The sequence below is a fragment of the Hyperolius riggenbachi genome, chromosome 1 (assembly GCF_040937935.1).
Source record: "Hyperolius riggenbachi isolate aHypRig1 chromosome 1, aHypRig1.pri, whole genome shotgun sequence".
NCBI lineage: Eukaryota > Metazoa > Chordata > Amphibia > Anura > Hyperoliidae > Hyperolius > Hyperolius riggenbachi.
In genome coordinates this window covers 391,692,888-391,764,976 of record NC_090646.1, presented here as the reverse complement: position 1 = coordinate 391,764,976, position 72,089 = coordinate 391,692,888, and the positions used below count along the sequence as shown (strand labels likewise).

The 72,089-nt window shown below is 43.9% G+C and overlaps 1 protein-coding gene across 1 annotated transcript; it reads right to left on the bottom strand.

Moving 5' to 3' along the window:
* Nucleotides 1-18,949: 18,949 nt before the first annotated feature.
* LOC137521027 (piggyBac transposable element-derived protein 4-like) lies at nucleotides 18,950-30,484 on the bottom strand. Its single transcript, XM_068239780.1, has 2 exons — nucleotides 29,051-30,484; nucleotides 18,950-19,096 (listed from the first exon to the last, which is right to left on the bottom strand). The coding sequence occupies exons 1-2, from the start codon at nucleotides 30,482-30,484 to the stop codon at nucleotides 18,950-18,952; spliced, it is 1,581 nt and encodes a 526-aa protein (XP_068095881.1).
* Nucleotides 30,485-72,089: the final 41,605 nt, after the last annotated feature.

Below are 72,089 nucleotides of genomic sequence, written 5' to 3'. Positions count from 1 at the left end.
AGAACCCCTATGGAGGGATAGGTTACGCAAGTTTGGATTGCCCATTGCGGTGCAGCTGGCTTTCTAAATGGGGAGAATGGTGATTCATAAAACTTAGGGAGCACTGTTACTTACCTTAGCCATATCCCTAATCAACAGTATTACACTATTGTGGTTTTTCTTGTCTATCTCATGCCCCCATGATCTAAGGACAGAGGAGGATCGTTTAAATACACATCCAGGAGATCCGTTATATTGTTGGCTGGGCAAAAAGAAGTGCACTCACAAAAGTTCAGCAACAATGCGCATATAAAATCCTAGAGCTCGTTCAGCGTCCCTCGCTCCTTAGACTCCGCCCTACTAGTTTCGTCTCATGACTCATCAGGGGCTTGAGCCAATCAGAGCGAGAGGGGTTTATGGGAGGTTATTGCGCTGTTAGGGAGATGGGAGGCGTTTTATGGGATTTCATTGCGCTGTCAGGGAGTTGGACGCGCGGTTTGGGTTATGATAGATGACGGTCCTGGGTGGGGTTATCAGCAGAGACCTCTGGCCAATAGCGTAGTGTGTATTAAGAACCCCTATGGAGGGATAGGTTACGCAAGTTTGGATTGCCCATTGCGGCGCAGCTGGCTGTCTAAATGGGGAGAATGGTGATTCTGGGTCAGCCATAAAGTCTGGTGAGAGGCTTTATTGAGTGTTTGGTGGAGGGGCACGTGGTGTCTCATAAAACTTAGGGAGCACTGTTACTTACCTTAGCCATATCCCTAATCAACAGTATTACACTATTGTGGTTTTTCTTGTCTATCTCATGCCCCCATGATCTAAGGACAGAGGAGGATCGATTAAATACACATCCAGGAGATCCGTTATATTGCTGGCTGGGCCAGGAGCGATATGAGCTGTTCCTGAAAAGGCAGCTTAGAATCTGGTGAGCGCCTATTTGATTATTGTGTCGCATGAGGATTATCTTGTACCCTGTGAAAATCTGAAGACAGCCGATATATGGACTTATTTTTGGGACTTGATTAAGGGACCTAAACTGTTTGGCTTTAACCTTGTTGTAGAACGCCCTGGTTTATTATACATTTACCTTCAATTTAAAGTGACACACACTTGAAAATTAGGAGCGATCCAGAATATATAAGCCAACTATAGGTTAATATTGAACTGATTGAGGAGCGCACATTATAGGCTCAATTATAAAGTGTCCTCTTCCTGCATGTAAATTAACAAAGGGTGGTCCACACACTACACTCTTAAGGAACTTACATTTATCGCTCCATCAAACTACACATCCGAATGTATTGCCATACCGTGACTTGACAAAAGGGAACCCTGCATAGCCCTGAATTGATCGTTGGCAATATGGTCAGATGTGTATGGTGATGGACCAATAAATGCAAGTTCCTTAAGAGTGTGGTGTGTGGACTTCCCTTTGTTACTTTGGATAACGTCTGCCGCTTGGTCCAGCACCCCCAAAACAGGTGAAGGCTGTGTGGAATTCTTTAGGCTTATCTTCCTTCATGTGACACGCCAGCACATACCAGCGAGTCTTGAGAGATGCCACAAGAGCCATAGACATGGCAATGCTAAGGTGGAAGCAAGATCACATCGCTGGAGTGTGGACATGTGACTCACCTCTCTGAAGACTCTGCTCCCCTCATGACTTGGGTCTCCATGAGGCTTCTCATCACCGGGCAGTCCCACAAGTCCCAAGTCAGCTGCCTCAGTGGCCTTGTGGGTAGTGTGACCCTAAGCATGAGATGGGGTGAGCTCCTCTGCTGTGCTTGCAAGTCTGCATTTTAGGGGGCCTGCAGGTATGAAGGTTGGGCATAGGTATGTGGGAGGTTAGTGTCAGGCATCGATCACTGACGATGATAGTAGACTGTCGACAGTATTACAGTCTATACAAGGCCGGCCTTTGCCACAAGCGGCTGCTCAGGGTACCACAATATTCAAGTTGAAAGGGGAACTGGGCATGCTGCTAAGCTCTGCCCCCAAACTGCCGCTAAGCTCCACTACAGACCGCCTCTGAGATCCACCTCCACAGTCATCTAAGCCTGTCACTTGTCCCGATATCGCACGCTGTTACCGCTTTGCTCCTGATTAAAGGACAACTGTAGTGAGAGGGATATGGGGGGCTGCCATATTTATTTACTTTTAACCAATACCAGTTGCCTGGCAGCCCTGCTGGTCTATTTGGCTGCACTAGTGTCGGTCACACCAGAAATAAGCATTCAGCTAATCTTGTCAGATCTGACAATAATGTCAGAAACAGTGAAACACCTGATCTGCTGCATGCTTCCTCAGGGTCTATGGCTGAAAGTATTAGAGGCAGAGGATCAGCAGGACACCCAGGCAACTGGTATTGCTTAAAAGGAAATACATATGGCAGCCTCCACATACCTCTCTCTACAGTTGTCCTTTAAGCACATGCTTACCAGTTTCGGCACAAAATTGTTTGCATTGTCAATTGGACATGCTCTTGGTGGCACTGATTTTCATTAGATTCAATAATATTTATTAAATCGAGTGGTCGCCAAGTCAAGTAATGCATGCCCACCTTAAGTAGCTGTGTCAGTCTTTTTTTTTTACTTTTCATGTTGAATATCCAAATCAAAAGCTGTACTTCATCATGTGTACCTTTTAGCTGCATTGGAAGATTTCATTAGCAAAGGGGAGTCTGTGGTTCATAAGAAATGTGGCAATATAGCCAGTGCCGGTCTCTGCATCTTTCAGAAGAATACATAGTATTTTTCTTTGACAGCAAAAAAAAAACCCCTTTAGTTTAAAAATCCTTGCCTTGGTGTCAGGTTTCACACATAATTAGCAGAGAAGGTTTACTTATGCTGCTGAAAAAGAGATACATTTCCTTCTGCTAGCTCTGTACCTCAGTGCATTATTATTATTATTGTTATTATTGTGGGAATTTCACCAAAATGAACTGCCTGAACACTTTTCAGTGTGCAGCTTCCTTAAAGTGTCTGCACAGTTTCCCAAAGTATTTCCTCTTCCAGAATACTTCCACCCATATAAGCTAAATAGAGCAGATTTTAGAAAACTTAAAGGATACCCAAGTGTTCTAAAATGACAGTGTGTAAATAATGTCTAAGTAGCTGTGTAAACATTTTCTTACTTTTCATGTTAAATATCAGAGGCAAAAACTGTAATTTATTGAGGGTAGGATTTAGCTATATTGGGACAAATCAATTGCAGAAGGGGTGTCTGCTTCAATGCACAGCCAGAGTTGCATATCAGACTAAAGAAAGAAAATATCAAACTCTGAAAGCAAAAACAGTATGAAAAGCTGTGACAATTAGTTACATTTCCTCTGCTCTCTTCAGACACCTCAGTCAGAAACACAGGACACAGGATCTGCAGCTGTTGGGAGCTCTCTCTGTCACACACAGAGTTAGATATAGAGTTAACTGATCAAGTGTAAGGGGAATTTCCCCTCTCCTCATGGCTCAGTCAGCCGTCAGTTTTGGCCTCAGTAAAGTTTGAAAGTATTTTGCTAACAGTAAACAAAAAAGTTGCTACTAAAATGTATACACCAGTACTTAGCAGCACTTCCCAAACAATTCCTGTGTCAATTGAAAAACATTTTTTGCCCCAAATCACTATTCTGTGCAGAACTTAGCAAATCTTCAGTTTCTGTTAGCTAGTTATTGGACTTCTTCAGTGCTTCAAGATCCTTCTTTTCTCCTCATTCATTCAGCCCAAGTCAAAAGCTAATGATGTAAACACAGTCACAGGAGATACACAAACAGGAAATAAAGCTAGAGGGCATTGCTTGGACTTTGTAACTTGTAATTTGTGCACTGCAGTTGTAGGATATAGTATAAATAATTTCTAATATACTATATGATTTCAGTCTGGTCATGTTGATAGCAGCACTATTCTATTTCCATCTGAAGTTGCACATAACTTCACCAACTAGGCCCGAGCCTATGCCTAAATTGTCACTGTAATAGTTTTTTTTAGTATGTTTGACTATGTTCAGACACTTATTTTTACACTTTATTATTTTTAGACAACTAGCAATGCTGAAAAAATGTTTCTGCATGATAGATATACCAGGTAAACATCTGTTTACTTATTCACTATGTACTAATTGGCAATAAAACTGTTCCACACCAGTTTTGAGCCTGAGGCACCTTCATAAACCCTACCTCCTAAAATAGGCTTCTTAAGATTTGTGACGCTGCATAGACATTAGAGGATATAACTGACAGTGGACATTCGAACATACTTCTGATCCACATCTGCTGGGAACTGGTTACTAAACTAAGAGGAACTTTACAGAAAAATAGTAGTGTAGTAGCTTATCCTCCTTCCACGGAGGTTCACATATAGGCGACTGCCAAGACCCAGAGTCGGATTAAGCCCAAACGGGACCCAAGGCAAGGTAACCATCTTGCCCCCCCCCCCCCCCCCCCCCCTTACATACCTATTTTGTTTCTCACGCAAATACAGGCATAGACATTAAAGTTCTGTCACTCAAAACAGTGTTTCATGATTGCTTCAGGTGGCATTATGCCAGCAAACTCAGCACTTCTTCTCATCTACAACTGACCCCGCTTGGGTGGAAAGCATTTGGTTTAGTCAGCCGTAGTGGATTTATTTGGCTGATATTGTATTGTACATATACATGCTTGTTTGGCTTTGTGCTAAGTAACATGTATTATAAAGAGGATTAGAAGGCAGCTTGTTGTAGAATACAATAGCAATAGGCCAAATAAATCCACTGTTGCTGACTGCAACGACTGATTTCCACCCAAGAGGAGTCATTTGTAGATGAGAAGAGATAAATTTATAGACAGTACACTAACCTCTCTGCATGGATTTATAGGAAGAGAGACAGAAAGGGAATTACATCAGATGGTAAGGTCAGCCGTTAGGGGATTATGTTAGGCAGGGTGGTAAGGTTAGGTGTGAACCAGGAATTTTTATTACGCAAAATTGTTGGGGTTAAATTAAGGAACAGAGGGAGATAAACACCAAATAGCCAGCCAAATATAACAGTACAAAGCTGGAAATAGTAGTGTAATGCCTCTTCTCACACCAAATTCACCTAGGCACAGTTTCAAACATAGTGGAACAGGGCTATTCATTGTAATCATGAGAAATGAAGTAGTAACGTATAAATGTTCTGTGTCTGTTAGTAACCTATAGCTGGAGGTATAGCAGGTGGGACTGTCAGGTCTCAGTACTGAACAACACACAAATTACCTGAGATGCTAGCATGAAGGGCCGGTCTCCACTACAAAGTGATGCGAATGTGGTCGCACGTAGCCGCATCACATCACTTCTGCCGCCAGCTGCATCACTTCCGCATCTCCAGATGCGGAAGTCAATGGAGGAGATGGGACGCGGCTGCGGGCGGGTGCGGCTGTGCGAGAATCTGCAGCATGCTGCAGATTCCCGGATCGTTACGCACCGCTCCGCACAACATGCACGCAGTGGAAACCATTCAATTGCAGTGCATGTGTTTCAGCACACCGCACCGCTCCTAGTGGAAACGGGCCCGAACTGTCCTGTAGTGCTCTTCAGCAGCTCAGCCATGCCTCTGCACTGATTCATGTTTCCAGCACCTTGTGACATTGACCCTGGACTGTTGAAGCGTGGTGTACACTGGCCAGAAACAGGATCAGACATTATCCCCATCGTGCAGACAGCAGCTCTCCTGTATTCCCTCACACGCACACGCAGTACTAACCGGAGAATGTGTGTGCACAGTGCTGCCACTAAGGAAACATCCATCCTGCCGACATGCCAGGCACAGACTGATCCTCTCCGGCTGCAGATTGGCTCTTATAATATAATAATCTCGTAATCATACTGCAGCGGCCAGCATCTATGACACTGCTCATTCTATGCGTTTCAGGCCATCTCAGCTTTGCCTCTGACATGCATTGAGAGAAGCCAAGAGCAGTGTTATAGCTGCTGGCAGGAGGAGGATGATGCAGAGTGATCGCTGCATCTAACAACCGATGACTGGTCAACATAACCAGAGTCCTGTACTAGTACTTACTACTATGGTGCCTGGCCTGCGCTGTCACACTGAGCCCGCAGCTGGAGGCAATATTAAACTTCAAGAGGAGGGAGGGGAAGAGCCAATGACGTCAGCAGCATCTTCCAGCCAGAGTGAATTGAGCACGCCGACTAAAGTCACGTGGTGCAGGCTAAAGCGGAGAGAGTCTTGTTACCATGGTAACGGCGACGCTCAGACGTTTGGAAGCTGATCACCACTGCCGCTGCTGCAGGCTGTCTGGTAAAAGTATCGATCTGCTGGCCGATGATTACATGCAGGGGCCCCTTAGCTGCAGCAGCAGCAGGAATTACCGTACAACAAATTACATGCTGCCCTTTAGACCCTGAATGGGGCCCTAAGCAAATTGGATTGGAAATTTTGGGGCCCTAAGCAGGCGCTTGTTTTGCCTGGTTGAAGATCCGGCTCTGCCAAGACCATGGCCATGACATCACAATGCGGGAGGAGTTTTACCACAATATTAGCCACACAGATGTCCCTGATGATCGGAAGTACTATTGCTATTACACTTGCTAAACTTCCCTGTTCCTTTATGTGGAACGTAGGGGGAAGTTGTTTTACAATGCATGCTGCTGTACATTGAGGTGGCCGAAGCGGAGGGTTTGGCTTGCGAGTGACGAAGCAAGCTCAAACCCTCCTCCGGCGGCTCAGTACGCGTGCGCATCCGTACGTGAATGTACGGATGAACGCACTGGAAGATCTCTGCGCCAGCGTCCGCACAGCTAAAATAGTTATACTGCGGGCACCCAAACACCCGCCCACACCCTCAGATCGCCCTCAGACCCCCCTGATCACCTCCCCAGTGCATTATTTACATCTGTTCTCCCCTCTAATCACCCACTGATCACCCATCACTCACTCATCAATCACCCCCTGTCACCACCTGTCACTGCTACCTATCAGATCAGACCCTAATCTGCCCCTTGCGGGTACCCAATTACCCGCCCACACCCTCAGATTGCCCTCAGACCCCCCGTGATCACCTTTCCAGTGCATTGCTTGCATCTATTCCACCCTCTAATCACACCCTGAGACACCCATCAATCACCTCCTGTCACCACCCGTCACCCCCTAGCACACCTACCCATCAGATCAGGCCCTAATTTGCCCCGTGTGGGCTCCTGATCCCTCGGCCAAACCCTCAGATCCCCCTCAGACCCCCTTCCGATCACCTCCCCAGTGCATTGATTGCATCTATTCTCTCCTCTAATCACCCCCTGAGACACTTATCAATCACCTCCTGTCACCACCTGTCATCCTCTAGCACTCATATCCATCAGATCAGGCCCTAATCTGCCCCCTGCGGGCTTCTGATCACCCGGCCAAACCCTCACCCGCCCCACCACAGTGGCAGAAATTTTTTTTCTGATTACTGCTGGTCTCTACGACTTAATTGTGGCTGAGACCAACCATTATGCCACACAGTATGCAACCGCCAATCCAAGAAGCTACCTTGCTCAGCCTTTTAAGTGGAAACCACTCCAAGTTTCCGTACGTAACATTTTTTTGGGGCCTTCTCCTTAACATGGGTCTAGTCAAAAAGAATGTATTGCGGTCTTATTGGTCTACGCACCCAATACATCACATGCCCATGTTTTCTGCTGCCATGTCCAGGTCACGATTTGAGAACAACCTGCACTTCCTGCACTTCAGTTGTCGTCTAAGAGGCCACCCTGCTTATTCATTTTATTTATTGTATTTATAAAGCCCCAACATATTACGCAGCGCTGACCGGTTCCACAAAATTTGGCCACTCCTAGACCACCTGTCATCAAAATTTGCAGATGCTTATACCCCTGAACAGTCATTTTGAGGCATTTGGTTTCCAGACTACTCCTCACGGTTTTGGGCCCTTAAAATGCCGGGGCAGTATAGGAACTCCACAAGTGATCCCGTTTTAGAAAGAAGACACCCCAAGGTATTCTGTTAGCTGTATGGTGAGTTCATAGAAATTTTAATTTTTTGTCACAAGTAAGTAGAATATGACACTTTGTGGGGGAAAAAAACAATAAAAAACAATTTCTGCTAACTTAGGAGTATGGTGAGTTCATAGAAGATTTTATTTTTTGTCACAAGTTAGCAGAAATGGATTTTTATTGTTTTTTTTTTTCACAAAGTGTCATATTCCACTAACTTGTGACAAAAAATAAAATTTTCTATGAACTCACCATACTCCTAACGAAATACCTTGGGGTGTCTTCTTTCTTAAATGGGGTCACTTGTGGGGTTCCTATGCTGCCCTGGCATGTTAGGGGCCCGAAACCATGAGAAGTAGTCTAGAAACCAAATGCCTCAAAATGGCCTGTAAAATCCTAAAGGTACTCATAGGACTTTGGGCTACTTAGCGCACCTAGGCTGCAAAAAAGTGTTACACATGTGGTATCACTGTACTCATGAGAAGTAGTATAATATGTTTTGGGGTGTATTTTTACACATACCCATGCTGGGTGGGAGAAATATCTCTGTAAATGGACAATTGTGTGTAAAAAAAATCTCATTTACAGAGATATTTCTCCCACCCAGCATGGGTATGTGTAAAAATACACCCCAAAACACATTATACTATTTCTCCTAAGTACGGCGATACCACATGTCTGACACTTTTTTGCAGCCTAACTGCGCTAAGGGGCCCAAAGTCCTTTGAGCACCTTTAGGCTTTACAGGGGTGCTTTAAATTTAGCACCTCCCAAAATGCCAGGACAGTAAACACACCCCACAAATGACCCCATTTTGGAAAGTAGACACCCCAAAGTATTTAGAGAGGGGCATGGTGAGTCCGTGGCAGATTTCATTTTTTTTTGTCACAAGTTAGCAGAAATGGAAACTTTTTTTTATTTATTTTTTTGGTCACAAAGTGTCATTTTCCACTAACTTGTGACAAAAAATAAAATCTTCTATGAACTCACCATGCCTCTTAGTGAATACTTTGGGATGTCTTCTTTCCAAAATGGGGTCATTTGGGGGGTATTTATACTATCCTGGAATTTTAGCACCTCATGAAACATGACAGGTGCTCAGAGAAGTCACAGATGCTTCAAAATGGGAAACTTCACTTTTTGCACCATAGTTTGTAAACGCTATAACTTTTACCCAAACCAATAAATATACACTTATCGGATTTTTTTTTTTATCAAAGACATGTACCACAATAAATTTGGCCAAAAATGTATATCGAAATTTTACTTAATTTGAAAAATTTCAGCAAAGCTTGGCGTACAGAGGCGCCAGAGTAGAATAAAAACGTTTAAAAACCGTCTAAAGAGGGGGATGTTCAGGTGGACTTACCTCCCTCAAAAATATAAAACTTAGCCCATAAATACACAGCATGAGGTTCCAGACAGCGGTCGTGAAGCCCACATCGTGTCCAATACACAACTGGGACAACACAGTTTTCAACCCCGACACCTCTAAAAATAATATCACAAAGTATTAAAAAGTATATATATATTTTTTTCATTTTTTTAAAGAAATGCAGCTATTTTTGAGCGTAATAAATAGCTGGTGGCGCATGGTGGAAGCGCCATTGTATGTGCTCCCTGGCAGTGCAAACACACAGACAGCAGGAGGTAAATTCAGCAGCAGCAGCAGGAGGAGGATGATTGTGTGGCAGCAGGCAGTCAATGAGGCAGGCAGCGAGACATAATAGGCTGTGGTACCTAGCGGTGGCACCAGCCCATAAATACACAGCATGAGGTTCCAGACAGCGGTCGTGAAGCCCACATCGTGTCCAATACACAACTGGGACAACACAGTTTTCAACCCGGACACCTCTAAAAATAATATCACAAAGTATTAAAAAGTATATATATTTCTTCATTTTTTTAAAGAAATGCAGCTATTTTTGAGCGTAATAAATAGCTGGTGGCGCATGGTGGAAGCGCCATTGTATGTGCTCCCTGGCAGTGGAAACACACAGACAGCAGGAGGTAAATTCAGCAGCAGCAGCAGGAGGAGGATGATTGTGTGGCAGCAGGCAGTCCATGAGGCAGGCAGCGAGACATAATAGGCTGTGGTACCTAGCGGTGGCACCAGCCCATAAATACACAACAGGAGGTCCCAGACAGCGGTCGTGAAGCCCACATCGTGTCCAATACACAACTGGGACAACACAGTTTTCAACCCGGGCACCTCAGAAAAATTAAACCTTTTTTTTTTATTGTTTTTTTTTTTTTTTTAAGGCAAATTTAACAGATAGCTATTGTTGGACGTAATAGCTGGTGGCAGAGTGGCAGCATAAGGTAAATCTGTGTACACTGGCAGTGGGAAACACAGACCGACAGCAGCAGCAGCAGGAGGAATGGAGGAGTAGTGTGAGTGTGGCAGCAGGTAGGCAGCGTGACATAATAGCCCTGGTACCTAGCGGTGATACCAGGGCTGTAAATAAACACAACAGGAGGTCCCAGACAGCGGTCGTGCAGCCCACATAGTGTCCAATACACAACTGGGACAACACAGTTTTCAACCCGGGCACCTCAGAAAAATTAAACCTTTTTTTTTTTTTAATGTTTTTTTTTTTTTTACAGCAAATTACACAGATATAGCTATTGTTGGACGTAATAGCTGGTGGCAGAGTGGCAGCAGAAGGTAAATCTGTGTACCCTGGCAGTGGGAAACACAGACCGACAGCAGCAGCAGCAGGAGGAATGGAGGAGTAGTGTGAGTGTGGCAGCAGGTAGGCAGCGTGACATAATAGCCCTGGTACCTAGCGGTGATACCAGGGCTGTAAATAAACACAACAGAAGGTCCCAGACAACGGTCGTGCAGCCCACATCGTGTCCAATACACAACTGGGACAACACAGTTTTCAACCCGGGCACCTCAGAAAAATTAAACCTTTTTTTTTTTTTTTTTTTATTGTTTTTTTTTTTTGTTTTTTTTTAAGGCAAATTTAACAGATAGCTATTGTTGGACGTAATAGCTGGTAGCAGAGTGGCAGCAGAAGGTAAATCTGTGTACCCTGGCAGTGGGAAACACAGACAGACAGCAGAAGGGCAGTACACAGCAGCCCACTGTAGGTGTAAAATGTGTGGCTACAGGCGACGTAATAGTCAAACTTACCCAAGGCTGGCTTAGTAGTGAGCAGGAGCCAGGAGGTGGTAAAGGGTGGTAAGGCATATTACGTTAACGATGGTTCCGGCAGCCAGTTCATGTCCCCCTCTCGCCGACAACAGGGGCCAGGAACTCGCCTTCCACCCACGCCTGGTTCATCTTGAGAAACGTCAGTCTGTCCACAGACTTGTGAGACAGATGTGAGCGTTTCTCGGTGACCACGCCACCAGCTGCACTGAAGCAGCGCTCGGATAGCACGCTGGAAGGGGGACAGGACAGCACTTCCAGGGCGTACTGCGCCAGCTCGCTCCAGATCTCCAGGCGCTTGACCCAATACTCCATGGGATCAACAGGGGCATCGCTGTCATGCCCGCTGTAGGACCCCATGTAGTCAGCCACCATGCGGGTCAGGCGCTGGCTGCTGCATGCACCTCCTCTCTAGTCACTGCTGGAGCCTCTACAGTCCTGTAGAGCTCGTTGCTGAGAGACAGCAGGTCTGTGGGGCGCTTGCTGCTGGATGCAGGCACCTGCTGCTGCCTCTGTGCTGGCTGGACAGTGGGGGTGGAAGGCTGGGGGAAGGCTTCCTCCAAGCACTCAACAAGGACCTGCTGCAAGCTCCTTATTTGTTGCGCTGGGTCTCCTCCTGTAGGAGGCAGGAACTGGCTCAACTTCCCCTTGAGGCGCGGGTCCAACATCATGCTGATCCAGATGTCCTCCCCCTGCTTCATCTGGATCACCCTGGGGTCCCTGCGCAGGCACGTCAGCATGTGCGCTGCCATTGGGAAGAGGCGGGCCACGTGTGCTGGCACATCGACGGCAGTGCTGTCCTCATCCTCCTCCTCTGCCGCCTCATCCTCTCTCCACCCCCGCACCAACTCAGCTGCACTGTGCTGATCCCCCTCATCAGCAGCAAGGTCAGGGACCTCCACCAAGTCCTCCTCCTCCTCCCCCTCAGAGGTGGACTGTGCAGCTGCATGCCGCTCCTGCTGGGCCAAGGCTGCTGCTCCCTGTTCCAGCAAAGCATCGAGGGCCCTGTTCAGCAGACAAACCAGGGGCACCCACTCGCACACCATAGCATGGTCCCTGCTCACCATGTTGGTGGCCTGCAGAAAGGGAGCCAGCACTAAGCACACCTGCTGCATGTGCCCCCAGTCGTCATCGGGGACGATGGACAGGATGTTGCTGGTCTTGTCCCTTTTCTGAGCGGCGGACACAGTGGCCAGGGCAAGGTACTGGTTGACAGCGTGCTTCTATTCAACCAGACGCTCCAACATCGCCAGGGTGGAGTTCCAGTGAGTTGGAACGTCAAGGATCAGCCGATAGCGTGGCAGCTCCAGCTCCTTTTGCACGTCTTCCAGGCTTGCAGAGGCTGCAGGCGAGCGCCGGAAGTGACGCACAACATTCCTTGCCATTTCCAGCAGTTCGCCCATCCCCTGGTAGGTGCGCAAGAACTTCTGCACCACCAGGTTCAGCACGTGGGCAAGACAGGGGATGTAGGTCAGGTTTCCCCTGTCGATTGCGGCAACCAGATTGGCCCCATTGTCGGCCACCACCTCTCCGACTCTGAGGCCTCTGGGGGTCAGCCAAATCCTCTCCTGCTCCTGGAGTTTGGCCAACACATGGGTTGCCGTCAGTTTGGTCTTCCCAAGGCTGGCCAACTGCAGCAGCGCTTGGCAGTGGCGTGGCTTCACGCTGCTGCTGAGGCGGGGGGTTTGGCCAGGTGTGCCGGAGGATGGCAGAGAATCGGAGGAACCTGCTGCAGTTCCCCTGACCCTGCGGGGTGGCACCACCCACTGTGTTGCTGCTGATGCTGTGCCCGCTGCTGCTCTCCCATCCTCACCCCCTTCCACCAAGCTGACCCAGTGGACAGTGAAGGACAGGCAGCGGCCTGTCCTGAAGCGGCTGCTCCAGGAGTCCATGGTGACGTGGACCCTTTCACCAACCGCGTGCTCCAGCCCTCGCTCCACATTGGCCATCACAAAGCGGTGCAGTGCAGGCATGACCTGGCGGGCGAAGAAGTGTCTGCTGGGGAGCTGCCAGTTTGGGGCTGCTCAAGCAAGCAGCGCACGCATGTCGCTCCCCTCCTGCACGAGCGTGTACGGCAGGAGTTGGGAGCACATGGCCCGTGCCAGCAAGCCGTTCAGCTGCCGCACGCGACGGCTTCTGGGAGGCAGAGCCCTAACCACCCCCTGGAAGGACTCGCTCAAAAGGCTCTGGCGTCGCCTTTTGCTAGCATGGGAATCAGCGGAGACAGCAGAGGAGGCCGCTGAGGACTGGCTGCCAGAACAGGCCTCAGTGTCGGCGGCAGGAGTTGCAGAGGGGGGAGGAGCAGTGCGTTTCCGCACTCCTGCTGGAGGTGCTGGAGGAGCAGGAGGGCGGGTGGCTGCTGTTGCTGCTGCTGCTGCTGAAGGCTATGCAGTGATGGGTGTGGTGCCACTGCCAGCACCAGATGCCTTCAGCCTCTGGAACTCCTCATGCTGGTGGTAATGTTTAGCAGCAAGATGGTTGATAAGAGAGCAGGTGCTGAACTTTAAGGGGTCTGCACCTCTGCTCAACTTCCGCTGACAGTGGTTGCAAGTGGCGTACTTGCTGTAAACTGTGGGCATGGTGAAAAATTGCCAGATTGGTGACAAGAAAAACCCCCTACGGCCTGGAGCCGCTGCTGCCTGTCTCCCTGTGGTGGTTGGGGGGGGGGGGGGGGCGGGCTTGGGTGCGGCTGGTGGTGGTACTGGCAGATGCTGCTGCTGCTGCTGCTGCTGCTGCTGAGCCTGAGACACCAGCAGGCTGTGGGACCTGCCTACTGCTGCCAATGCTTGCAATGATGCGCCTCCTTGCAAGGCCCACAAGCGCATCCTCCTCCTCCTCCTCAGAGCTGCTGCTGATGACATCCCCACGAGCTGGTGGCACCCAGTCTTTGTCTGTCACCCTGTCATCATCATCATCATCCTCCCCCTCCTGAAACATGTCCTGCTGGGATGATGACCCCCCAAACTCCTCTCCTGATGCATGGATGGGCTGCTTGACTGTCGCCACAGTCTTGCTGTCCAATCCCTCCTCCCCCAAAGTGCCCATCAGCATCTCCTCCTCAAAATCGCCAACAACAGCAGACAATTGACTCATGATGCCTGGGGTCAAAAGACTGCTGAATGACAGGTCGCCAACTGACGGTGAACTGGACTCCTCCCCAGGCCCTGCTGGGCGGCTGCTGCAAACAGGGGTGGTGGTGAGGGTGGAGACCTCGGATGCAGAGCTGATGGCGGGCTGCTCATCCTCCGTCATCAGTTGCACCACAGTGGCTGCATCCTTTTCCTCAATGGGACGTTTCCGACCCGGCTGGAGGAAAATAGGAGCAGGTACTACACGCTGCTGCTGCTGCTGTGTCTCTGCAGCGTGAGTTGCAGATGCTCCTGCTGGGCGCCCAAGGCGTCCACGGCCAGTGGCTATAGGCGGAATGTTAGCCACTGATGCAGCTGCTGCTGCTGCGGAACTGTGCATGGTGGCGCGGCTTGCCACAATGCTGCTCACTCTCCTCCTGATTCCCTTGCTGCCCTTCCCCTTGCCCAAACCGCGCTGGCTGCCACTTCCAGACATCTTAGATGTTTTGGACGTAAACAAAAAAGTTTTTTAAAAGAGCGGGTGAAAAAGTGGGGTACTTTAATGGAGTGAGTTGGTGGGTGAGGTGACACGAATCACTAAGTGATTAGATCGCTAAGTGATTACTAGTACAGTACAAATACAAAATACAATAATCAGTAATCAGTAAGTGTGAACAGTGAACAATGAGTGTGTCCCCTAGTACACTAACTAGAAAATACAATAATCAGTAGTAATCAGATTCAGTAGAAGGAAATAGAGTGTGTGTACACTACAGACAGTGCACGCACACACACACGCAGGAGCTAGCCTATGAACAGTGACTGAGTGTCCCTAGTACAGTAAGTACAACTAGAAAATACAATAATCAGATTCAGTAGTAATCAGATGATTCAGTAGAAGGGATTAGGGAATACTGTGTACTGTGTACACTACAGACAGTGCACGCACACACACACACGCAGGAGCTATGAACAGTAACAGTGAGTGTCCCTAGTACAGTAGTATAACTACAAAATACAATAATCACTCAGTAGTAAAGGACAAGACAGGGTAGAATACACAGCAGAAATACTGGTATAGATGAGAAATAAACTAACAGAGGACAGGAGGACAGCTGCCCCCACAGGCAAGGCCCTGAGGCCTAAAGCTGTGTAAGCTTGCCTGCAGCAGCAGCTGTCTCTATGTAACACACAAGCTACTAACTAAAATACAATCTCTATCTAGCTAACAACAATATAGGTGTATATAGCAGGTGTATGTGAGCTAAAACACTAGGTGATTGACCACAATAGAGCACTTGCTAAGCCAAAGCACAAAGGAGCAGATCTCTCTCTGTACAAGTCAAGCAAGGATGGAAAAATCGAACATGGCGGCCGCTATTTATAGGGTAGGGGCTGGCCAGGGTCCCCCTCTGTGATTGGCTGCCGTCAGAGGGCCTGGGAGCCCTCTGATTGGCTCTAAGGACATCAATCTGGGCTATGACGCTATTCGAGCTCGGTATTCAAGCTCGAATAGCGCTGTTTGCTCGAATAGCGCGAATAGTGAGTGGGCTATTCGAGTTCACTCGAATAGCCCATTCGAATAGCTGCAGCTATTCGAGCTCGAATACCGAGCTCGAATAGCTGAAAAAAGAGCTCGAATATTCGAGCTACTCGAATATTCGAGCTCTGCTGAGCATCCCTGCCATTGAGTTATACTCCTGTTTGCCTGATGAAGCAGGACCACACCTGCGAAACGCGTTGCACTAAGTGGAGTTCAATAAAATATTTTTGTATTGATATATTGTGACTCAATTGAGTTTTATATTTTTGAGGGAGGTAAGTCCACCTGAACATCCCCCTCTTTTAGACATTTTTTAAACGTTTTTATTCTACTCTGGCGCCTCTGTACACCAAGCCTTGCTGAAATCTTGAGTCCACCCTCGGTGGAGGGGTGCTACCCCGTTTCCTATCTACAGAGAGCGACATCTTAAAAACCTGAGTGGGGTCAGGTTCTAATACTCCCCACCTGCACTTGAAGTGGTTGCCTATGGGTAACCCATGTTTGTGAGTATATCTAAATATTTTGCTTTTAACCACAACCAACTTAACAATACTACACCATATCGGTTTCTCTTTGTTCTTCCAAGCATTTATTTGAAAAATGTCAGCACAGAAAGTTAAAAAAATCATTTTTTTGACAAAATTCATGTCTTTTTTGATGAATATAATAAAAACTAAAAATCACAGCAGCAATCAAATAGCACCAAAAGAAAGCTGTATTAGTGACAAGAAAAGAAAGGTAAAATTCGTTTAGGTGGTAGGTTGTATGACCGAGCAATAAACCGTTAAAGCTGCAGTGGTCTGGATGGAAAAAAAAGTGTCTGGTCCTTAAAGAGAATCTGTATTGTTAAAATCGCACAAAAGTAAACATACCAGTGCGTTAGGGGACATCTCCTATTCCCTTCTGTCACAATTTCGCCGCTCCCCGCCGCATTAAAAGTGGTTAAAAACAGCTTTAAAAAGTTTGTTTATAAACAAACAAAATGGCCACCAAAACAGGAAGTAGGTTGATGTACAGTATGTCCACACATAGAAAATACATCCATAAACAAGCAGGCTGTATACAGCCTTCCTTTTGAATCTCAAGAGATCATTTGTGTGTTTCTTTCCCCCCTGAGGGGGGAGTTCATAGCAGAACCACAACACTGAAGAACTTGGCAGCCTTCCAGACACAGGCTGACAAGTCTGACAAGGGAAAGATACATTGATTTATTACAGAGACTGTGATAGTACAAAGTGCTGCAGTAAGCCAGAACACATTAGAATAGCTTTTGGAACTTGTAGGATGATACAAAACAGGATGCAATTTTTGTTACGGAGTCTCTTTAAGGGGTTTTAAGACTGCAGTCCTTAAGTGATTAAGCTATGTAGTGCTAAAAAAAAAAAAATAAGTAACTGCAATGTTTATGCATTGTACCTTTGCTCTTCTTTCCTGCCCTTCAGTCTACAATAAGCACAAAATGTAATTATATAAAATGGACTTACCGTTAAACACCATTAAGCCTTGCCATGCTTTGTGTCTCTTGAATTTTCAGATCTGCTTATGTAAGTGCACATGCAAAAGGAAGAAATGCAGAAGAGCATGTCTAAACATCCCTACTAGGCTTGAGACTAATCACAGCAGCAAAAATCAGAGTGGAGACATCGGATCTCCTAGCAGACAAACGACGGGGGTGTGATGACATCCCAGCTTCCATTTAGCTATTGCGGAAATTACTATATTTAAATATCTAGCCCTGTGCCAAGACTACTTTGCTCAGATCTGAAAGGACTAAGAATACAAGAAGAAAGCCAATCTGTAAATACATTGCTGAGCCTTTCTTTTTGTCAAGGCTGACTGATGCTTTTTTTTTTCCTGTAGCGTTAATACTTCCAAAGTACTGATTCACTCTAGGGAAACAGGAGATCTGTCCCTTTGCAGCAATAGTGTAGAATCTAGCAGACCTTGCTGAGTCTCTATATTTCAAATTTAGGCACGCTAGAGGCAAGGAAGTCACAGGGATTTCTCATGTGAGACTTCTGCCAACCATCTGCCACCAAGTTTTCTGTATGCTAAGTTTCTTGGCTGTGTATTTTGCCTTGTAGCAGCTTGTGGATCTCCTCTGTCTCGTCTGCTGTGAGTCAATGTTTTGAAACGTGCTGTGACAACCTTTTCTTTTATTTTTTTAGGTACCTATGTTAATTACACTTTGATGTTGCGATGTTGGAGAAATATACATGTAAATATACAAGTAAAATAACAGCATTGGGTGACAGGTGTAATAGTGAATATTTAAATTGCAGTCTTATTCTTTTAATTATAAAGGGGTTTATGTTGGATGTATTTTACATTAAATATTGATTTGCAATACAGAAACTATGACAATCTGTTTATGTGCCATATCAATGTTTGTTTGTCTGTTGATGCTTACATGGTGAGTCACCTTTTATATACATATTTCCTTTGTGAGGCACGTGCGACATGTCTACTGCATTGGTGACCCTTCAGCCACATGTATCTATATGCAGCATGTTTTACAGAAGTCCCCATGATTCCCTGCATCCCTTCCCTGTGTTCCAACTTCTCTCCTTCTCTCTGCAGGTATTGTCACCTTTGGGTTTTGCATTGCAGCCCATCGAGATTGAATGGTGCTATACAGTAACATGCTGCTGTATGGCAATATGATGCTATGCACTAGCCTATGTTTATTTACATGGTGTATTCCAGGCTCATCACATACCCTCATCAGTTTTAATGAAATGTGTGGGACTTTTGGTGAGCGGGACAGGCATTGTCTCTGCCCTGAGCTGCCACCCTCTGCCTCCCTCTGTTGGTGATATGCGATGGTCGTCACAGTTGCAGCCTACTGTGAGCTTGAAGCTTTAATCGTTGATGAGGGTGATGATGATGTGGTGATGGATGTCTCATGGGTGCCCACAAGAGAGAAACAGGAGGAGGAGAGTTCAGAGGGAGAGACAGAGCCCGGACAGGTTACAGGGGACGGAAGGCAAACAGCAGGGTGTGACGTTCCCTGGTGTCAGCCGAAAAACCTCACCCGGTTACTTCTCATAGCACTAGACCAGCTCATCAAGGCTCTATAATGTGGGAATATTTCTGTGTGTCTGCTGCTGACACCACCTGTACTCTTTGTCAAGAGAAACATAGTCATGCGAAGACCAGCACCCATATAGGAACAACTACACTGAAAAGGCACCTGCAATCCCATCACAAGGCCCTGTGGCATGGAGGTTGTTAAGGCGAAAAGCACTCAGAGTGTAAACCAGCCTTCTTGTGTTCCACCTTCTGCCCTCTCCCTTCCTCCTCTCCCTTGTTCCCAGTTGTCCTCCAATGTGCCTTCCAGCCTGCCTGCTTCATGGTCATTGCCTCAGAGTCAACATTCTATCATTCAGATATTTGACATTAAAAAAATGATGTAACCCCCCTTGTCCAATATCTGACTACTGGATTGTCAGAACTGATAGCATGTCAGCTTTCACCATACCAGAGAAAATGAAAAAAATACTCCCGGCACTAATTAGGTACTCCATAGTTCAGTCTTACCAACTCCGGTGGTTAGAGAAATCTAATGAGTCCCATTCTTCCACCGATCATGGATGTATGTCTCTCCAGGCCCCCAGTTATGCAATAAACCTGAATTCCTTCAGACTGCAGAGATGCGCCCTGATAAAGTTTGTGATCCTCTGCATTGCGATGATAACAAGCGATGTCTCCACATGCCCATGTCAGAAGGGATCCTTCAACTTACGCCAATGTCACAGGATGAGTGGGCCATCCTTCTCCTATGTCTAGGGGAAGAGAAGAGGGACAAATAGTGCAGACTGTACCTACATTTGAAAACGCTACGCTATAGCAGTACTCACTGGTTTCAAAATTGATTTATTGCACATCAATTAAACAATCCTGACCCGAGTTTCAGATGAATGCTTTCATCAGGGGTTATCCGGCAGGTAATTGCCTGATTTTCCTGGCCTCTGTCTCATACGGAGGCTGAAAGTCAAATATTTTTTGAGCAGAAAAACTGCTCTATTTTTCAGGCCTTTCGTAGTGTGGCTACTTTTTCAAAAGTTTAGGCAGGTGACTGCTCAATTTTTTAGGTCTCAGTTAGTGTGGCTGCTTTTGTAATTCTAAAGTTCCTCTGAAATACTAGGTACCTAAGAGGTGAAAGGTACTAGGGGTCATGGTGGTGCGTCATCCCATGGCATATGTGATCTTCTGCAGAAGAAAGCTATTATTTCTCACAATGCAGAAAAGACGGTTTCACCTCTGCATGCCAGCAGTAGTGATATAAAAAACTGCATGTCATTAATTAACTCAAATTTAAAACTTGGCCTGTTACACCTGGTGTGATGCTCACCTTGGCCACAAGGTATCCTTCACCCCACCTTCAGCACACAACATGTAATTTGTTCCTACTAACATTGGAGTGTGCCATATTATTTTTGACATTAGTTGCAGCAGACACTGTAGCATGGCCCAGGAGAAGGTGGCAGACAGCAGAGTAAACTTTGTTAGTTATGAAAAAAAGGAAGGGGGGTTTGCGAATCCCTTAAAAACATGCTGCAATTGACTGGTTAATTACTCAGGCAACTTTGGCTTCCACTATAGTTTGCACGCAAAGTATAATATACTGGACACTTGTGCCACGGTAAGGCAAACCTCCGGGCAAGTGGCCTAACCTAAATTAAAACCACATATGTATAACCTTGGGAGCAGCTAAGCAAAAATGTGTAATTTACATTTTAATGGACAGCGAGGAGAGGGCCAGCGCATACCACAAAGGCTGCATCTGAAATGACCAACAGCTCACATGTGCAGCACCTCTAATAAGCTATCTGCACACTTTGCATTCAATTCAGATGCAAATCATATGCATAACTACTATTACTTACCATGCAAACGGGACACTCAGGAATACGGCCTGGGAGCAGCTAACCTGGTAGTTAAATACTACCAAAATTATGAAAAGGGGGGGGGGGGGGGGTTGCACATCCCTAAAAACATGCTGCAATTGACTGGTTAATCGCTCAGGCATGCAGCACCTCTATTAGGCTGAAAATGCATGCCCTGCGTCCAAAACAAATGCTACATTTATTATACTATGGAGGAACTTTGGCTTCCACTACAGTTTGCATGGTAAGTAATAGTAGTTATGCATATGATTTGCATCTGAATTGAATGCAAAGTGTGCAGATAGCTTATTAGAGGTGCTGCACATGTGAGCTGTTGGTCATTTCAGATGCAACCTTTGTGGTATGCGCTGGCCCTCTCCTCACTAAACTTTGTTAGTTGCCTCCACTGTAGGAAAGGCCTGACATTTCAGGGATTTTATATTAAAGTTTTACATTTTTTTCAATTTTAATTGAATTTTTGTTTAATTTTGTAAATCTTACATACCGGTAATTAAAAATTGTCTTGGAAATCAGGTGTCCAGTTGTCTCTACTCCTCTTGTTGCATCCTGCTTAGACAGGCAGCATCCCATGGGATCATGGGAGATTACAGGAATTTCTTCCTTGTATTCAATTATTGCCATGTCATAATGTATTTTAAACTGTTTTAAATTTTATATGATGTATGACATTTAAAATGTTTTTATATTTCAAACAGGTGCCAGGCGCATTTTCTTTGAAAAAATAACTCCAGTGGAGGCAACTAACAAACCTTCTCCTGGGCTAACGTCAAAACCGTAATCTTCATTGAATGCCGAATATTATTAGGCCTCTCCTACAATGGAGAAAGCTACCAAAGTTTACTCTGCCGCCTTCTCCTGGGTCATGCTACAGTAACTTCTGCAGCTTCTTATCTTTGTAAAAATAATTTCATAAAAATCTCAACATTTGTTCATCATAGAATACTATTTCAGGCCTCTGCTACAATGGAGGCAACTAACAAAGTTTACTCTGTCATCTGCTGCCTTCTTCTGGGCCACGCTATAGTAAACTAGCCTGCTGCAACTAACGTCAAAAATGTTCTTGTAAAAATAACTTCATAAAATTTAAAGGGAACTTAAATCAAACTGAAAAAAAAGAGTTTCATTTTCTTCCAGTACCCTGCAGACTCCCTATGCCTGTGTCGGCCTGGAATGATCCTCCGGTCCCCCGCCATGGCTAAGTGTTGCGCATCCTTGCGGCACTGAGAGCATCCTGTGCAGGCGCAGTACTCGGAAATCTCAAACTGCGCATGCTCAGGACGCTCCCGTCGATGTGAGGACATGATTGGCCAGGGCCGTGCAGGTGCAGTGGCCATTGACTGGTCAGACAGTGAAAAACAAAACTTAGCCGTGGATGGGGACCGGAGGATCGTTCCAGGATGGTGCGAGCACAGAATGTCTACGGGGGACTTCTTTTTTGTTTAATTAGGTTTCCTTTAAACATTTGTTCATCATAGAATGCTGAACATTTCAGGTCTCTTCTACAGTGGAGGCAACTTAGAGAGTTTATTCTGCCACCTGCTGCCTTCTCCTGGGCCATGCTACAGTGCCTTCTACAACTAACGTGTTATTAGAAAGGAAAAATTTGATGACATAAAATGTTTAACCACTTCGCCATATCTGGACGCATATATCCGTCCAGATAGGCAGTGGTGCTGCAGCCGTGTGTTGCGCGCGATCGGGCGCGCGCCCGCGCGCGCCCCCGCTACCTTCCGCTGCCCCCCCCGATCAGTGAATGGGAATATAATTCCCATTCACCGATCCAAGTCCCCGGCAGAAATACCGACGCTTTCTCATCAGAGAGCGTGGTATTTCTGCCCCCAGGAAACAACTTCTCTTCATTTTAGTTCCTAGATGCGACATCGTTCGCATCTAGGAACTTTTTGAATGTGGCCATCTTGTGGCCAAATAGTAAACTGCACCCACATACCTGTATTGAATAAAAAATACATTATTTTACATCTAAAATTGGCTATTTACCTCCCAAACTAAAATTACCCAAATACATTTTTGTATTAAAAAAAATAATAAAAAAAATTACAATTAAAAAAAATAAAAACTACATAAATAGTTACCTAAGGGTCTGAACTTTTTAAATATACATGTCAAGAGAGTATCTTATTACATTTTTTAAAATTATAAGCTTGTAAATAGTGATCGACGCAAATTGAAAAAATGCACCTTTATTTCTAAATAAAATATCGGCGCCATAAATTGTGATAGGGACGTAATTTAAATGGTGTAATAAGCGGGACAAATGGGCACATAAAATGCATGGGTTTTAATTACTGTAGCATGTATTAATTTTAAACTATAATGGCTAAAAACTGAGAAATAATGTTTTTTTTCCATTTCTATCTTAATCTTCCTGTTAAAATGTATTTACAGTAAAGTGGCTCTTAGCAAAATGTACTACCTAAAGAAAGCCTAATTAGTGGCGGAAAAAACGAGATATAGATCAATTAATTTTGATAAGTAGCGATAAAGTTATTAGCGAATGAATGGGAGGTGAACATTGCTTGGATGCATAAGATTTTCGAAGCTGTAGGCTGAAGTGGTTAAAAATGTAATAGATAAATTAACAAAACCGCATATTTCAGGACTCTCTGAGGACTGTTGTACTTTTTTCCACCGTGCAGGAAGGATGGTGGGGCTCTAGACTGGAGTTTCTAACACCACACCACACAACATCAGTTGACATGACGTATTTGAGATAAAAAATTTTAAGAATGACATACAACTTTGAAAAATGAAACAAATTTAAAAAAATACATAAGTTTGCAATAGTACATATTTCAGGCCTCTCTGAGGACTGGTGTTCTTTGCTGTTGGACAGGACGGATGATATGGCTGTACAGTGAAGTGGCAGCATGGCATGTTCAATTGAAATGTAGTAGATACATTTGTAATAACACACATTTCTGGTCTAAGCAAAAGTTGCTGCAAATACAATTTTTAGTAACTGCGGTGGACATACTATACTTTTATTGAAAAAATCAAGAAAATATATGGGATTTTTGACATTTGCACATGAAAAAAAAAGCCTCTGCATTTCCTTTGTGTTTTATGTGGAATATTTTGCCTTAATCCACCTCTGCTATGCCACTGTCCAGGTTTTGGTACACTTTGTACACCTTTTTTTAACTATATAAGGACCGTGCTAATTGAAATCTACACTGTTGAGGGTAGGCTCCTGGCTGGCAGGGCGTAGATTTCAATTAGCCGCCGCTGCGCACATCCGCCCCCCGCCGATCGCGCCGCTCAAACCCGACGAGTCTTACCGCATCTCACAGGCTCTGCCTGTCTCTATGACGGCAGAGCCATGTGAGCTGGTCAGGAGCCGTTTCGTTGGCTCCTGGCCGTGTCTATCAATGTAAGCCGCTCCCATTGGCTTACATTGATAGACACGGTCAAGAGCCAATGAAAGCGGCTCCTGACTGGCTCACATGACTCTGCCGTCATAGAGACGGCAGAGTCTATGTCCTAGGGGTCTCGGCAAGCGGTGATTATGGCAGTTGCGGCGGGTATGTGCGGCGATTCGTCGGGATTCCGCGTTCCTGTACCAGCGGTCTATGGTCCTTAAGGGGCAAAAAGTGCTGGTACTTAAGTGGTTAAAGAAATTGTGGCTGCAGAGATGCCATGAATGGTTCAGACGTTCCCCTGTCGTTAAAGTCAATGGGGCTAACTGCGAATAACCGTTTCATGGTACCGTTTGCGAATATGAAATCACAATGTTTGGCTCTCCCTATTGACCTTGTTCTTGTTTGCTGGACCAAAGTCCATTTCATCCCATCAAGAATGTCTTGATGTAGTATGGACCAGTTTATACAACAGGATGCACTTTTTTGGTACATTATTTTAGTGCCTCAAAATAAAAAGTATTAATGCAGTCTCTATAGTTTTGAAAATCAAAACAAATTAAAGGTTGTTTAACATTTTCAGTATGTAGTCTTTGTTCACCGATGTATGTTTTTGTGCATGTCGTGCTTGCTATATTTATGTTTTTACCTGCTATCAATAACATTAAATCATGTATATTTTCCCCAAAATTAAGCAAGCTGTGGTTTTAAAAACACAACACAAGTCAAAAAAACCTGTGAACGCACAAACCTGACAGCTAATATGGTTTTTATTTTTTCATTTTGAAAACACATGCAAAGCCTTTTTAAATGGGACTCCGAGCAGTGCAGAAACTATGGAAAGATGCATATCATTTTAAAGCTCTCTTTCTCCTCTTTCCAATGATATATAAACCACCGCCCTACGCCTTTTAGTTTTTGCTATTTTCACGATTGAAATTTCCACGGCCGCGAAAATAGAGAAAACTAAAAGGCGTAGGGCGACGATTTAGGTGTCGTCAGAAAGAGGAGAAAGAGAGCTTTAAAATGATATCCATCTTTCCATAGTTACATTGTATTACACAGGGCGACTTTTTCCTAAAGTCAGCAGCTCCATTCTGCTGAATGGAGCTGCTGACACTGGGGAAAGTGTCGTCCTGTGTAATACAAGTAACTATGGAAAGATGGATATCATTTTAAAGCTCTCTTTCTGGCGACACCTAAATCGTCGCCCTACGCCTTTTAGTTTTCTCTATTTTCGCGATTGAAATCGCGGCCGCGGCAATTTAAATCGTGAAACTAGCAAAAACTAAAAGGCATAGGGCGGTGGTTTATATATCATTGGAAAGAGGAGAAAGAGAGCTTTAAAATGATATGCATCTTTCCATAGTTTCTGCACTGCTCGGAGTCCCTAGTGCACGTGCTCTCAAAAACATGTGCAAGCATACATAGTGTGAAAGTAAACCTCAGAAAAGCAAAATAATTTTTACTAACAATACAGTATAACAAAGACTGAGAATCTAATGTGATTACAAAAAAAGATAACTGTTCTCATGGAACATTGAGAGCAATTATTAAATACAGACTAGATCTGAGTATCACTTGCCTTTGTCATTATCTATTGCAGATGCATTTACAAGAGTTCTATGAACCAGCTAGTGTTATGTTATGAATTTCATAAATGAATGAACGATAAGGTAAAATATAAAAGGAAATTTATAGATGCAAATGTTGCTTTATCGGTGATAGTGTTTTGTCAGTTACACTAAAAATATATATATAAATATATTTATTTATTCTTAGCCTGAAAACTGAATAATACTCTCTATGGAATTTCTTACATGTTATACTCCTTTTTGGACACCTAGCTTTGACAGCATAGGGTGAAAATTGTGTTTTGCTAATGGCCCATGACATACGATATCCATTACAGTCTTAACTTTGAAAATTGTAAAAAGGAGCACAGATATGCAAAATGGTCGATGGGCAAGATAATATATCCATATATGTAGATATCAATATATCTATCACTAAACCACTATAGGGTAAAGCAAATTAACCACTTGCCGACCGCACACTCATACCGTGCGGCAGCAAAGTGGGAGCTGGAGGACCAGCGACGCAGATCTGCGTCGCCAGGTGCCTCCCTAATTAATCAGAATCGCGCGAGCGGCCGTTTCCTGTTAGATCACGGAGCGGGTCTCCGTGAATAGCCTGCGAGCCGCTGATCGCGGCTCGCAGACTAAATGTAAATGCAGGAGACATTTGTCTCCTTTGTTTACATTGTACGGCGCTGCTGCGCAGCAGCGCCGTAAGGCAGATCGGCGATCCCCGGCCAATCAGCGGCCGGGGATCGCCGCCATGTGACAGCGGACATCCTGTCACAGACTGCACAGGCCGGATAGCGTCCTGTGCAGCCCCGATCACCGGGGGGACAGGTAGTAGAGGGGGGCGGGGAATGTCGCCGCGGAGGGGGGCTTTGAGGTGCCCCCCCCCGCAACATGCCACCAGCAGGAGCGATCAGACCCCCCCCTGCACATCATCCCCATAGGGGGGAAAAAGGGGGGCGATCTGATCGCTCTGCATGCCAGCTGATGTGTGCTGGGGGCTGCAGAGCCCACCCAGCACAGATCACAAAAATCAGCGCTGGTCCTTAAGGGGGGGTAAAGGGTGAAAGGGTGGGTCCTCAAGTGGTTAAACTGATTATCTCAATACAATACCTAAGCGTGTGGGATTAATTAGGGGACAAGTAAACAATTTGTTCTTTAAGGTGTTAAAAGCAAGAAACATGGGCAAGCTTAACTGGTTCGCGTTCCATGGTTTTTACCCTTCAAAGTTCCTGACAATTTTGACACTTTAGCTGTGTCGCTATTGATACTGAAATAACTTTTTCATTACTTAAGATACCTAAGTGATATATATATCGTTTTTTTCAGGGCAATCTAGGCTATCTTTGGGTAATATTATTTTCAAAAAATGATTTCATTTTATAGAATTTTTTAAGGTAAAAACTAGAAGTAAAAGCAAAAAATACACCTTTTTTCAGGTTTCACACTTACTAATTTTTACATGACAAGTGCCACAGCTATAAAATATACCAGAATAACTTGCTAGGTTCTTCCCAGTTAAAATGATGCTATATTTGCCTTATTTCATTACTCGGTGGACATATAGTAGACTGTTAACCCCCATGTGCCCATTTGGTTTTTAGCACTTAATTTAGTTTTATTGCGTCATTCATCTTTTACAGAGTCCTACATGTGTCTAAACAGCAAATAAGTACCACACATGACACCATTTTAAAAAGAAGACATCCAGGGCTATTCCAGTGTGGGCATTTTGTGTCTTTCTGATTCTTCTGGTTTTGCTGACATTTTCCCAAATGTGATCAATATTTTGAAAATGGCATTGATTTCAAGTGTGGGTTTCAGTTTGCCACCAAATATTTTTTTTCTGACTAGGGCCCATGTTATAAAACACACACAATTTTTTTCTCCAGTTTCTGACGGTTAAAATGAGCACATTTGTGCCATATTTGATGAATAATTGGGCGTGCAGCAGGGCATTATGGCTGGAGTGCGCATACGGCTTTTAGTATGGCAGCTTTTTTCCACTTTACTTTCTAGCATCACTCTTCCTTTTCAGAGTTCTAAATGTGTCTGAAGAGCAAAAAAGTACCACAAATGACACCATTTTAAAAAGTAGACGTCCAGGACTATTCCATTGTGGGCATTTTGTGTCTTTCACATTCTTCTGGTTTTGCTGAAATGTTCCCAAGTGTGATCAATATTTTGAAAATGACATTGATTTCAAGTGTGGGTTTCAGTTTGCCACCAAATATTTTTTTTCTGACTAGGGCCCATGTTATAAAACACACACAATTTTTTTCTCCAGTTTCTGACGGTTAAAATGAGCACATTTGTGCCATATTTGATGAATAATTGGGCGTGCAGCAGGGCATTATGGCTGGAGTGCGCATACGGCTTTTAGTATGGCAGCTTTTTTCCACTTTACTTTCTAGCATCACTCTTCCTTTTCAGAGTTCTAAATGTGTCTGAAGAGCAAAAAAGTACCACAAATGACACCATTTTAAAAAGTAGACGTCCAGGACTATTCCATTGTGGGCATTTTGTGTCTTTCACATTCTTCTGGTTTTGCTGAAATGTTCCCAAATGTGATCAATATTTTGAAAATGACATTGATTTCAAGTGTGGGTTTCAGTTTGCCACCAAATATTTTTTTTCTGACTAGGGCCCATGTTATAAAACACACACAATTTTTTTCTCCAGTTTCCGACGGTTAAAGTGAGGGCATTGGTGCCTTGTTTGATGAATAATTGGGCCTGCAGAGGGGCATTCTGTTTGATGTGCACATTTGGATTTTAGTAGAGTGTCTTTCAGATTATTGTAGTTTTGGTGAAATTTTATCAAATTTGATCACTAATGATATTTTTTAAGTGTGGCTTTGTCATAGAAAAAAAAATTCTGATGGTCAAAATGAGGGCACATATGCCATTTTTACTTGCAATAGGGCATTATGCATGGCATGCATGCATGGATTATTGCAGGACAATTTTTACAAATCTACTAGGGTGCCATACAGTTTGGGCAAAAAGTAAAAATAGGTAAAAACAATATATTGTAATACGGTAAAAAGAATAAAAAACTTTAATAATTGTATACTGTGTGGTAAATTTCAAAACATCCTTTAAAACAGAGGCCTGGCTTGGAAGGACAGGATGGGCAGTAATTTCGAGTGTCCTTTCGGATTTTGTGTTTGCTACACACTCTGCATTTTTTTTGAGGGTAGGCTTTTCTTGGAGTAGGGGGGAGGGAAGCGGGAAAATGTTTGTCCCGTAGTCTGACGATATCCTCACAGTGAGTTTGATTACTGTTGTCACGCGGGCTGCCAGAATCATATATCAGGGATGATAAAACATGCTCCTCATACTTCAGGAAGGAGTCCGTGTTGCCTGATTTTTTGAATATAACAAAAGAATTATGCAATGCCATCTGAATCAGGTAAATCCCCATTTTTTTGTACCAGCTTTTGGTTTTCCTGCTTACCAGATAGTAAGACAGCATCTGGTCCGAAAAATCCACTGCCCCCATATACTTGCTATAATCGAGTATCGCCTGTGGTTTCTCTGTCTCTTGTCTTTGAGACCTCACTGACATCATAGCCTCAGTATGCATGGTGGTCAGCATCAGGACATCTCTCTTGTCTTTATATTTCATAACAAGGAGTTCACTGCTTCTCAGGCTGCACATCTCCCCTTTTTTTAATTTTTTATGCACAACCTCTTCTGGTAGGCCCTTCCTGTTTGCCCGCAAGGTACCACAGGCCACAGTTTGAGCGTCAAACAAAAATTTAAAAAGGGGCACGCTGGTGTAAAAATTATCTAAATATAGGTGGTACCCTTTATTTAGTAATGGACTAATAAGGCCCACGACAATCTTTCCATTGGTGCCCATATAAGCAGGGCACCCCTCAGGCTGTAGTAGTCGGTCCTTCCCCTCATATATACGGAATGAGTAGGTGTACCCTGTACTGCTTTCGCAAAGCTTGTACAGTTTCACTCCGTACCGAGCTCGTTTGGTGGGGATGTATTGTTTTATGCCCAGCCTCCCTTGATAGGGCATTAGGGATTCATCGACTGCGATCTCCCGCTCGGGCACATAAATTTCACTGAATTTCGTATTCAGATGGTCCAGAAGTGGCCTTAATTTAAAAAGGCGGTCTCGAGAAGGATCTTCACGACTGAGGTCTTCCGCATTGTTGTTAAAGTGAAGAAACCGCATCAGCATTTTGTACCTCAGCATTGGCATCTTCCCTGAATATTGAGGAGACTGATGGAGTGCATTTCTGCTCCAATACATGCTGAGCTGTGGTCGCCACGTTAAGCCCATATTTAAAACAAGGCCCAGAAAAATTCTGAGCTCAGCCAAATTTGTCGGTGTCCATTTTGTGACATACACTGACGTTGGATTGGCAGCGAAATATTGTGCAGCATAATTGTTAGTCTGTTCCACGATATATTGTAGAAATTCATCGGGGACAAACATCTGAAAAAAATTAATAGGGCTCATATTCCCTGTATCCACCATAATGCCACTGGCTGCAGTAAAGGGGGGGATTTGGGGCTCTTCCATGTTCGGAGGTAACCATTGTGGGTGAGCAATTTGAAAGGGTACTGCCTCTCTTTCACGTACCCTCGGCTGTATGCGTCCTCCTCTGCGTTCTGATGGCCCCTCAGTTTCAGAGTTGCTGTCACTGCTGATGGCACGTGCAGCGACATTAGATTGCACCCCACTTCCAAATCTGGCCCGCTTTGATGATGGCCCTGCACGCTCGGGCTCAGAGCTGGAATCGCTGTCTGACAGCGATCCAGAATCAACTGGTATCCAATCACTGCCAGAATCAGAATCCTCCTCGCCACTGCTACTAGAAAGCTGCATCATTGCGCACGCCTTCTCTGCCGTAAAAAGCTTCTTTGCCATGTCTAGGATCGGCAAATTACTTTAAATGATCTAACAGATCAACACACAGAAAAGGTCGATAGAAAGTTTTTTTTTTTTTTGTTTTGTTTTTTTTTTTTGGGGAGGGAGGGGGGGGGGGGGAGCAGATGACACAAAAGGTTAGGTAGGGGATCACTGGTAAAATCACTAGGTGAGAGGTGTGGAGATTGGCTAGGCCCCAAGAGGTCTAACTAAAGCCAGCTACGGCTATACCTAGGTATTGGTGACAGAAGGGGTTACAGGCTAGGTAGGGGTTAACAGTTTAACAATAAAAGAAATTAAAAACACTGTTATAACAGTATATTTCACACTGTGGCACTGTCAGCAGCTCCGTCAACCTCAGATCTCACACTGACAGAGATCTGAGGTAACAAGAAGCACTTCAAGTGCTACAATGTAAATATTTACTTTTACTCATAGAATAAATGCTGCTATTGGCTATAGCAGCATTCATTCATTGTAAAAAGAGATCTGATTGGCTCTGTGAGCTTATGATCACATGCACCAATCAGTGGGTAGTATGCACATCAGGGGGTGTGTGTGATCCTGCCTATTATTTATTATTCTTCTAAGTGGCATGTTCTAATAATGAATGATTGCTGCTGATTACAGCAATCATTCATTATAAAAGTAATCAGATTGGTGCATGTGAACTTAGGTTCACAGAACCAATCATCTGTGTATGTGTGCACCGTGTGCGCGCATGCACGTGCACGTGCACGCGCGCGATCGCCACCAGGAAGTGTTGGGACCATATACTATGTATATAATGAATGATTGCTGCAGCAGCGGCAATCATTCATTATAAAAGTGATCAGATTGGTGCATGTGAACTTAGGTTCACAGAACCAATCATCTGGGGATGTGTGCACCGCGTGCGCGCGTGCACGTACGCGTGCACGCGCGCGATCGCATCCAGGAAGTGTTGTGAGCTTTTACTATGTATATAATGAATGATTGCTGCAGCAGCGGCAATCATTCATTATTAAAAGTCATCAGATTGGTTCTGTGAACTTTAGTTCACATGCACCAATCTGCCCAGTGAGCCAGCTGTCGGGTGCGCGCGGGAGCGCGCGCGTGCGCGTGCTCGTGCACGCGCAGCGCTGTTTTCAGTGGAGGACGTAGTTCCTGCGTCCCTGAACTTTCCTGCTGCATTAATTGGGACGTAGGAACTACGTCCAGAAACTTAAATAGGTTAAAGGGACACTTAAGTCAAACAAAAAAAATGAGTTTTACTCACCTGGGGCTTCCAATATCCCCCTGCAGCTGTCCGGTGCCCACGCCGTCTCCCTCCGATCCTCCTGGCCCCGCCGGCAGCCACTTCCTGTTTCGGTGACAGGAGCTGACAGGCTGGGGACGTGAGTGATTCTTCGCGTTCCTGGCCACAATATCGCCATCTATGCTGCTATAGCATATATCATATACCATATAGCAGCATAGAGGGTGCTAATGTGTCTGGGAACGCGAAGAATCACTCGCGTCCCCAGCCTGTCAGCTCCTGTCACCGAAACAGGAAGTGGTTGCCGGCGGGGCCAGGAGGATCGGAGGGAGACGGCGAAGGCACCGGACAGCTGCAGGGGGCTATTGGAAGCCCTAGGTGAGTAAAACTCATTTTTTTTGTTTGACTTAAGTGTCCCTTTAAGGATCTGAACGGCTTTGAAAGGGGGTAAACTGTGCTGGCAGGTGACTGGGTCACAGCATCTTCAGAATGGTAGGTCTTTTAGATATGTTCCCAATATGCAGTGGTTAGTAACTAGCAAAAGCAAGGAAGGACAACCAGTGAAACAGCAACAGTATCATGGGTGCCCAGGGCTTACTTGATGTATTATAACTTACTCTTTCGAGGAAAACTAGTCACCCCACTGGTTGCTGTTTTTGATTTCTAAAGCCAGTGGGTTAAAATCTCTGAAAACGTAGCCTAGTTTTATGACAGTTGTGTAGGCTTAATCCATGTGGCCTCTACTTTCTTTTTTCAATTTACTTCATATAGAGTGCCAGAATTATTATACATTTGGGTTGTTTGTTGTGTAATTAGCACACCTATTCAGATTCACTCTCTCTGATTTGGCGATTTTGTTTGCTTGCTTGTTGGTACCATGGGCAGATAAAATATACCAAGTTTTAGCTATCTAACAGCTGTAAGCAGTTATCTAATATGTACACAGCTAAGTGTACACCTAATTCATTACAGCTACATGAGCTTTAACTTCTCCACCCCCCGCCTCCCCCTACAACCACAAGCTTGTCTGTAGAAGACTTTGCAGCATATTTTGTGAGCAAAATTGAAACACTACAGAACAGCTTTCAAAAGCAACCCTCTTTACCGGTCCAATCCCCTCTTCCTTTTTCCTCTCTGCCCGGCAGCTCCCCTGCTATCAACTATCCCTCTCCACATACCCACTCACCCACTCAAACCTCCTGCCCGCTAACAATCTTCTCAGCCTTAACTGAACAGCGTCTTTCTTCACTAATCTCTAAAGCTAATCTTACTACATGCGCCTCAGATCCTATTCCCTCTCATCTTATCCCCCAGCTCTCCTCCCCCCTCATTCCTGCTTTAACAACACTGTTTAACCTTTCCATCTCTACTGGCATTTTTCCTTCTTCATTTAAACAAGCTATCATAACACCACTAATCAAAAAACCCTCTTTAGACTCAACTGCCCTTTCTAATTACCGCCCAGTCTCTCTCCTTCCCTTTGCCTCCAAACTTCTGGAATGCCACATTTACTCAGAGTTGTCTAACTTTCTCTCTGCTAATTCCCTGTTGGACCCCTTCCAGTCTGGCTTCCGCCCTCAACACTCTACGGAAACCGTTCTCACTAAGGTTGCCAATGACCTCCTAGCTGCTAAAGCCAAAGGCAGATTTTCGGTACTAATACTCCTAGATCTGTCCTCTGCCTTCGACACTGTTGATCATACCCTACTTCTCCAGACCCTCTCAACACTGGGAATCAAGGGCCTAGCACACTCCTGGCTCAACTCTTACCTGTCTGGACGTTCTTTCATGGTCTCCTATGCCAATACCAACTCCTCTCCACGCCCACTGTTTGTGGGAGTACCACAAGGGTCAGTCCTTGGACCCCTCCTCTTTTCCATTTACACCCATGGCTTGGGACAGATAATAAGCTCTTTTGGGTTTCAATATCACCTCTATGCTGATGACACCCAAATTTATTGTTCTGCCCCAGACCTCTCCACACTACTATCAAAAATCCCCGAATGTCTATCTGCTGTATCTACATTTATGTCATCCCGCTTCCTTAAACTCAATATGAGCAAAACAGAGATTGTGATATTTCCACCTTCGCTCTCTGTTCCACCTCCCATTGTCACAATCAATGTAGATAACACCCCAATAGCATCAACCCCCAAAGCTCATTGCCTAGGGGTAACTCTGGACTCTGAGCTCTCCTTTAAACCGCATATTAACACTTTAACTACCTCCTGCTACTTCCATCTCAAAAACATTTCCAGAATCCGTCCCTTCCTTTCACAAGAAGCAACTAAAATGCTTGTGCATGCCCTAATCATCTCCCGTCTTGACTACTGCAACACCCTACTCTGTGGTCTACCAAAAAGCAGACTGGCACCTCTCCAATCCCTACTAAACTCTGCGGCCCGTCTCATCCACCTCTCTTCTAGATCCTCTGAGGCAGCCCCTCTCTGCCAATCCCTCCACTGGCTACCAGTAGCCCAAAGGATCCAGTTTAAACTTCTCACACTTGCATACAAAGCTCTACACAAGCTATCGCCTCCATACATTTCCTCTTTAATCTCCAGATACCTCCCCGCCCGGACCCTCCGTTCCTCACAGGAGACCCTTTTGTCCTCCAGCCTAGTCACCTCCTCTCACTCTCGCATCCAAGACTTCTCACGGGCTGTCCCTCTCCTTTGGAACTCCCTCCCTCAGCCGGTTCGTCATGCCACGAGTCTGGAAACCTTCAAACGTACTCTGAAAACACACTTGTTCAGACAAGCCTATAATTTGCTATAGGCAGCACTAAAGACACACTGGCTCACCCACTAATCCTTGTGTTTCCTTTCCTTTTGTTTCCTCCCCACTACCCTCTAGATTGTAAGCCCGCAAGGGCAGGGACCTCCTCCTAGTGTTTCTCATACTGCTGTTATTTTAACATATGCACATGTACCAACTACATATTAACTATGTATGTATCTGTATTTATTCTATTCAATGTCATGACTGTACAGTGTCTCGTATTTCTTATGTATATTTGTTCCCCATTATTTGTTTGTACTATGTACAGCGCTACGGAAGATGCTGGCGCTATATAAATAAAAAATAATAATAATAATAATAACTTACAGGTAAGGTGGTGCATTATGACAAAGCATTGCTTATTATGTGATGCAGCCAACTAAGCATATTTACTCAGCTATTGCAGCCCAGGAAGCTTTCCAAGCCAGTGAAAATAATCAGCCCCATAGAAAGCCAGGTTGAGAGAATTTGGGGTTCTTCTCCACTTTATTCACCAATTTCTGTGGCTATTAGCAGTGGGAGTTGTGTGGCTATTAGCAGTGGGAGTGGTGTGCCTGACAAGTAAGGGCTGCAGAGACTTGCCATTATTGCACCTTGCCTACTAAAGAGCCCCAGTGGGGTTTCCAGGTATGATGGGTGAGGGTTAATGGTACAATCTTACTTACTCCAAAAACAACATAGTGCACAGAACCACAACTGGTATTTGTGAAAAGGGTCCAAATGAGAAAATTGGCAAGTTCTGCATGTTCATTGCATACTCCCTGTCCACTATGCTATTACAGCACAGAGCTATGGCCCCGATTTACAAAATAGCGGTAAGATTGTTACGTTTACTGCGCACAGCAATCTTACCACAGTCTGGTGAATCAGGGCCTATATGTAAAATGTTTTTGTGACATAGCATGACATTGCATTGTTTCATTTGGTTTTGCCAGCTGATTGTTCATATAACAGAAAATTAAAATGATCATTACTGTACATCTGCTAACTGTGGCAATTATACTGACAATTGCAGTAACACCTGCATACAAATTTAGTAATTTTTAAAAAGCCACAAATAAAATGGGATGTAGTGATGCTACATTGAAAAAAAATAATAATATATATATATATATATATATATATATATATATATATATATATATATATATATATATATATATATATATATATCTTTAGGTACTTGCAGTAGGGAAAACTGGCATATTTGAGGTATGGTGAGGTAAAACAATACATTTTTTGTGCTTTGCCATATTAAGAATATGTGATAGAGAAATAACGCACATATAGCCTGATTTAGAATGGATGACCTGAAAACCCATTGCTGTCTGTCTGTTTTTCCCCGGAATGCTGATTTTCCTTTTAGACGTTTTCCTTTATTGCATCACATGATAACCGTGATTAAAGAAGGGTCCAAAAAGACCTGAAGTCCACTGTTATTTGTTGAATGTTTATCCTAGAATTGATTTAAATTTTGTTACAATCCTTGGAGGAATGATCCATTCTTGTATAGCACATATCTTATACTGAGCATAGTTTTTGCACTTTATTGAGTGTAGTGATGAGAATAGATGCACTTTCCATCATGTGTACACTTAAAAGGATACTTCAACCATCTGAAAAAAAGAGTTTCACTTACCTGGGGCTTCTACCAGCCCCCTGCAGCCATCCTGTACCCACGCTGCTCCTCTCCAATCCTCCATTCTCCCGCTGCAATTTAGTTTCATTTTCGTGGGCCACTGATCCTGCACAGCCCTGGCAACGTGTATCTTTGCTCGCGCTGCCATCTGCAATAGTATCCTGCACAGGAGAATGGAGGATCGTAGAGAACCGGCGCAGGCACAGGACGGCTGCAGGGGGCTGGTAGAAGCCCCAGTTAAGTGAAACTCTTTTTTTCAGATAGCTTAAGCATCCCTTTAAGGCATTCCCGTTACTTAGCAACCTTAGAAAAATCATGGTAGCCTCTTTTTATGGTTTACTGTTTTTTCTCTGTGGTCACCACCAATGGTCTCTGTATTATGTCCATAGTGGCAGCATTGGAAGCATACCCTTCTCTGCCTTTGCTCATGTATGGCAGTATAATTATACATTGAAAATCCTTTCATGTCAACTTGTGATTATAGAGTGAGTCATAAACTGTGCCCTACACTTTATTCCCCACTGGCCAGTGGTGGCAGTTTAACTTGGAACCAGGGTAATAACAATAGGCCTACAAAGCAGCTTAGTGAGGTAGAACAAAAGCAGACATATTTTCATTTAAGAAACAGTTGGACACAGGTTCACTTTGACTATTCACCCGAAAGAGGGACAGTTGGGAGCTATTTCTTTATTGCTTTTACTTTAGGTGTCCTTTAACTAGTTCACCCTCAAGGGGTTTTTAACCTGATGGACCAGAGCAATTTTCACCTGTCAACGCCCCTCCCTTTCATTTGCCAATAACTTTATTACTACTTATCACAACAAAATTATCTATAACTTGATTTTAGCCACAAATTAGGCTTTTTGTGGGCGATACTTGTTTTCAGTAATTACTTTATTTTCTATGCATTTTATAGGGGGAAAACAATAAAAAATGAAAAATGCACTATTTCTCCAATTCCATCCTCTATACTTTTAGAATAAGCAATGCTACTATAAATAAAATAGTAGCATTGCTACTAAATAAAATCCACAAATTGTATTTGCCCATTAGTCCTGGCTATCACAACATTTAAATTATGTCTTTAGTACAATGTATGAGGACAATACATTATTTGGAAATAAAAGTATATTTATTTATTTTTATTTTTTTTGTGTCAGTAATTACAAGTTCTTATTTACTAAAATTACTAAAATTACAGTAATATATACCCTTATAACATACATATTTAGAAAGTGGAGTCCCTAATAGAGATGGCCCGAACCTCCGATTTTTGGTTTGCGAACCGGGTTCGCGAACTTCCGCGGAAGGTTCGGTTCACGCAAACTTTCGCGAACCGCAATAGACTTCAATGGGGAGGCGAACTTTGAAAACTAGAAACACTTATGCTGGCCACAAAAATGATGGAAAAGATGTTTCAAGGGGTCTAACATCTGAGTTTTTGCAAAGCAGCGTTTTAAGGGCAGAAATCACATTGAATGCTAAATTGCAGGCCTAAAGTGCTTTAAAACATCTTGCATGTGTATACATCAATCAGGGAGTGTAATTAGAGTACTGCTTCACACTGACACACCAAACTCACTGTGTAATGCACCGCAAACAGCTGTTTGCGTAGTGACGGCCGTGCTGAACTAGTGCGCACCATGGCGAGATTGCTCTTCCTCACTCAGTGATGTCAGATAATGTCTGACTGCCTTATCAACTTTCAATTGTTCTTTCTCTACCATTGTTAAAGCTTACATCTATTTTTTTAAATACTTGTTCTGCTTGCTGTTCAGTACCTGCAACGAGAATCTTATGGAGGGCAAGTCTACCACGGGTAATGGCCGGGTTTGATTCTGGTCCGGAGTGGGAGTCTAAGAAACGGCTACCACCCCTGCATATCCAAGAAAGGCAGCAGGCATGGCATGCACGTCCCGAGGTAGTGACCAAAAATCACAATACAGGAGAACTTTCGAGGCCCTGCTGTATATGTGAAATTAATCAACTTTAAAACCTTTAACGAGAATCTGTTATGGAGGGCAAGTCTGATGGTGCCTTCACTGTGACTCATCAGGTTGGTCACCTCCTCAAACGGCTGCATGAGCCTGCATGCATTTCACATCAGTGTCCAGTTGTTGGGCCACAACATCCCCATCTCCCCAGATTGTGTCCTTCTACTGTAATTGTACAGGTACAGGGTGACAGCTTTCTCCTGTTCTAGCAAGCGAGAGAACATGAAAGTCGAATTCCAGCGAATCGGGCTATCACATATCAAGCGTCTCACTGGCAAGTTGTTTCTCCGCTGAATGTCCGCAAAGTGTGCCACTGAACTCAGCAGGTAGGTGTATGCAGTGATGAGGTGGGTTCACTGAACACAACAGGTAGGTCTATGCAGTGAAGAGGTGGGTTCACTGAACACAACAGGTAGGTATATGCAGTGATGAGGTGGGTTCACTCAACACAACAGGTAGGTATATGCAGTGATGAGGTGGGTTCACTCAACACAACAGGTAGGTATATGCAGTGATGAGGTGGGTTCACTCAACACAACAGGTAGGTATATGCAGTGATGAGCTGGGTGCACTCGACACAACAGGTAGGTATATGCAGTGATGAGGTGGGTTCACTCAACACAACAGGCAGGTATATGCAGTGATGAGGTGGGTTCACTCAACACAACAGGTAGGTCTATGCAGTGATGAGATGGGTTTACTGAACACAACAGGTAGGTATATGCAGTGATGAGGTGGGTTCACTCAACACAACAGGTAGGTATATGCAGTGATGAGGTGGGTTCACTCAACACAACAGCTAGGTATATGCAGTGATGAGGTGGGTTCACTCAACACAACAGGTAGGTATATGCAGTGATGAGGTGGGTTCACTCAACACAACAGGTAGGTATATGCAGTGATGAGCTGGGTGCACTCGACACAACAGGTAGGTATATGCAGTGATGAGCTGGGTGTACTCGACACAACAGGTAGGTATATGCAGTGATGAGGTGGGTTCACTCAACACAACAGGCAGGTATATGCAGTGATGAGGTGGGTTCACTCAACACAACAGGTAGGTCTATGCAGTGATGAGATGGGTTTACTGAACACAACAGGTAGGTATATGCAGTGATGAGGTGGGTTCACTCAACACAACAGGTAGGTATATGCAGTGATGAGGTGGGTTCACTCAACACAACAGCTAGGTATATGCAGTGATGAGGTGGGTGCACTGAACACAACAGGTAGGTATATGCAGTAATGGGTATTACAATGTGCACCTGCTGTCACACACACAGGTAGTCACTGAATGTGCTGGGCCTGGCAGTGGTACACACACAGTATGAATTACACAAGTGTCAGTGGGACACACATAAAAAAAATTGATCACAAAAAACAAGATTAGCTCTCAAAAGAGCTGTTGTGGGGTGCTATTTTAGCAATACGAATCAGCCAGGAGCAAACTAACAAGCCTATAACAGCGTAACTAATCTTTCCCTATGAGAGTCTGACAGCAGCTGTCCCTTCTCTCACTGTTACAGGCACACGAGTGAGTGTAATGGCCGGCGGAGCCTGCCTTATATAAGGGGGGAGTGGCTCCAGGAGAGAGTGTAGCCTGATTGGCTACAATGTGCCTGCTGACTGTGATGTAGAGGGTCAAAGTTGACCCTAATGGTGCACTATGGGGAGAACTGAAGTTCCGGAAAAGTTCGTCTTACATGGCGAATGCGAACCACCGGAAGTTCGCCTGGAACCGTTTGCCGGCAAACCGTTCGGGCCATCTCTAGTCCCTAATGTAACAATTTATGATTTTTTTTAAGGCTATAACTTTTTTATTTTTTTTATAATTGCTTTATTTTATTAACCATAGTGGAGGGGGAAGTAAGGGGTTAAAATTAATAGGAGATTTTTTTTTTTTTACATTTAATTTAACGCGTGTGTGTGTGCGCGTGTGTGTGCATGCATGCGTGCGTGCGTGTGTGCGTGTGTGTGTAATTTTGTGTTTTGGCCACTAGGCGTCCTTACACTATCCTGTGTACTGAACAGTAGTGTAAACCTGTGTGTTTACTTTCATTTTGTGAATGATGATCGACATCTCATTGATGCCAGATGATCATTTACTATCGGGACTCCGCTGACGGGACACTACTCTGCTGCAGGGATGAGGATGCAGGCGCTCATTGTGCATTACAAGCCACAGATGAATATCTACACCCCTGGAACGGAAAGTGAAGTCCTGTAGGGCATAGATATATTGTCTGTAATACAAATGTAGTAGTTAAAGTAGAAATCAGCAGTAAACAATCATCTGTAAATATGTAGTTTTTAATTGTGTATTTTGTTTTTAAATGTTAGTTGGAGATATTTTACATTGTCATTGGGATTTTATTTCATAACTATATTTTAACTGAAAATCTACCTTTAATGTTCACAAAGTTGTGCTCTGTTTCAAGGTCATTCTCTTTATATCTTCAACTAAGATATATTTATCTTACACTGGAGGCTTTTGTGCAAAATGCTGCACATAAATGACACAGTTTAGCAGCTCCTGTACGGTAAGAAAATAAAAAAGGCAAGCGATTAAATCTTGATATATGAGGTGTAATGAACAGCTCCTAAGCCACAGACACAGAACATGATGACACTGAACATATATTAGACTAAATAGGGAAGTCATATTTACATAAGCACTCCTCTAGGCATTTTAGCTAAATTTAGAGTATGAAAAAAACAAACACCACTGTCAGAATTATTTCTTCCCTGCCGACAGAGAAAGCTTCAGGGCACACGACTTCATTTCCATGGCTGAAATAGCAGAAAGTGGTGGTTTTATCTGCAGTGTTCTTGTTACTTGATAGCAATGTCCCTGTAAACCGGAACCTAAAGTGCATTGTTCTTCTCGGCTGTGCTTATCTTGTACTGGCTGCAATGTTACATTTCTGAAAGAGAAAAAAGGACATGTTTACCAAATGTATTTCATAAGAGCTGCCTTTATTACCCTGCAGCAGTAAATCACAGTCGGTTTCAGGCATGCTCTTGTGATCTGAGTGTGTATGTTTTTTGAGAATAGCAGATAATTACTCTTACAACAGCAAAATGCTGGTCTATCACTCGTAAATTGTTTAGCTGGCTTAAAGCTTTTACTAACATGAGTTGACAGTCATTTGATGTGCACATTTTTTTCTAGATTGGGTGGGAATTTTGTGTCTGTGGGTGCCAATGATAATGCACAGGCAGTTACTCTTTGTGAGCTTAATATAAAAAACAAAACAAAAAACAAATTCACTATTATCCCTCAACACGTCTCCAGCAATATCTGCTGCCAACTTCATTATTATCATTTATAAAGCACTAACATATTACACAGCACTGTACAATCGATAAGGGAGTGATTACAATATAAACAGGCTTGGGACTGCGAAAGTGAGGATCTTGTCCATCTCTGATGTGGCGTAGATTCTATGACAGTGGTTTTCCGTAGTCCCAAGCTGATTATTTCTTGCTGTGGCCACAGATTCAGCTGCCATGTGATACCCGAGCTTCCTCTTACAGGTAAGGAGCCAGTTTCATTGGTTCCATACCAGGTGATCAATGTGAGCCAATCACAGTGATCACAACCGGTAGAATGAAAAAAAGGCTTTGGTCCTTAAAGAGGGATTAAATACTAGCATAATCTTCAGTAAAAATATGTTTTCCTACTCTTTATTACCCATAGAGTTTGCTTTATTGCACACGTATTATTGTCTGTTTACAAATTACAAGTTTAGAAAGTACAGTTTATCTGTGCTGAAAGTTGCCATTGCATTTTATTGCATAGCTGCTATATTTATATATTAGAGCAGTGATGGCTAACCTTGGCACTCCAGCTGTGCCAAAACTACAAATCTCATCATGCCTCTACCTCCCCGAGTTATGCTTAGAGCTGTCAGAGTATTGCAATGCCTCATGGGACTTGTAGTTCCACCACAGCTGGAGTGCCAAGGTTAGCCATCACTGTATTAGAGTATATCCAGTGAGAATATGTCTTCTCATGTGTACACTTTTGGCTTGTATACAGCTGAGATGTTGCTCGCAGTGTTTATATTATCTTGTTTGTTTTCTTATCAGCTACTATCATAATCAGTTCCTTGAGTTTGGCATCGGTGGCAAGCTTCCTACTGAAGAAGAAAGTGCTGTGTTTAACTGAATGATGTTCTGCTACCAGTGTTGTTTCTGGTAGAACCTTTTTGCTGTAAAGAACCTTTTAGAGCAAAGAAGAAATGCTGAGTTTCAAACCACTTTAAGGGGCCAGAACGTGTGTTGCATTGTTGGACAATGGTACACAAAATAGCGATGTAACAATAAACAATGGTGCACAGATTGCAATGCATTTCACCTATTTAACCACCTCCGACTGCCTCACACTGATGGGCGGTGGGAGCGCGGCAGGCACAGGAATGCCTAACGCCGATTGGCATCATCGCAGTCCTCGCGAGATTAGCAGGGAACAAGTGCTTGTTCGAGCACATGTTCCCTGCCGGGGACACAGGAGGCTACCGTGATCAGCCTACCAGCCAAGATCGGAGCTGGCAGGCTGATTAAACAGAAAACAAAGGTAAAATATATGTGTACAGTACTGCAATCTAGCACAGCGGTCTTCAGAGGCCATACATGTCACTTAAAGCGGATCGGAGATGAAAAAGTAACTATAACAAGTAACTTGTCTATATATCTTATCTAAAGTTTACATAGTTTACACAGCAAATCTAGCTGCAAACAGCTTTAGAAAATGAAATGATTATTCTTTCTGTGATACAATGACAGCAGCCATGTTGTTTGCAAACATTACACAGAGGCAGGCTTATCTGTATCTTGAGCACTCAGCCTGTGAAAAAAACCTAATCCCCCATCCTCCCTCCTCCCCTCTGCCTCTAAAATCAATGGCTAGTAACACCTCCTCCTCCTCCTGCCCAGACTGAGCTCCCATGAGCCCTTGCTACTGCCAAGGCTCTTTGAAAACCTGTGGGCATGGTTTATTTAGTTTATAGGGAATTAGAGTATTAAAACAAAAACAAAAAAATATTTGGCTTGAGGAATGCCCTATAAACAATAGGAAAGGAACACAATTATGCAATGAGTAAAAGTTCACCTCGGATCCACTTTAACCTATTTTGGTTCCTGGACGTAGAAACTACGTCCAGGAACCATGCACGCTACCGCGTGCACGCGCGCTCCCAGCCCGCGGTTCATTAGCCAGGCAATCAGTGAATTGGGCTATGGTGCCCGATCATTGATTCCTCTCCCCCGCTGAAAAAGCGACAGCTTCTCTCGGAAGCTGCGCCTTTTCTGGCTGTTACCTCCCCCATGCGTTGCTCTAAGCGTGTGTTACGCTTAGAGTGACGTCATGTAAACAAACTCATGGCCGCCATCTTGTGGCCAAAAAGTAATACTACAACAAAAAGTAAAGAAAAAATAAAAATCAACACACATTTACATTATAAACCTATTGTTTACCTCCCACCCTTCTAAAACTACCCAAATAAAATGTTTAATATAAAAAAAAAACATTACAATAGAAAAAAACAAAAAACATGTAAATATTTACCTAAGGGTCTAAACTTTTTAAATATCAATGTAAAGATGAAATATTTCTATATTTTTTTTATTTTAAACTTGTAAATAGTGATAGATGCAAAACGGAAAAAATGCACCTTTATTTCCAAATAAAATATTGTTGCCATACATTGTGATAGGGACATAATTTTAACGGTGTAATAACCGGGGCATATGGGCAAATACAATACGTGAGTTTTAATTATGGAGGCATGTATTATTTTAAAACTATAATAGCTGAAAACTGAGAAATAATGCATTTTTTCCGTTTTTTTCTTATTCTTCCTGTTAAAATGCATTTACAGTAAAGTGGCTCTTAGCTAAATGTACCCCCCAAAGAAAGCCTAATTGGTGGCAGAAAAAACAAGATATAGATCAGTTCATTGTGATAAGTAGTGATAAAGTTATAGGCTAATGAATGGGAGGTGAACATTTCTCAAGTGAAAACGACAGAACGCAAATGGGTTAACTGTCCCTCTGATGGGCTCACAATCTAATGCCATGCATAGGCTAATGCCTATGCATGTATAATGTAGTGTATGTATTGCAGTCTAGGGACAATTTGGGGCGGGGGGGGGGGATAATAGAAATAAGAATGAAAAAAAAAGATAGTCTTTTCCAATAAAAAAGAAAAACACCCTAAAGATTGCAGCAGCAGAGACCACCAAAAATACCTCTATGAGGTGGAAGAAAAGGACATAACATTTATTTGGTTGCTGATGACTGTGCAACAAACCGTTAAAGCTGCGCAGTGCTGAATTGTAAAAAATGGCCTGTGGTCCTCAAGAGGTTAAATCACAAGGCTTTGTTTATATGAAGTGGACCTTTTATAGAGCTCTAAATAGATCAGTACTTTTTGGTGAGATGGGTTGGGCATAGTACATTTGGGCACTGCACTTTTTGGCATGCAGAAAATGATGTTGTTGGCAACTGTACAATCTTAATAGCAACATTTTCTCTGTCTTGTTTCCCTGTTTGCTGTACATAGTGTGTACTTACTTGTATAGGCTGTATGAAGAGATTGTGGACTACACAGAATAGATAGATACCGTCTTTTTCCGAAAATAAGACACTGTCTTATATTCTTTTTTCCCTCAAAACTTGTCCTAGGTCTTATTTTCGGGGAGGTCTTAAATATATTTGCCTCTTGTGCTCCCCGAAACCCCCACGTCCACTTTACCTTCTGCCGACCCCCTCCTCCAGAAAGTCGCACTGCCCACCAACATACCTCTACTGCAGATCAGGGATGTAAACTGCTGATTCCCCCACCGCCGCTTCTGCCCCGTTCTGCCCTGCCAGCCGGCATAACTTTCAAACCGCAGATCATCAGTAAAGTGTGGGGAAAAGAGCTTGTTACACTGTACCAGCGCTTCCGTGTATAGGAAGTAAACAGAGATGTCACTTCCTGTACGCGGAAGAGCTGTTACAGTGTAACTAGCTTTCGTAACAACACTTTACCGCTTATCTGCGGTTTGAAAATAATGCCAGCAGGCAGGGCAGAATGGGGCTAGAAGCGGCGGTGGGGGAATCAGCAGTTTACATCGCTGATCTGCAGTAGAGGTACCCGTACGTCGGTGGGCAGTGCGGCTTTCTAAAGGGGTCGGCAGGACGTACAGTGGGAGCGGGCTAAACTGGTGGGGGGACTTTCAGACGGACGGGACGTCCTCAGCCACTAGGGCTTATTTTAAGAGTAGGGCTTATATTTTGAGCAAGCTCAAAATATGTACTAGGCCTTACTTTAGGAGGATGTCCTACTTTCGGGGAAACACGGTAGAGCGATAGATAGATTTTTTTTTTATAAAGCACCAACACATTCCGTGGCATGTACTAGCATTTTAGTTGTGTGCTGAGTGACAAAAGGTGAGGTGCAAGATATGTTTTTGAGTTTGGGCCCAAGAAAACCAACATTTTTTCTCTTGTGAACCCTAATGTGCTGACCGATTCTTGGACTCTATGTTATATACAAGGTGTTGCTTTGCACCCAAGGTTAACGCACCCAGGTGTGCCGCTCCAAACCTACCCACTTTAATGTTTTTGAGTTGGAGATGGTTAGGGAATGAATGTGAAGAATAAATATGAGAGTGGAGTCAAATATTACCCCTAAGCACTGTGCTTTGGGAACTGAAGTTATAGGAGTGTTATTGACATTTTATTGTTATTTCAGGCAGAGATGTCCAAAAGTGAAGTGGAGCAGTACGTTGTAACTGGTGCCACACAATATAAATTAGAGAGTAGAGAAATGTTAGCTCCTTTATGTGTATCTTTCTTCACCATGCTGCAAGCATCATACAGCACAATGCTAGCAGCATGAAGAATAGGCATTTGCATTGTTGTGATGCTTGCTGCATGATAAAGATTGCATTTGCATGATGCTTGCGGCATGAAATATATAGACCTTCCATTGATTTGCATGACCGTGTGTGCTGAGCTTTCTCTACTTGTGTACATACACACGGTTAAAAAATGTACATGCAGGTGAGTACACTATTGGTAAATACGCTGCTGACAGTCTGCAATCTATCCTGAAGGATTCATCATGTTGGAAACATTCCACATGCATGATTACATTTCAGTATAATTAAAGATGCAATAGTATTTTTATAAACCTCTAAAAATAAATGCCAAAATAGTGGTACCATACGATTGCACAGAAGCTAAAGAATTCCATTTTTTTTATTCACTATACTACCGACGGCAAGTGAACATAATTTGCTTCAATCCCTTTCTTATGATTTTCTTCCCAACTGCTAAACATCAAATGCTGTAAGCCTCTTCAGGTTATCTTTTGATCAATACTTGTTTAGTTGTGCATGACAGAAAAAAGATACAATCTATTTTCTTTGCAGTGGTCATTACTTTTCTTATTTCATCCAATTCTGGACAATTAATTGTACTGTATTGTATATCAGTTCAGCTTATTTTAAAAGAAAACCTGATCAATCACAGTGTTCTGACGGCATAGAGAATACTGGGACACACCAGGAACGAACGATGTAACCATAACATCAACAAAACAAAAAAGATTTCATAAAAGCTCTCTCTCTCTCTCTCTCTCTCTCTCTCTCTCTCTCTCTCTCTCTCATTCCCTCTCTGACCCTCTTTTTTTCTCTCTTAACCGGTTCAGCACCGCAGTCCGAAAATCTCATGCATCCGAGCAACGTTCACCGCCCATTCATTCGCCTATAACTTTATTGCTACTTATCAAAATGAATTGATCTAGATCTTGTTTTTTCCGCCACTAATTAGGCTTTCTTTGGGTGCTACATTTTGCTAAGAATTATTTTTTTCTAAATCCATTTTAACAGGAAGATTAAGAAAGAAATGAAAAAAATTCATTATTTCTCAGTTTTAGGCCATTATAGTTTGTAATTAAAACTCATGTATTTCATATGCCCATCTGTTGCGGTTATTACACCGTTTAAACGATGTCCGTATCACAATTTATGGTGCCGATATTTCATTTAGAAATAAAGGTGCATTTTTTCAATTTGCGTCCATCACTATTTAAGCTTATAATTTTAAATAATATAATAACATACTCTCTTGACGTGCATATTTAAAAAGTTCAGACCCTTGGGTAACTATTTATGTTGTTTTTGTTTGTTTTTTATTGTATTTTTTTTTTAATAAAAAATGTATGTGGGAAATTTTTGGTGTGGGAGGGAAACTGTTTGTTTTACATGTAAAATAATAGTTTTCTTTAATTAAAAATGTATGTGGGTGCAGTTTACTATTTGTGAAAAAATTCCTAGATGCGAACGATTTCGCATCCAGGAACTAAAGATCAGAGGAGTTGTTTCCTGGGGACAGAAATACCGCGCTCTCTGGAGAGAAAGCGTCTGTATTTCTGCGGGGAGGTTAGATCGGTGAATGGGAATTATATTCCCATTCACTGATCGGGGGCTAGCGGGGGGCGGCGGGTACGCGCGCGGGCGCGCGCCCGATCGCGCGCACCACGCAGGGGAAGATGCAGTGCCTATCTGGACGAGAAAGCTCGTCCAGATAGGCCGAACTGGTTAAAGGGTCACTTAAGCCAGAAAAAAAAACGAGTTTTACTCACCTGGGGCTTCTACCAGCCCTCTGCAGCAGTCCTGTGCCCTCGCAGTCACTCACTAATCCTCTGGTCCCCCGCTGCCAGCTAGCTTCGTTTTTGCTGAAAGGCCCGACAGGACTGGCCACGCATAGCTTTCTCCGCATTCCCGACTGTAATTAGCGCTATTGCGGGATGCAACGCATACAAAAATACCTAGGTCATGCGGCAGCGCATATCTTTGTTTGCGTTGCGGCCCGCATTAGCGCTAATTACAGTCAGGAATGCGAAAAAAGCTATGCTTGGCCAGTCCATCTAACAGCAGTGTACAGTGAAACGCGATGGGCCACCAATCTACTGTTGCTCCCCTGCAATGTCAGAAAGATTAAAATTTTTATTGATTTTGCCACAAATTGATCAAAATTATGATTGCTGTGACTCATTGCACTATAGATTCAAGTCAATGGGAGAAGCCAGAATTCTAATTTTAAGAGGCACCATATTGACATATAGTAGAACGCAATACATTAATCAAAATACCCAGTTTTATGTGAATTTTCCTGGTTTCAGCATCAGAAACACTTTATATGTCTATATTTGGTATGTAGCCTCACCCTCCCAGTGATGCTGAGCTTAGGCTCTGATGTCACAAAGTCTTCTCCTCCCAGGGCTTTCTGCAATTTTTACTATTTGATGTTACTTTTTTTTAGATTCTTGCACTTTTTACATGGGTACGTTATAAAATTATTGTAATAGAAATAAAAGAGCACTCTCTTTTTCATTTTTCCTTCAAACATAGAACATTTTTACAATAGTGTAAAGTATAGAGATGGAATGACAAATTCATTGAATCTTTGATTCACCAAAGATTTACGAAGATTCAGGATTCGAAGACTCTAATCCTACCCCTCCATTTCTGCATTTTGAATGCAACAAACCATGCGGCACCAGAAGCGTCCCCACCGCAGAAAGTTGATGTTAGTTCACCACTCCGCCGGAAACCATACTTGGCCATTACGTAATCACAGATTACCTAGGAGGAAAAAAAGGGTGGTGTGTCACTCCTAAAAAGGTGAGTTACTTTATGCCTCCACTGCATTGAGGGGAGCACCCTCTCTCATATACTGGGAGGCTCTCTGGCTACCTATACCGGGGGGCTCTAGCTACCTATATTGAGGGGGGCTCTATGCCTACCTATTCAGAGGGGGAGCTCTCTGGCTACCTATACTGGGAGTGGGGTTCTGGATACCTATACTGTGGGTACCCTCTCTGGCTACCTTATACTGGGGAACACACCTGGCTCCATGTACTGGGGGCTCCCTCTGGCTGGCTACCAATTACTGGGGGGCTACCTATCTTAACGTGCAGAGACCCAGTGTTGTAATATTACAACATCACATTTAAGGCTAAAAAAAAAACCCTCCCCCATTCTCTTCTTTTTAAAACCTCATGTATATTACTAATAGGACCTATTGTTCAGTTCTGCAACACTATTGGATGATTGAATGTATAAATAGGTCTGTTTATTTGGTCATGAAGTCATACAACCCTGTTGCCTGCTTTGGAGTATATCAACTTGTTGTTTTGGATGGGATACATCAAGACTCAAGTAAATAAAAAGTTTGAAATATTTGTTTCTGTGATAATTAAAATGTGTAGATCATGCAGATTTTGTGACATCATCAAATATACTGATATTGAGAGATTTAGAGATGGTTATTTCTATGTTGTAATTTTACAACAGTGGGTCATAGTGGTAGCAAGATTTTGTCTGCACAGTAAACTTGAGATGGTGATAGTTTTCTTTGAGGCGAGGATGAAAGTGTTTGCATGACTAATTGAATAATATGTCTACCTGATAAGAGTTGTGGAATGGAAAGTGTGAAGTTGAAACATGAAACATGGACTAATGCTGGGCATACACTGGTCGATATGGCGGCCGATTAGCCGCCGGATCGACTCCCGCCGCGTCCCCACTCGTCCGCGCATGCACCCGAATCGATTCCCGCTCGTCCCCGCCGGCGCTTCTTATCTCCCGCTCGATTCGCCGCTATTGTCCGGTCGCGAGTATAGAGCGCGGAATCGATCCCCGCGGTATTCGGACACGTCGGATATTATCAATCGAGCCATCAGCGGCTCGATTGATAAGGGGGCATCGAGCCGTGTATGCCCAGCATTAGGGCTGGTGCACACCGAGCGGGTTTACTCGCGTTTTTACAACCGCTTGCGGCTGTGGAAATGCGTGGGTAATGTATTTCAATGGGGTGGTTCACATCAGAGCGGGAGGCATTTTGCGGAAACGCATACTCCCGGGCTGTGGCATTTTTTGGATTGCGGAGGCGTTTCTGCCTCCAATGTTAAGTATAGGAAACACGCAAACCGATCTGAAAAACGCCAGTTCAGAGCGGTTTTGCAGGCGTTTTTGTTACAGAAGCTATTCAGTAACAGCTTTGCTGTAACAATATATGAAATCTACTACACCAAAAATGCTACCCAAAAACGCAAAACACTAGGTGAAACGCTTCATAAAAGTAAGAAAAAGTGTTTCAAAAACCGCTAGTGTTTTGCGGATCTGCTAGCGGTTTTTGGTGTGCCCCAGGCCTTAATATCAAACCTGGCTGTTCCTGCCTGACAGGAAAGTCATTGGAACTTCCACAAATGCCTATCTCCTGCAGCCCTCAGACCTGCCAGTACATATGGTAATTGATGACATTTTTCATTGTTTGATGCATCCACTGGAAACAGGCACCCAATTTGTACATCACAGGGTCCTGCTGGCAGACTTTCTAACCTTTTTTGTGCCATGTTGTATCAGCTGTTATCACCTGTTACCACCTGTTCTTTAACAGCTAATTTAATTACAGTTTTTGTATACCTGTGGTTAGGTGCTGGCAGTTAGCTAATTTGTTTAACTTGGGTATGTCTCTACCTACTGTATAGAACCTTTATGCTGGGAATACACGGTTCGTTTTTGCCTTCGTTTAAACCTTCGTTTCGATTGTGCCTTTTGTCCTTTTCGATCCCGAAATAATCGGTCATACGGTTAATATCACCACCCACGGTTTCGTTTTTTTTTTCGATTCTGATGGTTTCGTTTTTCCAATGATCGAAGGCTGCAAAGAAACGAAACGAAAATCCCTTTTTACAGGGACGGACTAGCATAAACGAATATATAATCGATCTGAACAGCCATCAAGCCTACCAATGGCTCGATTAGATGGATAAAGAGAGATAATATCAAACATGTTCGATCACTAGTCGTTCGTTTTTGGGGTCTATTAATCGAAACTATAATGAGATTATGACTATTTTCACATACGTTTTCAACACTCGATTCGTTTACCGAACGAATCGAAGGTTTAAACGAAGGCAAAAACGAACCGTGTATTCCCAGCATTAGAGTAAATTCATGGACCAAAAGGCCATTACCCCATAACAGCTTCCTGGTCAGCACACTGTTAAACTGTAATATTGCCCACTTGAGCCATAGAGAAACATGGACATTGCCTTGCACATTCAGTTGTAACTGACAGCAGCTGATATATAACTGATATATAACTGACAGCAACTGGTATATTTCAGTCCTGACAATCTTGTTAGAACTGGAAGGGATCACTGTAAGAAGAAAACGGTGAGCTTCTGAGAGGAAAGATAAGGATGTAATATTCATTTGCAGCTACGTCATGTGTTTATTTTAAATAATTTTACTCAGTACAGGTTCCTGTTAAATACACCGACAGCAGAAACATAAATAACGACAGGGCAGTGCAGGCGATATTGCACTTGGAATTTACCGCCCTGACATGCCCCCTTTCTGCTTCTTGAATACTAGTTTCGGAAAATTTACCGCACAACTACCGCACGCACGATATTGACATGCGATGTCATTCATGAATACTAACTTCCGCTACATGTGTAACGGTCGGCCGACCGTACTGTTACGGCTGGCACCGGCTCCTGCCCTGCAGAGTTGTAGAGAGACAGGCGGAAGGTCTAATGCAAGCCGGGTCGTTATCAGAGTCAAATACAAGCCGGGTCAAACACTGGTGTCAGATGACTGAGGTACAAAGGGACAAAACAGAGAGTGGTCTAACTACAAGCCGGGTCATTCACAGGTATCAGATCAGGGAGCAATGACTGGAACTGAGTCGCAGCAGCCAGGAACTCAGGCTAACCTAGCCAAGAGCAATGCTGGGACTCAGAAACCAAACAGAGGCTTATCACAGTAACAATATCTGGAGCAAGCTCACACTAGCCTATATGCGGCAAAATACACGCTATAACAGGCGTGCGGCCGCGTTCCGGAAACGCTTATAAGCTTACCGCATGCGTCACTTCCGCCGCGTCAGACGCGTACGTTCCGACGCGTCACTTCCGGTACGCCTGCCGCCTGCTTGCATAGGCTGAACGCGTACGTCCCATGCGTCCTTTGGAACGCACGCCTCCGCCCGCAGCCGCAGACTGAGCTGGCATGGAACGCAAGCCGGAAGAGCCCGACTCGTCGCAGGCACGGGGATCAGGTTGTATCGTTACACTACCCCCCCCCCTGAGGAGTGTCCTCCGGGCACTCTACCCCTGGTATACTGGGGAAATTCGTATGAAATTCCTGTACCAGCTCTTGAGCATGCACCTGTCTTGCCGGAATCCAGCATCTCTCCTCTGGTCCGTATCCCTTCCAGTCAATCAGATACTGCAAAGAGTTCCTAACCCTTCTTGAGTCCAGAATTTTCTCCACCTCGTATTCTGTCTCACCTAATACTGACACGGGAGGTGGTGGGGACGTGGAGGTCTGAGACTCTTTAGCTGGTTTCAGTAGAGATACGTGAAAGGAATTTCCAACTCTGAGGGAGTCGGGTAACTTAACCTTGTAGGCCACTTCATTCAACCTTCTAATGATAGGGAATGGTCCGATAAATCGTGGACCTAACTTGGGTGTAGGCTGTCGCAACGGGATGTTTCTGGTGGATACCCAAACAAGATCCCCCGGAGACAAATCCGGTTCCCGTGACCGACGTTTGTCAAAAGAACGTTTCTGTTTGTCTACTGCCTTACTTAGGTTCGCCCGAACCTGTTTCCAAATTTCCATCATATGGGTTACCCAATTCTCGACGGCGGGTAGATTCGACGGGGTCCCTGAGAGTGGAGAAAATTTTGGATTCAGTCCAGTGACTACTTGAAACGGGGACATGCCTGCAGAAGAACTCACCTTGTTGTTCAGGGCGAATTCTGCGAATGGGAGGTATGCTGCCCATTCCTCCTGGTTGCTGGCTACATAGCATCGCAAGTATTGCTCTATTGATTGATTTATTCTCTCGGTCTGGCCATTGGTTTCAGGGTGGAACCCTGATGAGAAGGACAAGGTAACTCCCAGCCGGGAGCAAAAGGCCTGCCAGAACCGAGAGACAAACTGGACTCCCCTGTCGGAGACAATCCTTTCTGGTACCCCATGGAGTCTGAACACATGTGAAATAAAAAGCTCAGCCAGTTCTTTTGCCGAAGGTAATTTAATCAAAGGAACAAGGTGTGCCATTTTGCTAAATCGGTCCACAGTGACCCAAATAACCGTATACCCTTTGGAGGCAGGAAGATCTACAATAAAGTCCATGGATATGTCTGTCCAGGGCTTAGATGGAATAGGTAAGGACCGTAGCAGCCCGCTGGGCGCAGTCCGGGATACTTTACTGCGGGCACAAGTGGAACACTCTTTCACAAATGCCTTGGAATCTTGATTCAACGATGGCCACCACACCCAACGCGACAGCAGCTCCCTTGTCTTGTTTTCTCCCGGATGACCTGCTGCTTTATCCTCATGGAAATGCTGTAAGACCTTGAGCCTCCACTGGGGGGGGGAACGTATAACCGTCCGGCAGGTTTTCCCGAAGGAGCATCACCTTGATAGGGAGAGAGAATATCCATTAAGTCTGTGTCAGGTACTGAGGTGGACATAGTTGCAATGATACATTGCTCGGGCACTATCGGTTCGGGGTTTTGGGTTTCTTTGGAACTGGGTCTAAACGCCCGTGACAAGGCGTCTGCCTTCACATTCTTAGGGCCTGGCTTGTATGTGATGGTGAAATAGAACCGAGAGAAAAAGAGCGCCCACCGAGCCTGTCTAGGAGTCAATCTCTTGGCGGACTTGATATACTCCAGATTCTTGTGATCTGTGTATACGGTGATAGGATGGGTCGCCCCCTCTAGCCATTGTCTCCATTCCTCGAAAGCCCACTTAATTCCCAATAGCTCCCTGTTCCCGATATCGTAGTTCCGCTCCGCCTGGGAGAACCTCTTGGACAGGTAGGCACAGGGATGTAATTTTTCTGGGATTCCTGAATACTGAGAGAGGACCGCTCCTACCCCAATCTCAGAGGCATCCACCTCCACAATGAAGGGACGAGTGACGTCGGGGTGCGTGAGAATGGGTGCGGAGCAGAACGTCTCCTTTAGGGTCTTGAATGCTAGTTGGGCTTGAGGTGACCACTGACTGGGATCGGCTCCTTTCTTAGTTAGATTGGTCAAGGGCGCCACCTTTAATGAATATCCCTGGATAAACCGCCTATAGTAGTTGGCAAATCCCAAGAATCTCTGAAGAGCCTTGAGATTGCCGGGTTGTGGCCAGTTGAGGACCGCGGACACTTTTGCTGCGTCCATGGTCAGCCCAGAATCCGATACCACGTACCCCAAAAATGGTACCTGGTTGGTTTCAAAGATACATTTTTCGAGCTTGGCGTACAAACGGTTCTCTCTCAGTTTCTGCAGCACCTGACGGACCTGGTGCCTATGTTCTGTGAGAGTTGGGGAATAGATGAGAATATCATCTAGATAGACAATGACGAACTTCCCGAGGAAGTCTCGAAAGATGTCGTTGACGAACTCCTGGAAGACTGCGGGGGCATTACAGAGCCCGAAAGGCATCACCAAATACTCATAATGCCCGTCGTGAGTATTAAACGCAGTCTTCCATTCGTCCCCCTGCCGCATACGAATGAGGTTGTACGCCCCTCTTAGGTCTAACTTAGTGAACACTCGAGCCCCGGCCACCTGTCCAAATAGATCCTCGATCAATGGAAGCGGATAGCGGTTTTTTATAGTGATGGTGTTCAGCCCCCTATAATCAATACAGGGTCTGAGCCCACCATCTTTTTTTCCACAAAAAAGAATCCCGCCCCTGCCGGAGAGCTGGAAGGTCGGATGAACCCTTTCTCCAGGTTTTCTTGGATATATTCCCGCATCGCCGAGCGCTCGGGGCCCGATAAGCTATACAAATGACCCCGGGGAGGCATGGTTCCCGGCAACAGATCTATTGGGCAGTCGTAGGGGCGGTGTGGCGGTAGCTTCTCTGCTGCCTGGGGAGAGAAAACGTCAGCAAATTCCCTGTAAGGCCATGGAATTTGGGACGGCGTTACTTGGGTGCTGAGGAGAGGTAATGTTTGCAGACAATTCTGGTAACAGGATCCCGACCATTTAACCAGTTGCCCTGTACGCCAATCCAACACTGGATTGTGTTGTTTCAGCCACGGCAAACCAAGTACCAACGGTGTGGATGGCATGTTCAGAAGGAAGAAAGTTATCTTCTCTGAATGCAGAGCCCCGATTTTCAGGTGCAACTCCGGGGTTCTTGCTACCGGAGTGGCTAACTCTAATGGGGAGTCATCGATGGCTGTGACCTGTAGCGGACTTTGGAGAGGCAACGAGGGAATATTTAACCGAGCGGCTACGGATATATCCAGAAAATTCCCTGCAGCCCCGCTGTCAATAAACGCCTGCCCTGTTATCCTCCTTTCCTTCCAATCCAGACTGAAAGGTACTAAAAAACGTTGGCTTTTGAGAGGAATTACCTGCCCGCCCGGATGAACTTCCTCCAATTCATCTAGGCGCTGGCGTTTCCCGACTTCTTCTCGGGGCAAGCGCGGACCATGTGACCGGCACCCCCACAGTACAGGCATAGTCCCTGGGATCGTCTGCGTGTCTTCTCCGCAGCTGACAACTTAGATGCCCCAATCTGCATGGGCTCTTCGGTGGGAGTAGGTGGACTGAGTAGGCCTGCCACCATGGGTGCAACACTCCCTGTTCCTGACCGCTCAGAGCATCTCTGGCGTATCCGGCGGTCCACCCTGATGGCAAGGGTGATTGCCTCATCCAGCGTCTCCGCTGGAGGGTAATTGACCAAATGGTCCTTAACTGGTTCTGAGAGGCCGAAATTGAACTGATCCACCAGTGCTGGATCATTCCATCTGGAGGCCACGGACCAACGCCTGAACTCAGACGCGTATACCTCAGCCGTGTTTTTCCCTTGCTTTAGGGCCCTGATCTTGTGTGAAGCGGTGGTGGTAATATCGGGGTCTGAGTACAGCACCCCCATAGCTTGGAAGAATCCCTCCACTGTGGCGAGAGCAGGATGCCCCTGAGGAAGGCTATAGGCCCAGGCCTGTGGGTCTCCCTGAAGCAGCGAGATTACCAAGGCCACCCTCTGTGTTTCTGTTCCCGTGGCTTGCGGCCTGACAAAGAAATACATCATGCAAGAGTTCATGAAGTTGCTAAACGTGCCACGATCTCCTGAGAACTTCTCAGGGAGTGGAAGTTTGGGTTCTGCAACAAGTGCTACTGGTGCTGCAGGTGCTATCGGTGGAATAGGTGGTGGGACTGCTTGGGCCGCCGGAGCCACCGGGGGTTCAGCAGCATCATCCGGCTCCTCTCCCAGAGGAATGGCCGCAGCCGCAGCCTGTGCCAATGGAGTCACCATATCAGCGAGGCCCTGGACCACCGCGGCCAGCTGATCAATCTGCCTTTGCAAATCCTCCATGTAAATGTGTCTATTCCCAAGGGGGTATTAAATTTTAAGGCCTGTTATAATGTAACGGTCGGCCGACCGTACTGTTACGGCTGGCACCGGCTCCTGCCCTGCAGAGTTGTAGAGAGACAGGCGGAAGGTCTAATGCAAGCCGGGTCGTTATCAGAGTCAAATACAAGCCGGGTCAAACACTGGTGTCAGATGACTGAGGTACAAAGGGACAAAACAGAGAGTGGTCTAACTACAAGCCGGGTCATTCACAGGTATCAGATCAGGGAGCAATGACTGGAACTGAGTCGCAGCAGCCAGGAACTCAGGCTAACCTAGCCAAGAGCAATGCTGGGACTCAGAAACCAAACAGAGGCTTATCACAGTAACAATATCTGGAGCAAGCTCACACTAGCCTATATGCGGCAAAATACACGCTATAACAGGCGTGCGGCCGCGTTCCGGAAACGCTTATAAGCTTACCGCATGCGTCACTTCCGCCGCGTCAGACGCGTACGTTCCGACGCGTCACTTCCGGTACGCCTGCCGCCTGCTTGCATAGGCTGAACGCGTACGTCCCATGCGTCCTTTGGAACGCACGCCTCCGCCCGCAGCCGCAGACTGAGCTGGCGTGGAACACAAGCCGGAAGAGCCCGACTCGTCGCAGGCACGGGGATCAGGTTGTATCGTTACAACATGCTTGCGCTAAATTACCGAACGCTCGATGAAGCATTCGGTAAGCGTACGGTAACACTTGATGAATCGAGGCCATAGTCTGGATCCAGTAGTTTTATTTACTGTGTATGATACTCATTTTTTGTATTAAATTGATAATAAAAATTAATTATTTTCTTTATTATACTATTGTTATTGTGTATATACATGAACTTATGTGGGTCTTTATAAACTGTAAAGTAAAAAATAACTTTTAATTGTTCCTTACATGTGTTCAGAGTGTGAGTGATACTATTGAAATTCTGCTACTCTACAAGCCCAGCGTTGCAATTTTACAACATCCTCCCAAAAAGTTACTAACATGTCAAAATAAAACACTGATTTAGGCATCACAAGCATAACAACATGTGAAAGGTTGAAAAAAAATGTTTAAGCTCTGTGGGCTAAATTGTAAAAGCTGTCAGGCTGATACAGGAGTATAAACCATGTATATGGGCAATGTGGTGAAGGGAATACCTATTTTTTTTAGAACAAATGTGATTAGCAAACCACTGCAGCTTTCCTGCTCTTCTCTCCTCCCTGGATGAAGCCAGCAGGTGGGTAATTCAGGTGTGACCATGTGACTCCTATGTCACATGTCAGTGCAAGTATGCTTTAAAGGGGAACTGAAGAGAGAGGTATATGGAGACTGTCATGTTTATTTACTTTTAGACAATACCAGTTGCCTGGCAGCCCTGCTGATCCTCTGCCTCTAATACTATTAGCCATAGCCCCTGAACAAGCATGCAGCAGATCAGGTGTTTCAGTGGTTCAGACTTATAAGTCTGATCTGACAAGACTAGCTGCATGCTTGTTTCTGGTTTTAATCAGATACTACTGCAGAGAAATAGACCAGCAGGGCTGCCAGGCAACTGGTATTGATTAAAAGGAAATAAACATGACAGCCTCCATATACCTCTCTCTTCAGTTCCCCTTTAAGGTTTAGATCTCAACCTCTGCTTTCCCCATTGCTACTATAGCTTTAAGCTTTAGAGGTTAAAAAAGTACCATATGGCAATCATTGGCACTGATTATGATGATGCAAAGCACAAAGTACCATATGGCAACCCTTGGAACCAAATATGATGATGCAAAGCATAAACACAGTAGCTGTCTTATTGTGGAGCAGGTAATTTGGACACCAGCTGCAAATTGGTAAAATCAGTCACGTAGATCCCAATGATAATATTGGTGGAGGTTTTTTTTTTATGGCGAGGGCGGTGCAGGTATTGGACGGTGTGTCAGTGGGAATGTTTCAGTATTGGGCAATGCGTCCATGGGAATCAGTAATGGTTAGGCATCGATAGAGGAAGGGTTCAACTGAGAATAGGGTTAGGTTTAGCAATACTAAACTATCAGTAAAAATTACTGATATTCTACTAGTAGAATATTGGTGATTTTACTGGCTTTTCCTAGCCCCCAAATGACTCTGGCACCCTTTTTACACCCATGCCTCTTAATAATATAGTGTACAGCTTTAGCTGCTGGTCATAGCAGGGTATTATTTTTATATTAACTTGTAGTGCTGCATTTTTACAGCAACAGCAAGAACTAAAGAGGAGGCAGTAGACTATTAGGCCCGGTTCACATTAGCGGTTGTTTGCCAAACGGACCGGATGACCTGACCGGATCCGGACCGGATCCGGATCGGAACCGTACGGTTCTGATCCGGATCCGATCCGGATCCGGTCAGGTTGCATCAGGTGGCAATCAGGATGCGATCCGGATCCGTTTGGCAAAATATACGTAAAAAAAAAAAAAAATGTTGGGGTCTGGGAGGTCAGCAGAAGGGGGACCTGTGGAATCAGGCCCTCTGCTGTTTAGCACTCACCTCCACCTCCGACATGCTGCCAACATCCTGCCAACACCTCCAGCTCGTGCTGCTCCACTCCAAAATGCTTGCCCATGTGTCCCCAGCCAATATCGCCGCAAAAATCCGCATAGGAAGTGGGGTAGAAGATCCGGATTTCTCAGCCAGTGTGTTGTGCGGCCTCCGGTTCCCATTTGTTTGTATTGGCCGGATGGTGCAGTCCGGCTCCGCCCCGGATACGGCTGCCGGAGGGGCCGGATGAAAAAATAGCGCATGTTGGAACGGAGGCCGGAGTCCGGATCCGGCCCGGATCCGGTCCGGCTCCGGTTCTGCAGAACGGACCCATGTGAACGGACGCATAGGCTTTAATTGCTATGCCGTGCGTCCGTTCCGTCCGTTCTGCAGGCGGTGCGGCTCCGGCACGGCGATTCCGGAGGGCCACCGCAAGTGTGAACCGGGCCTTAGTGTTTTTTTTCCCACACATGTGCGAGGCTTAAGAGCAAAGTAAGAAGTAGCCTATCTCGCAAAAGAGGCAGAAGGACTTTGAGGGGTCATCCTAAAAAAAAAAAAAAGTTTCATAAGTATAGGTGGAGGAGAGTGGTGGATTGGAAGGGATGGGGAGAAGAGTTATCTAGATTGTGGGTACACTCTGATGCTTGCTTTTGATTCACAGCCAGTGGCGAAGATCACAATTTGGTACCATAAAGCAGTGTTTCTCAACATTTTATTGTTGTGTACCCCCTTTTAAAACCCTGTACTCACCAAGTCCCCCCTAGCATAGTTAACATTATCACAATTGCCCCTTGACAAATATATATTTAATTGTCACCCAGTAGAGAAAACAGCAAACCTGGCACCAGTATGCAGTAATCCAATACTCCTTTTAATCCAGCAAGTACACGCAATACATTAGGAGCATAAAGAGGTCGGCCTAACAGCCGTTTCGCACAAAGACTTGTGCCTCTGAAGAAGCAGGGGAACCTGCGAAACAGCTGTTAGGCCGACCTCTTTATGCTCCTAATGTATTGTGTGTACTTGCTGGATTAGAAGGAATATTGGATTACTGCATACTGGTGCCAGGTTTGCTGTTTTCTCTACTGGGTGATACTGAAGTGTACATAACCTAGAGCACAGTGGATTGCAACCAAGATCCAGCGGCTGTATCCAGTCTATTGAGTGCCAGTTTTACTGCTTTTTTCTTCTTTATTTGCATATATTTAATTGTAGTACATAATAATTGATTCTAAACAATTTCCAAGCATTTACTATTGCTTTTAATTAGTTAAAACACCAATTTGGTGTTGTTTAAATAAGATTTATAATTTTCTAAATCTCTAAATTTGTTATGCTTGGTTAGCTATATCAAGCCTGAGTACCAGCTGGAGCCATCAGAAGTACCCCCTGGGGTACGCGTACCACACATTGAGAACCTAGGCCATAAAGCAAACTGTGCAAATGTGAAAACTGTTAAATAGTATGATAGGGGCGCTCTACAGGTTGCTGAAATTCCTAATCATCATACGCTGTGAAGAAAATACATAACATACTCACTAATGTCCCTTAAGGATCAGAAAAGAGAGTCCAGACACAGAAAGTCCACATAAAATTTCTCCCAAAGTTCCTTTGAGCAAAAACAGATTCCACGTTTCTCCTGAAGTATAACATTCAGTATACGCTCACCAGATATGTCAGCTGCCCCTCTCAGGATCAGCAAATCTCGTTTGTGGCCCAGCCAGTAGTAGCTTGATATCTCCGCATGTCGTTTTGCTAATCGCTCAAAAAAAGAGACAAAAACGCTGCAATAATGTAACTTTGTATGGCCAGAACGTCTTACAACTGCACCAGTGCTTCCAGGTATCACACTAGCTCCCAGTGCTCCGTCACCAAACAGTAAAGCCCTTCACCAAACAATCAATAAAGCCTCTCACCGCATAGCCAGGCTGACCCAGTACAGACCAGCAACGATCACTTTTGTAGTAACATCAACTTCTGCTTCTTAGTTAGCAATATTTCCTAGGGCTCAAATAAGGCCAAACATAGTGTAAAACCTTCTTTAATAAAAATATTAAAAAGTAGTGCACTCACAATTTAGACGTTAAAAATGCGCATATCAGAACAGGTCTTTGAGCTCATCCAGCGTCCCTCGCTCCTTAAGCCACGCCCAATCGGTTTCGTCAAATGACTCATCAGGGGCTACTGCCAATCGGAGCGAGGGGACGCTATATACATCCTCCTCATTATCACATGATCTATGATGTCACAGGGGCGGTGCATAATTCAATCATCACTTCCTCATCCTCCGTGAATGATTCCCTTTATGTTGAATACCAATGCAAAAGGATACACTGCTCCGCAGCATCTCTCAAAAGCCTACATTTCCCAGAGTGCTATTGGGTACAGCGGTGTTTCCGCCTTCCCAAACTCCGAGGAAATATTAATAATAACCACCAGTGACAAAGTAAACTCCACACTCCCTTAGATACTATAAACATTTATCCCGGCAGGATTTACGTAATTGTATTCAGGTCCAAGTGCACACAAGTGTCTGTTTGCACGGAAATCCGTACCAGTCCGGACTACGACACCCATAATCCTCTGTTAGGCCTCCCATTTTTTTGATGATTTGCTTTAGACGGTGGCTCAAAAGGCTCTAATACGGATAAGCCACTGTAGCCCCTGATGAGTCATTTGACGAAACCGGTTGGGCGTGGCTTAAGGAGCGAGGGACGCTGGATGAGCTCAAAGACCTGTTCTGATATGCGCATTTTTAACGTCTAAATTGTGAGTGCACTACTTTTTAATATTTTTATTAAAGAAGGTTTTACACTATGTTTGGCCTTATTTGAGCCCTAGGAAATATTGCTAACTAAGAAGCAGAAGTTGATGTTACTACAAAAGTGATTGTTGCTGGTCTGTACTGGGTCAGCCTGGCTATGCGGTGAGAGGCTTTATTGATTGTTTGGTGAAGGGCTTTACTGTTTGGTGACGGAGCACTGGGAGCTAGTGTGATACCTGGAAGCACTGCTGCAGTTGTAAGACGTTCTGGCCATACAGAGTTACACTATTGCAGCGTTTTTGTCTCTTTTTTTGAGCGATTAGCAAAACGACATGCGGAGATATCAAGCTACTACTGGCTGGGCCACAAACGAGATTTGCTGATCCTGAGAGGGGCAGCTGACATATCTGGTGAGCGTATACTGAACGTTATACTTCAGGAGAAACGTGGAATCTGTTTTTGCTCAAAGGAACTTTGGGAGAAATTTTATGTGGACTTTCTGTGTCTGGACTCTCTTTTCTGATCCTTAAGGGACATTAGTGAATATGTTATGTATTTTCTTCACAGCGTATGATGATTAGGAATTTCAGCAACCTGTAGAGCGCCCCTATCATACTATTTAACACATTGAAAGAGTGATACACACACTTTATATAGGAGCGAACCAGGTTTAAGATTACATTGTAGAAAAAAAGCGATTAATAGAGGAGCGCACAATTCAGGTTTTTATTTTTGATAAATGTGAAAACTGAGTCAACCTACAGAAGAAAAAAATACTATTTTTATCATACACTGCATGAAATCACCCCGAAAATCAATGCAGCAAAAAACAACAGTGAGTATGCCCATGTATGGATACCTTTTTGGTTGTCTAGTCTTCTGAACACTATGGGCTTGATTCACTAAAGGGTGCTAAGTGTTAGCATGCCAGTGAAAAGCCCCTTAGCATGTGCGAAGGCACTTTGCATGCGCTAATATGTGCGCAAAAAGTCATGCGCGGTGCGCATGAAACGTCACACCGTTCGCGTGCTAAGTGTACTTTTCGCGCGCACCACACAGCGCTTAAACTTTGCGCGCGATCTGTAACAGCTTTAGACGTGCAAACTACTTTGCACCCTAGTTTGCATGTCCAAAGCTGTTAGGAGTGCTAACATAGTTTGTGAATTGAGCCCTATGACTTTGGCAGGGGTTTTTTTGGGTTTTTTTTTTTAGTGTTTTAGTACCACTGAAAGCCAAATTGCATGTCTACATCTTTGCAGATATTGGCAGAAATTGCAGCAGGGGGAATCAGTTAGGGTTAGGCATCGATAGAGGGGAGGGTTCAAGTGCGAATAGGGTTAGGTTTAGCTATACTAAAATATCAGTAAAAATTACTAATATTCTATTATTCCATAACCCATTGCCCAGTTTGGTACCATGCACTGCACTGAATATGCACTGCAAATGTGAATACTGAGTCAACCTGCAGAAGGGGATGATGTTTTACTAAAGACTGATAATTGCCCTTCCTGTAACTGTAGAAGCTTCAGAGAACTGAGATAACTTGCAGTAGGAAAGTGGGGCATATAACTAACTCTTACACTGGGCGCGTCATAGACTAGCCTTGGAAATACATATTTTTAAATCAAGGACACATCTGCCTCTATTCTCTCAAATCATCTCTAAAGTTCAAGGCTTATTATGTCATCTTATCTGTTAGACATATTACTGTTCGATAGAACAATGGACACAGCTGCTACTTCTTGTTAGCTCAACAGCAGACCACAGAAAATATCTCTCCTGGGAACATGTAATTAGCATCTATAAACTACAGATGTTAAAACAAATAGTACTGTAACGGGTCCACCATGTATTGTCACAGAATATTATGTTGTAGATGCAGACATTTCTGACAGAAGTAAATTATGCCAAGTAAGAGGTACATTATAGTTTGGGCAGCTGATCTACTTGTTCACTTTGTATCATGCCTGTTTCCAAAACTGCATGTTTTAATTGTGACATGAGACTTGGTATCTGCTAGAGGTGTGCTTAATTTTTTGGCCGCCATGCATGGGTTTGGGGGTTGCCCAGCCAGAGGAGGCAGCACAAGTAAAGATGACTGCGGCACCGCAGCTTTATGGCCAATTCTATATCTGTGTTTAAAGGGGGCTTAGATGCATTCCCTGTGTTGAAAGACATCCATAGCTATAATTACTAGGTAATGCCCAGTGGTGTTGATCCAGGGATTTTATCTGATTGCTATCTAGAGTCGGGAAGGAATTTTTTACCCTTTTTGGGCCAACTGGGACTATGCCTTGTAAAGGGTTTTTTTTTTGCCTTCCTCTGAATCAACAAGGGTAGGTGAGAGTGTAGGCTGAAGTTGTACTTTATTTTCTGGTTGAACTAGATGGACATATGGCTTTTATCAACCCAAATAACTATGTAATATAGAAAAAATAAGCTGGCAGCCAAAAGGTTAAAATAGAGCTAAACATTTAGTATCAAATGCTCCCCATTTAACAGGTCAAGGAGCAGGAAACAAGCACTGCAAAGGACATGCTTCACAACATTTTCATAGATGTCATCTTTAGAAAATCATCCAATTAAAAAAAAGGCTTATATAAGAGTCTACCTATAGTTGTAGCAGTCATAGTGGCTGCTATGGGTCCCTTAAACAATGAAGAAAAAAAAAGTATGCAGTCTATGCATGCAGGGCCGGCGCTACAATAGAGGCAAAGGGGGCAATTTCCCCAGGACGCCAGGGTCAGTAGGGGCCCCCAGGTGCCCCCCTTTGCCTTTTTTAAGAATGGCCTGCTCTTGCCCTCCCTTTTGCCATGGTCTCTGTTCAAACCTGCAGATCAGCGCAGCGATGACAGACCCCAGAGCAGTGCAGCGATTGACAGACCTGCAGGTCAGCGCAAGACCCGAGACAGAAAGAGCAGCACACAGTACCGCAGACTTCATATGCGGAAGTGACGTCACATCACTTCCATGCGCATCATTTGAAGTGATACGCATGGTTGCTGTGGCTGCTCCGCCTCAGGTCCCATGCTGATCTGCAGGTCTGTCATTCACCGTGGTTCTCTGGGGTCTGTCATCGGTGTGCTGATCTGCAGGTTTGAGACAAGTTGAGTGGGCCACCTTACTACCTATACTTGGGGGCACGACTCTACCTATACTAGAGGCAGCACTGTACCTATACAGGGGGCACTACTCTACCTATACTGGGTGCAGCACTCCCCCTATACAGAGAACACTACCTATACTGGGGGCAGCACTCTATCTATATAGGGGCACTACTCTACCTATACTGGAGGCAGGACTCTACATATACTGGGGACAGCACTGTACCTATACTGGGGTTAGCACTGTACCTATACTGGGGTTAGCACTGTACCAATACTAGGGACAGCACTGTACCTATACTGGGGGCAGTACTCTACCTATACTGGGGGCACTACTCTACCTATACTGGGGGCAGGACTCTACATATACTGGGGACAGCACTGTACCTATACTGGGGTTAGCACTGTACCAATACTAGGGACAGCACTGTACCTATACTGGGGGCAGTACTCTACCTATACAAGAGGCACTACTCTACCTATACTGGGAGCAGGACTCTACATATACTGGGGACAGCACTGTACCTATACTGGGGCTAGCACTGTACCAATACTGGGGACAGCACTGTAGCTAAACTATGGGCAGCGCTGTACCTATACTGGGGGCAATACTCTGCCTATACTTGGGGCAGCACTATACTCTACCAATACTGGGGGCAGCACTGTACCTATACTGGGCAGCACTCTACCTAAACTGGGTCAATACTCTGCCTATACTGGGGGCAGCACTCTACTCTGCCTATGCTAGGGGCTGTATTGTACCTATACTGAGGGCAGAATTGTACCTACACTGGGGGCAGAACTCTACCTATACTGGTGGCAGCGCTCTACCTATAGGAATAGAGGCTACTGGGAATTTTAAATTTTCCTGTGGGATGATCAGACCACTGGGCTGGCTGCCAGGGTGTTGGGGGGGGGGGGGGGCAGACGTTGGGGCCCCCAGGTTACCTTTGTCCTGGGGCTCCTGTGCTTCTTACATCTGCCCTGTATGCATGCATACAGTGGTACCATTGTTATTAGGGATATTGTAAGCCCACTGGCCATCAGTGTCAAATAGATAGTTTTATTACTATATAGCATGTTCTGTAACAAACTAGTGGCAAGTAAAGTCAAACTGGTGGCATTATGTGTGCAGTAGGCCACTGGATAGCAATGTAAAAATACAGGTGTAGAAAATGGAGCTCACTGGGTGATAGGAGACACAATGACCCATATGCAATGCACTTTTTTTTTCCTGCGTTTTCTTCTACATTATATTTTCACATGCGTGTGTAAAGTACTTTTTAAACCACCATGGTCTAATACTTACCTATTAGCATTCTAGTGTTGTGCATTTGCTTGGGTCTACTATCCTTTACTTTAGTTTACTGTGTCATTTCCAACCAAACACAGTCCATGCTCTTATGCTCTACTGTCAGACTGCTGTGATAAATATCTTGTCCTGACTGTGCATATAGCCCGAGTGTTCGACTTTCGTCTCTAAATAAACAATGTAAATCATAGAAATGCAAATAATAAAAAAGTTCTTGTGCACCTTATAATAAACTTATGTTGACTGACAAATTGAGAACATGCTGCTTTTTTTCCCAAACACGTTACAGAAAAGTAAGCAGAATGTATTTTAAATGTGTGCCAGGTGCTGAATCACAGATTGTCTCTGCTGTTGTTAAAGAAATTTTTATATATATATATATATATATATATATATACATACACACACGCACACACAATGCTGGCCATAGATATATATGTATGTAATATATATATATATACATACAATGCTTACCATTGCATTTTAATTGAGAATATGTATTTCTGCAGATTTTACAATCTTCCTGTCTTGTTCTGTAAAATTTCTATTTTTTATTTTCAGAGATTGTGGTGGATTGCTTCCCTCTCAGATTCAGGCCATTTAACACCTACATATATACGCAAGTAGTTATTTAAAGGACAGCTATTGCAAAGAAGCCCAGTGTCTGTTGTAGGCATACAATCAAAGCTGTCAGATTTCAAAAACTATTTGTTACTTTGGTCTATTTTTAAAAGTTCACATAAATATTGTTTATTTTAAATAATTTTACTCAGTACAGGTTCCTTTTAAAATAACACCAACTGTACATTTTTTGCAGGTAATCGTCATTATGCACATATGGGATAATTTGAATTTCAGCAAGGGAATTTATTAACTTTGTAAATGTGAGACTAGTATGAGTAATCTTTGTCTAGAGGGAATTTGAAACGCCAGCTATCAATAAGGTGCGCTACTATTTAACTTAATGAATATCCAGAAATAAGCATTGTTGGTGGGGCTTTAAGGACAGGTTGCAAAACAGATTTGTGGCTTTTCATCTTGATGTGCAGCTGCCTTACTGCTCCTCCTCTTCTGAAGAAAAATGAATGAGCAGGTAAAACAAAATGCAGGAAGTATCTACATCACTTTCCTTTGCTAAACATTAGAATTTTACTCACACAAACCTGTGTTATGCATTTGTATATAGCTGGATGGATCTTTAATAGAGCATAGAAGTTAAAGCAGATCTACCGATTGTCCTAAACGCCTGTCCCCCCCCCCCCCCCACACACACACTTACACACACACACACACACACACACACACACACACACACACACACACACACTGGATTATCCAAGAGATAATGTGAAGAAAAGCAAAGTTTATACATTACTCAAACCTGGCATACTGTTCCTTGATCAGATGACTGTCTCTTTCAGAAAATTGCCAGGCTCACTCCTCTGCTCTCTAGGGAGCCTGGTGGTTAAGGCCTCTTGCACACTGCAAGCGATTCCGATTCAGATTCCGTTTTTTAATCAGTTTTTACATCCGATTCCGATTTTCAGTTTTCTCCCTGCACACTGCAAATCGGAATCTGAATCGGATGTAAAAAACGATTAAAAAGCAGAATCTGAATCTGAATCGCTTGCAGTGTGCAAGAGGCCTAAGGCGTTAACCTTTTTCAAGGTTCTACATCCATCTGTTGAATACTATAGGTTAAAAGGTGGAAGAATATAAACTATCTGCCCATGCTTCACTGCAGATGCCAATGTGCCTAACTAGTTGAAGCCTCCTCATACATAGCAGACAGTGGTTACATATCTGTAAACACTTGCTTACCCTAGAGCTGTGCTATAGGATTTTCTTCACTGCAATTTAGTAATACTGCTATGCTCATAGACACGTGTTGGGATAAATGAGAGGATCGGCAAAAATCTGATGACATCATAATTTTGATACTTGTTTTTGTAACAAGTATTCAAATCCTATAGTGCATCATAGGCTCAACATGTGGACTCTGTCTCTCCTTGTCTGAGTGCAGCAATGCACAGGATTATAGACCAGTTTACATTTTTACTGATTAAGGGACATATACTAGCCACGTATTTAAATGCATTTAATGCTTTAAGGAATATGTAACTGGATTAAATTGATTTTGTATATTTTCCTTAAGTTCCACTTTAATTAGTTGTTTTATGCATACACTAAAAGGGCATTTTTACGTATGCCTTGGCCTATTTAGAATTCTACATACCATTAGTGTTCCATGTACCTCCTTTAATTAGGCACTATGATTAGGTTTAGTTTCTGTTTATTGAATTAGTGTCAGATGTTATTGTAGGAATCCATTCGTTATATTCAACTTGTATGCTACTTGACTATGCAGATTGGACATCCAGCATTTATCAAACTGGATCAAACAGGACAAGAAGGATAGTAACAGAGATATGCCTGATGATTCATAGCACTTGGAAGCAAAATGTATATTTTTTACTATTATCTAGATACATGAGACTTGCGAGAAATATCAGCATTTGCCTTACCTTGGCATAAATCTTTTTTTCTTTCTTTTTATCTTTTTTTATCTCTTACATTGTAGTCCTAAAATCATTCAGGTGACAGATGTGCTGTTTTGGGAAAAGAAAGATCAGTGTGTCATTCACATGTAGATTGCATTCACAATATTACTCTGCAGCTTAAACAATAGGGTATTCTTTGTAGTCTCTTTTTGTTCTTCACAGCACATAATTTTAGTGAAACAAAGGAAGACTGAACATCACAAATGGCTGATTGCAGGATATCTTCCCAGCTAGTATCTTTGTGGCAATGCAAGCTTATCCATTAATGCATTATTAAATAAAGATGATAAATTGATACAGGAAAAAAGTTACTTAGAAGTCTAACTTAAATGGGCTCCTTTGCTGAACAAAGGGAACCAGGAGTTGGAGGCAAATAATGTAAAAAGAAACAGACTTTTTGATGGACACACACTTGAGTTTATTAATGTTCAAAAGTAAAGATTCTGACCATTCATTTTTTTAGCATATTGTTCATTCAAAGGAAAATATAATTCTCATATGGCTTAACCACTTAAGGACCGTAGGCTTACACCCCCTAGTGACCAGGCAATTTTTTACAAGTTAGGCCACTGCAGCTTTAAGGGCTCACTTCAGGGCCGTACAACTCAGCATACAAGTGATTCCCCCCCCCCCCTTTTTATGCCCACTAACAGAAATTTCTGTTGGGGGACTCTGATTGCTGCCAGCATGTTTGTTTATTTGTTTTTTTCCTTTTCATTTGTTTTAATTTTTTTTTTTATAAATTTTCCTATTTATTTTTTTTTCCTCCCCCCGCCAGCCAATGACAGTGATCGGCTGTCATAGGCATCAGTCCTGTGCTCCTGGGCCTCCCAGGGGGAACAGCTGTGTCACACGGCTGTCTCCAGTACAGTGCTGCCATAGATCGCAGCGCTGTACAGTGTAGAGAGACGGCGGTTCTGCTATCTAACAGTCTCTTAGCGGCGATCGCCGATGGGAGATTGATGATGGAGCGGTACTCTGGCATTCAAGTGGGGATGCGCGCGCGATCCCCTGCAATCTCCACCCCCAGGACTTCGCACCAATTGGCGTTGAGCGGTCCTGGGGCTGCCGCCACTTTCACGCCAATTGGAGCAGTCAGCAAGAAGTTAACATGTCCATGGAATTTGCGTTTGCGCAACACAAACTAAGCATATGAAAGCTGAGTTCCTGAGCTAAGTTAGTAGAGCCATTCACCACATTAAAGAACCAGCAATGAAGCCCAACATTAGGAAACTTCCTCCTGACACTTTTAGGAACAGTACTTTTTTCCAGCTTGTGGCTCTGGAGTGAAAATCATTTTTTCATGCATGCTTTCATTGGAAACCTCTAAAAATGTATCTTATCATCATATCCTCAGCTCATGGTGTATTAACCAGTTTGGGGTTTTTTAGCTGTCCACTGATATTTTTCAACAAGTGAAACATATCTGAAAGGCCACCATTTGTAATTTTGCATTAATTTGCCTATAATGTTTGCGTAATTTTGTCCCAAATTTGGTGGTGGATAGCAAAGTCCCCATACCTGCTTTTGTCACCAAAATTGCTACATATGTTACAAGTAAAAAAAAAAAGCATTTTTCACAAAGACCTTGTAGCCTTTGAGAAAATCGATTTTAAAAATACAAAGAAAAATGGTTATTAAACTCAGAAAAAATGACAGTGTAAGCATAATTTTTCTTTGCATTTTTAAAATCGATTTTTTTCAAAAACTACAAGGTCTGTTTGAAAAAAATGTAGCAATTTTGGTAGCAATAGCATATATTGAGGCTTTACTATTAACCGCTAAAGTTGTCTAAAAACTACGTAAAACATTACGTGAAATTATGTATTATTACAACGTCATACAAAATTAATTATGATTTTCCCCAAAATTTTGCATTACAATGCCTACTTGCAAATTATGATGTGTAATTACACATATGCATAATTTCTGCTCATCACTAATTACGGATGCTGTTTGCACAAGTCAATTATGCCCATATGCAATTAACTGTTTCCCTTGAGTTTTCTCCTAGGAGAACATTTTTCATTTTCTCTTTAAAATAACTTTTCAGTTAAAGAGAACCAGAGATGAAGCACCCTCTTGTATTTTACCTTATAAATCAGTGGGAACATGACAGTAAACACCTAATCTGCCCCCTTGTGGCTCTGCTATAATGACTCAGCTATAATTATTCCCTGCAAAGCCAGACTAAATGCTCAGTCTGGGATTCTTATCACAGCTGATAACAGACACTTTTAGCAGTGAGGATGAAACAGAGAGCATGGTAAGTGTTTTCTCTATTGTTCTTACTGATATATATGGTAAAATACACAAGGGTGCTTCGTCTCTGGTTCCCTTTAAGTGCCTTTAAAGTAGGTAAAAGGGTTTACCAAAATTATTTTCTTGCTTGCTGGTAGTTTAACCGCTTGCAGACCATGCTGATTGAAATCTATGCCCTGTTTGGGACCTGTTATCCCTGCCAGGATGTGGATTTCAATCTCCCCACAGCACGCTACCACAGAATGTGCCACTCTTCCATCGCTGCAGCCTACTTGCCCTGCCTTTGCTATTTATTATTATTATTTATTTATTTATTTATTGTATTTATAAAGTGCCAACATATTACGCAGCGCTGGCTATGACGGCAGAGCTCTGTGAGCCGGTCAGGAGCCGGTTTCATTGGCTCCTGACCATGTATTCACTGTGAGCCAATCACAGAGCTATGGAGGATATGTAGACAATGGCATTGTGGAGAAGTTCACCTGTATGCTGCTAACCCCTGTGGAGAATAACAGGTGTTGAGACCTTGTCATTCAGGTTGCTTATACTCTGGTAAGCATAATAGTTTCCTAGTTGGTGGGCAGTTCTAATGTACTGAAGCACTAGTTATGTACTTTTATTATCCTGAAGAATTGTGCACTTAATTTTGGATTGATCTTTTGAACTGTTGTTGATGAGCAATCACTTTGGCTGCACTTCTTTATTGGATTTGGACTGATTGTGCTGATATTGCATTTTAATACAGTAACATAGTTTGCAAAATTTGTGTATTACAAAAAGATATTTTTTCTATCAATGAACAAACATATACTTTTGAAACATTTGAACTACCTGTACCTTATTTATTATTTTGAAATTCACTGATTGTATTTTACCAACACTCTATCACCTGTGCCATCATTTATATTTTTAAAATGCAAAATAAAATACTCGGTGATCTGCATATTTGTTTAATTTAGAGAAAAGAAATATGCATTGGTTCACTCAGTCTTGAAGACGGGTAGAAGGGAAATTGCATTTTGTTAAATAATT

Coding starts and splice junctions, on each gene's coding strand:
- LOC137521027 (XM_068239780.1), bottom strand. CDS start 30,484: ATGGCAAAGAAGCTTTTTACGGCAGAGAAGGCGTGCGCAATGATGCAG. Junction 19,097..29,050: donor AGATGCTGTCTTACTATCTG/GTAAGCAGGAAA, acceptor TCTGAATGATAG/AATGTTGACTCTGAGGCAAT.